This window comes from Dasypus novemcinctus, chromosome 8, assembly GCF_030445035.2.
Source record: "Dasypus novemcinctus isolate mDasNov1 chromosome 8, mDasNov1.1.hap2, whole genome shotgun sequence".
Classification (NCBI taxonomy): Eukaryota; Metazoa; Chordata; class Mammalia; order Cingulata; family Dasypodidae; genus Dasypus; species Dasypus novemcinctus.
The window spans coordinates 17,682,301-17,754,389 of NC_080680.1; the positions used below are offsets into that span (position 1 = coordinate 17,682,301).

General features: G+C 39.0%; 1 protein-coding gene and 2 pseudogenes across 6 annotated transcripts; 1 reads left to right on the forward strand and 2 right to left on the reverse strand.

The window, feature by feature from the left end:
• The first annotated feature begins 3,208 nt into the window (after window positions 1–3,208).
• Window positions 3,209–32,871, forward strand: LOC101432390 (zinc finger protein 782-like). 6 transcript variants are annotated; one of them, XM_058301526.2, is made up of 8 exons: window positions 3,238–3,317; window positions 4,416–4,579; window positions 5,519–5,577; window positions 12,878–13,018; window positions 14,142–14,239; window positions 14,319–14,445; window positions 17,847–17,939; window positions 27,534–32,871. In XM_058301526.2, the coding sequence occupies exons 4-8, from the start codon at window positions 12,901–12,903 to the stop codon at window positions 30,134–30,136; spliced, it is 3,039 nt and encodes a 1,012-aa protein (XP_058157509.2). In that variant the 5' UTR covers window positions 3,238–3,317; window positions 4,416–4,579; window positions 5,519–5,577; window positions 12,878–12,900; the 3' UTR covers window positions 30,137–32,871. The 6 variants fall into 6 exon arrangements, with proteins under 6 accessions (XP_071072734.1, XP_058157509.2, XP_071072733.1 ...); XM_071216633.1 differs by lacking the exon at window positions 12,878–13,018 and having other exon boundaries at window positions 3,209–3,317; XM_071216632.1 differs by lacking the exon at window positions 17,847–17,939.
• An 8,198-nt stretch (window positions 32,872–41,069) lies between these two features.
• Window positions 41,070–43,436, reverse strand: LOC101434573 (transcription initiation factor TFIID subunit 5-like; annotated as a pseudogene).
• A 10,012-nt stretch (window positions 43,437–53,448) lies between these two features.
• On the reverse strand, window positions 53,449–60,886 carry LOC101434149 (transcription initiation factor TFIID subunit 9B pseudogene; annotated as a pseudogene).
• Between the last annotated feature and the right edge of the window lie 11,203 nt (window positions 60,887–72,089).

Sequence of the window (72,089 nt, forward strand, 5' to 3'; positions counted from 1 at the left end):
TAGGCTATGTGTTCTTGCTTATTGTCATGCAGGCTATGTGTTCCTGCTTGTTGTCACGTACACTGGGGTATATAGAGAGCCTCTTGTAAACAACAAAGTTGTCTGAGGAGTCATTACTCACAGACCCCCTGATCCCAGCTCTCTCACTTGATCCTTCCCCCTTTTCTCTTTCTTTCATTCCTGATACCCTTCGGGTCCAAATCTCCAACAGCAAAGAAACAGAAATATGGATCAATGTAACAGAAAATAGAACATAGAAAATGGACCAATAAAAATATGCTCAACTGATTTTTAACAAAGGTGCAAAAAAGCAATGCAATGAAAGAATAGTCTTTTCAACAAAAGGAGCTGAACTGGACATCCTTTAAACATACAAAAGAACAGGCTGGGGGGCGGGGAGAGTAGAATGTTGATCAAAACTTCACATGTAAAAAATAGATGAAAAATTTAATACAAAATAGATCATTGATTTATATAAAAAACATAAAGATATAAAAATTTTGAAAGAAGAGATAGGAGAAATTCTTTCGGATCTAGGATTAGGCAAAGGGTTCTTATAAGTGATAACAAAAACACATTCATTTAACAAAAACTGTTAAGCTGGTCTTCACCACAGGGTTTAACTGTGCTCTGAAATATTGTGAAGAGGATGAAAAGAAAAGCTATAGACTGGCAAAAAAATACATGCAAACCATATAACAAACAAAGGGCTTATTTATAAAATAGAGGGGGAAAAAAACCACAGATCATCCAATTACAAAATGAGCAAGAGACATGAAAGATATTTCCCTGAAGAGGAAATAAGCACATGAGAAGTAGTCCATCATTAGCCATTAAGAAAGTGCAAATTAACACCATGATGACATATGTGATGGTTAAACTATTGTGTTAACTCAGCCAGGTAACTGTGCCCAGTTTGGTCAAGCAAGCACTGGGCTAACAATACAAGGGCATTTATGGACTTTAGTCACAATTGACTTTACTGCAGTGGTAAATTATAGATAGCTGGTTATAATTACATCAATTAGGGAGATTGCCATCAGCAATAAGTGATGCTTTATCCAATCAGCTGAATACCTTAAAAGGGGAAGTGATTCCAGCATTGGGTTAGAATTTCCCAGCTCATCTTTGGACAGCCAGTATCTCCCAGAACTCGTCAAAAACCTTCACTGGACTTTCATCGGAGCTCCTGGTTGCAGCCTGCCTGCAGAACCTGGACTTGTGCATCCCCATAGTTGTGTGAGCGACTCTGATAAATCTTACTATCAACAGATATCCCTTGTTGATTCTGTTTCCCTAGAGAACTCTGACTAATACAACATATAACTACACACCTATTAGAATAGCTGAAAACAAAGTAGAGAAAATAACAAATACGGGTGATACAGAGAAAATGGAACTCATATACATTACATGTAGGTATGAAAACTGGTACAGACTCTTGAGAAAATAAGTAGTAGTATCTAATAAAATTAAATATGTGCTTACCATACAAACCTGGAATTACACTTTTTCCAAAGAAATGGAAATTTATGTTCATGTAAAAAATGTGTATGCCCATATTCATAGCAGCTTTACTTGTAGTAGGAAAATGTTGTAAAGAATTCAAATGTCTTTCAGTGGGTGAACTGTAGAACAAAATTGCAAAAGCCACACAATGAATACTGTTCAGTGATAAAATGGAAAATATTGATACAAACAAAAATTGGTATGAACTTCAAAGGGATTATACTTAGTGGAAAAAAATGTCAAAAAGTCATATACTCTTTGATTCCACTTATGTAACATTTTCAAAATGATAAAACTATCGAAATGGAGAGTGGATTAGCAGTTGTCAGAGGACTTGAATGATGGGTAGAAGGTTGGTAGGGGGATGGAATACACAAGATAGCACAAATGAGTTGTTTTACAGTGATGAAACAATTTCATACCTTATCTATGGTAGTGGTGATTTCACAAATCAATACAGGGGAGATAATTGCATAGCTCTCTCTATATATGTCTATATATAAACATGGCACACACACTGGAATGCAAGTTAAAAGAATGGTAAATCAACACTGTGAATTTAATTTACAGCACTGAATTATATATTTTGATGTGGTTACATGAGGAAATTGTATGTTATATATGTTACTAGAATAAACTTTTTAAAAAACCTATGGAACTGCACCACACAAATAATGAACCCTAAGTTAAACCATGGACTATAGTTAATAATACAATTATTAAAATGTGCCTCCATCAATTGTAACAAATATACTATACCAGTGCAAATTAATAATTCCAGGGTTTCCTTGAGTTCAGCTTCTTCCTGTGGCTTTTATTCTCTGAGTTTCATTCTGCTTTATAAAGAACTCCAATAACAGGATTAAGATCCACCTTGACTGAGGTGGACCACACCTTACTGAAATAATAACTTCAACAGAGTTCCTAGTTACATTGAGTTCTTACCCCCATGAATGGAATAAATTTAAGAACATATTGTTCTGGGTTACATACACTGTCAATCCACACCACACTTGCCATTATGTTGCATAGAAGTCCAAAATACTTCACGTAAAATTTTATTGAAACAATAACAGAATGCAGCAAGAAACAACACCAGTGTATAACAACCAACAGTTTCCTTAAATATGATATAACTGCAGCACCAGCCTCAGCTCCTGCATAGAATCATCAAGCTGGGATCAGAGGGCACGAGTACGGGACTCTGGGGTGGGTGTGTCTTGGATGTGTAAAAAGGCACCATGGAGGTCCCAGGACAAAATGAAATATTTTGAAGTTAATTTACAATTATATAAATTCCAATCCTAAATACTTCAATAGTCAGACCTTTAAGAAATCAGTTATATTTCCTACACGATGCCCAAAGTTTTCTAAAATTTAAGTAAAGTAACGGTAACTTTCCTTTACTTTAACGTTACTTTAGTCCAGTTCATATTCATGTTTTCCCCACCGTCTCCAATGTCTAAGAAAAAACGGTTGCTACTTCCTTCGGAATCTGATCAGGATAACGCATTGCATCTGGCGGTCAAGTTCAACTTTAATCCTTAGCCTCTGCGAGCTCTGTGAGTACCTGGATTAAGTTAGACCTTTAAAACCTTCAATCTCCCAATTTTCCACAAAGAGGAAACAAGGTCAAAGTTCCTACAGAGAGGGGAAGCGAAGGTTTGTGGGAAATGTAGTGCGGTCTTGTTCAGGACGTATCGCGCAGTACTGTGGGAACGAAAGGCTACGTTTCTGCGCATGTGCAGCCGCGCAGAAGCGGTTTTTCTTTAGGTCCTCTCAGTTTTGCCCGCAAGCCGTGAATCCTGGTAAGCTTCACAGGGTGAAGTTTGCGCAGCTTGGATAAGAGCGCTTGGGGAGCAGCCGGGAGGGGCGGACTTATGTTTGGGGAGCAAGAATGGGAAGTCCGTGGGAAAACCTACGGCCCATCAATCAACCGTGCGCGCCCCCGGCTCTTGTGTCTGCATCAGGAGGCAAAGGTTGGCGATCTCCGGCCCCGCGGGCTCCCGGGGCGCAGAGGGTACCGAGTCGTGGTCAGGAGAAGGTTCTCGATGTGAGCCCAGGGTGCGGAGACCTTGTGTCCTTCCCACGTGCGGCACAACCGGGGAAAAGCCCTTGCGGAGGCGGGAGGTCAAAAGTGTTTGTTTATAACCGTGATGGTACGTGGCAGGAATAACAGGTCCTGCGTCTGCGGGCTCTGGAGACAAACTCCAAGTAAATTCCTGGTCTGCCACTTGTCATCAAGCGGGGAGATAAGGAAACTGGGTAAGAGTTCACTCATCCACAAATGACGTTATTAAAAATGACTGCGTCAGGACGTTGTTCTGAAAGTTAGTTGTGTCTCTTGTGCCAGGTACAAAACACGAAGTGACAAGGGCTTTTTTGGAATATACTTTTTTTCTTTTCATTGGGTGGCTTGTGTTAACTTCACAACCACTATTTTTCGATATAATTGTATACATTTTAAAAAAATTGATGTTCGAGGGAGTGGAGTGAAGTGCCCAGGTCACATGCTGGCTGGTGGAGAAGCTTGGATTCAAAGGCTCGTGTGCTTTACTCCCAGCCTGAGGCTCTTTTGTCATATCGTACCCTCCTAAAATCAACATTGCAGCCTTCACAGCGATGAGTCATCCCAAGTCACTGGTGATACGTAAATAAAATGTAGATAGTACACTCTTGTAGTGCTAGTGTCTTTTTAGATCCCTTGGGTCAAAGTTCTCTTTAAGTCTGATTTTATACGGAATTCCGAGAGTCGGATTTTTGGCCCTGAAATTAATTTGTCTCTCACGTTTAGGTCTCAGATCCCTGGGACAAAGCAGCCCTCACGTGATAGGAACTAGGGGACCTCTGGGAACTGAAATATTATCTGGAAGTGAATGTCCCTGTGATTTTTCACTTCTCACCAGCGCTTCAGCACAGAGACAGAAGAGTCCAGAATGGAGCAGGTTCTGATTTGCTTGGCCAGAAGCAGTTCTTGATTTCCCTGCCAGAATGAACCACAACTGATGTCCACCTCCTGACACAGGCTCTATGACGGTAGAGAGCTTAGCCCAGCTTTTAGAAGAGTGAGGTGAGCTGGGAAGCCCAGAAACAGGCTAGACAGGAAAGACCCTTTCATGGGAAAGGTTGTATGGGAAAGGTCTGGAAGCAAGTGAAAAACAGCCAGAGGTTAGGAAATTTTGTTTCCACCCATCCTTAAAGGGTTCCTATTGCCTTCTTTCTCCACTCTGTGCTTATGCACTGCTATGACTCATATCCATTTCCTCAGGTAACACTACTGACATTATCAGAGAAGCCTAAAAAATGATTCACAAAGGGATTCTTTAGTTATCTACTTCATACTCTTCGAAAGTTTTAAAGATATTGGGCCTGAATGGAGCAGTAACTTGTCTAGGGACATAGTTTTTTGTGTGTGGCAGAGACAGAAGGAAAACAGTGCATTTCACTCTCTCACAGATAAGTCAACTGGAGCATCTTATCAAAAAGGTCTTTTGAGAAACTGCATCACAGTTAAAACATAATTTAAAGTCCTTGCCTTAGAGCATCCTCATTTCTTTTTCTCTGCTGTCTTTCTATGCCTTTCTTTGCCAAGGGGTAAACACTGTTGCTGAGAAGATAGATAAACGATGCACTCTAAAGAAAGAATGATGTCTAATCCTTTGCTCTGTAATTCAGCTAATCCTTTTTGTTATTTCTTTGTGTTTATCAGAAAGATACAGACATTATAGTTAAATCGACTATAAATAGTTATAAAAAGTTAATAAATAAACTTGAGAAAGTTTATTATATTCATCCATTTGAACAGCTGCAGGTTAAAACCCCACGATCATTTCAGAATGACTCGTGAACAGATAATGCTACCTCAGCATGGTCCCGCTCGTACCAAGGCCCAGAGTGTCTCCATAGAGAGGCTTCTTCCCAGCCGTAGTATTCGAATTTTAGTAGATAAATGTTGGAGTCATAAGTCTCACCAAATCTTGTGACCCCTATTCTCTTTTTGTCTCCCCAGCTGAACTATCACAGTTCTCCGCAATCTCCTAAGAACTGTAGAAAATGAAAAAGTCTCAGGTAAGCTGTTTGTTCTTTCCCTACTTTGTATTGTAACAGATTTAGGAAGTTTATAAGGGTCCATACATTAATTGGAAAAGGAGAACTAGAAATAGATCAAGTCAATATTGAGGGAAGATTTCTCCATTAATTTTGATGTTTGCTGTTAACTTTTGGTAGGTAACTTATATCAAGACAAGTAGTTTCTATCCAGTTACCAGTTTGCTGAGATGTCATATTAGTCATGAATTTACCTTGAATTTGGTATTTTTTGCTTATCTATTGAAGGAAAGCCATAGTTCTTTAATCAATAAATGCTGTGAATAGTATAATCTATTTTCTAATATTATTATAGTCTTAAATTCTTTTATAGACCATACTAATTAATGGGGAGTTTTTCTTGCATATGTTCCTAAGGGTTTTGTTGTTGCTTTTATTGTTTTGGTAATATTATGTATAGGATTTTTATTTCTGTATTCTCAAATAGATTAGACTATCATTTTTTCTGTGTTCTGTTTTATTCATGTTATCATGGTTATAGTCTCAAAAGGCAATGAGATTCTGCTCTTTTTCTTTCGAATAATTTGGATGAGAAAATTTTCTGTTGTATATTTTTGTTAAACTTCCAGATAAAATTGGGCCTTTGGGGACTTTCTGTTTGAAGAATTTAATTTTTGAATTGATTTATGAAATAGACCCCTATCTATGCTGAATTTTTATTTTTTCTTCATTCAAGTTTGGCTTTATATTTTAACAGAAAAGTATTTATTTTTATTTACATTTTTAACTGTATTTTCATGAACTTGTTCATGATATTCTCTTAGAATTTTAGAGTCATTATCTGTTGTTATATGAGTAATTACTTCTTTGATAAGTTTTTAAATTTTATTTAAGTATTGAGGCTGCTGATCAGAAAAGACAAAATATGTTCTAGTTGGCCCATTTAAGAACCTAAAATTTCAGGGTTCTAGGTTCTTAGTATTTTGTGCTAGGAGTGTTCTCTAAATATTTCAGTAGGGAAAACGTACCCTCACCATATTTGTGGTCTTCACCTCTATACACCCAACTGTAAGCACATTTAATAAGAAGAATATACTTCTCCATTGAATTGCCTTGGCACCTCTGTTCTAGGTGCTTTGAATATGTTGTTTCTTTTTGGACTCTGTTCACTTGTTGATCTGTGTTTATCCTTTTGCTAATACCTCACTGTCTTGGTTAGTGTCTCTTTACAGTAAGTCTTGAAATTTGGTCATGTGTTTTCCAACTTTATTCTTCTTTTTCATAATTGTTTTGAATATTCTTTTTTAAAATAAGCTTATCTAAGTGAAGCCTGCAGAAATTTTTATTTTGATTGCATGACATCTTGACCATTTTGAGTCTTCCAGAACATGAACCACCATATCTTTCTCCATTTATCCTAGTGATAACAGAGGCTTTTGACCTGAGAAAGATAGCTTTGATATGTATTTTTTAGAAAGATTTATGTATTTCTTTATCCTACTCTCCCACCCCACACCACCCCCGTTGTCTGCTCTGTGTCCATTTGCTTGTGCCATCTTCTGTTCCTGCTTGTCTTTTCTTTAGGTGGTGCCGGGAACTGATCCTGGGACCTTCTGGAGTGGGAGAGAGGTGCTCATTCTCTTGCACCACCTCAGCTCCCTGATCTGCTGCTTCTCTTACTGTCTCTCCTCTGTGTCTTTTTTTGTTGTGTCATCTTGCTGTGCCAGCACCCCTGCCCAGGTCAGCACTCCACTTGGGCCAGCTCACTGCATGGGCCAGCACTCCACTTGGGCCAGCTCATGGTGCAGGCCAGCCCTCCACGTGGGAGAGCTTGCTGCGTGGGCCAGCTTACCTTTACCAAGAGGCCCCAGGAATTGAATCCTGGACCCATATGGTAGACAGAGCCCAATTGCTTGAGCTATGTCTGCTTCCCAATGTGTATTTTAAAAGAATAACTCTGATACTGTTCGAGAATAGACAGGGTTGGTGGGGTCCCGGTGGTAGTAGTGCAAGCACGAACAATGTAGGTGACTATTTCAGTAATCCTATTAAGAAATGGCACTCTTAAGGGTGTTAGCAGGCTTGGTACCTCGAAGTCATCAGATTCTAGATGTACTTTGAAATTAGAGCCAAAAGAATCAAAGTGCTTGTTTCCCCAGAGTGTTGCTAATAGACTGTATGCTGTCAGACGTTTTGACTTGATATCAATTTGATACAAACACATGTCTGTTGAGTTTTTTTTTCCCTCCCCTTCCACCCCCATCCCCCACCTCACTGTCTGCTCTCTGTGTCTGTTCACTGTGTGTTCTTCTTTGTCTGCTTGCATTCTTGTCAGCGGCACTGGGAATCTGTGTCTCTTTTTGTTGTGTCATCGTGCTACTTCCGTTCTCCGTGTGTGTAGTACTCCTGGGCAGGCTGCGCTTTTTTCATGCGGGGTGGCTCTCCTTATGGGGCATACTCTTTGCATGTGCCCCCCCCCCCCCCATGCAAGGGACACCCCCTGCATGGCACGACACTCCTTGCACACATGAGCACTGTGCGTGGGCCAGCTCACCACATGGGTCAGGAGGCCCTGGGTTTGAACCCTGGACCTCCCACGTGGTAGGCAGATGCTCTATCAGTTGAGCCAAATCCACTTCCCTTCTGTTGAGTTTTAAGTTTTCATTTTCTTGTGAGTAAGGTGGAATTGCTTTTTGTGTTTATGACTCATTTGTATTTTTTTAAGGGTGGAACAATAAATAAGTATCTATTTGCAGGTATATGACTTTTTACCTAGAAAATTAGGGAGAATTTTATGAACAACTCTCAGACTTAATAACAGAGTTCAATTAAGATATACTACATCACCATCCCAGGGTCCACAGAGTAGAGGAGTGGAATGTGGACTGGAGTGGACTTGCTGATATTTTACTATAAAACTGGCCAGTAATGGAAGAGGTTTTAGCATCGAGGTGGAGAAAGTGGCCAGTAGTTGCTGAGGGTAAGGAGAAAGTAGAAGAGATGTGATGTCGGGGCATTTTTGGGACTTTGAGTTGTCCTTAATGATATTGCAGGGTCAGATGCTGGACCTTATGTGTCCTGCCATAACCCAATGAATGTACTGGGAGAGAGGGCGAACTACAGGGTAAACTATTAACTATGTAACTATGTGGTGCAGCAGTGCCCCAAAATGTGTTCACTGAGTGCGATGAGTGTGCCACAATGATGAGGGAGGTTGTTGGTGTGGAAGGAGGGGGTGGGAGGTATACAGAAATCTCTTATATTTTTTAGTGTAACTTTTTTTGTGTGATGTATATATCTTCAAAAATATATAATTTATAAAAATGATGTGGTGGGGGATGGGGAGAGGGTTATATGGGAACCTCTTATGTTTCTTGTTTTTTTTTAAGTTTCTTAATGTAACATTCCTTGTGATCTATTAATTTTAATTTAAAAAAATTTTTTAAAAGAAAAAATAAAGTATAAAAAATGTTAAAAAATAAAATAAAAAATTTTAAAAGTCTGTCAAAAAAAAAAAAAAGATATACCAATACAAGAAATCTAAACAAAGAACAGGAGCTTGCTTTATAAAGGCAAAAACCCATTATACAGTGCAAGGGAAGAAATATCCCATCCATAACAGCAACAACAAAAAATTGGACATTATCTAACAAAAACATATAATACCTGTATGAAGAAAAATATAAAGGCTTACAAGAATATTTTAAATATAGTTCTTTAAAAAAAATGTTTATTTATTTATTTCTCTCCCCTTCCCCACCCCCACCCCAGTTGTCTGTTCTCTGTGTCTATTTGCTGCTTCTTCTTTGTCCGCTTCTGTTGTTGTTAGTGGCACGGGAATCTGTGTCTCTCTTTGTTGCGTCATCTTGTTGTGTCAGCTCTCCATGTGTGCGGCACCATTCTTAGGCAGGCTGCACTTTCTTTCGCGCTGGGCGGCTCTCCTTACGGGGCGCACTCCTTGCGTGTGGGGCTCCTCTATGCGGGGGACACCCCTGCGTGGCATGGCACTCCTTGCGCGCATCAGCACTGCGCATGGGCCAGCTCCACACGGGTCAAGGAGGCCCGGGGTTTGAACTGCGGACCTCCCATGTGGTAGACGGATGCCCTAACCACTGGGCCAAGTCTACCACCTTAAATATAGTTTTTTTTTAGCCAATTAAATCTTTTTCTTTTTCTTTTTTAATGGAAAAGATCACACAATTTGCTAACAATCAAAATTTGTTTTAAAAAGGAAGAAGAAAACAGTAATCCCCCCCTCTGGACAAACCCTCCTTTTCCCTGTAAGTTGGGGTGGGGGAAGAGGCTAAATAAGTGCTTTTTCAGGCCCTATCCTGTTCAGGGATCCCTCAGAACAACCCCCTCCTACTCTCTGTCTCTTCTCTCCTGAACTCCCTCTGTCTGCAGAGTAATACGGTATACTGGGCTGGGACAGGGGGGCATGGCAGGGAGGGGGTGTGCCTGGGGTGGGGGCGTCCGTGAAGCTGGCTGCTGGACACTCACATTCTAACAGGAAATAAAAAATCATGTCAGAATGTGTTTGCGTTTTATAATTTCATAGCTATTTTTTCACCATGTAAAAAAGTTTATATTTATCTTCATATAATTAAAAAGTTGACTCCATTTAAAGGCCTGTGATACAAGGGTGGGGCGAGAGCTTCTCTCTGTACAGTCACACTGTATAGGTTAAGAAACCCGTGCTCCCTGGGCTGGCCAGGGTGACAGGGCTGGGTGAGGTTTCAGCACCATCTCCTCATCTGTTGTGTTTGGGGCCAGCCTGGACCTGAGACACTTGGCACCCTCCATCTACCTGGTGCCAAGGTTCTTGGTGGTCCTGGGCTGACCTTGGTTTCCAGGGGGCTGCATCCTGCCCTGGCTCTAGTCCCCAAGTCCAGGCCATCCTGAGAGAGGAGGACAAGGCTGTGGCTTTCGGCAGAATGCCCAGGGAACAGGCCTGGCTGGCACAGTTGCACTGTTTCCCTTCCATGACAGGGGTGCTGAGGCTGGACTCTGCGGAGGGTGGCCAGGCACCGGCAGCCTTAGTGGGGCCCCCAGGCAATGGGCCCTGGGAGAGTCCCTTTCTTAGAAACTCCCTCCCCACTGACCCAAATCCTAAGTTCGCAGCCTCTGATTGATGCCCAGGAGGCAGGAGCCTCTGGGCGCCTCTCTGGTCCATAGCAGCCTGGGGACGCTGGGCCTAGCCGAGGGCTTACAGAGTACTGGAGGCCAGGCCAGCGGGGCCTGGACCACCCAGGGGCAGGACATACTGATAGGTGGGAAGGGCCCCTGTCTGGAGGGGGTCAGAAAGGGGTTGGGGGCATGTGCATATGTGCATGAGTGTGCATGCAGATGGGCACATACGTACACACACTTTTGCCCTGGGTAGCCACAGGCACACCTGGCCTCTGGGCATGCTGCAGTACCACCGTGGGCTCATCCACAGACTACTGTGGGGTTGCCACAGGTTGCAGTGGTGGTAAGGAGGCCCAGGTGCAGGGCAGCCCAGCTCAACAGTGCATGGGCACAGCTCAACAGCGCATGGGCACGCCATCAGGGGAGATCAGCCGGTGGTAGGCTGGGAGGTGCCACCAGGCTCCACCCAGACTTCTGTTTCCAGTGCTGGCCTTCATGGAACTGCTTGCTCGGGCTTGTCTCCTCAGGGTGGTAGCACCATTTGATGCGCACCACCATGTTGTTGCCTGGCAACTCCCACATGGTCTGCATGTGGTTGATGTAGTGCAGGTTGGGGCGTCCGGCCAACAGGAAGACCACGCATCAATCATCTCTTTCCCCTGCATTATGGCTTTGTAGAAGAGCTTGCAGGTCTTTTCCTTCATTAAACAGATTTTTAAGAAAAGAGAACAGATACCATATTTATGTATGAGAACACTATATATTTTAAAGCTATTTATTGTTCATGATATATTATTTTTTTCCGTTCCAAACAAAATGGATTTTTGTTAAGCATTTCCTCGTTAACTCTTATAAGTTAAGACACAAAATTGTCAACCCGTGTGGAGCTGGCCCATGCGCAGTGCTGATGGTTGCAAGGAGTGCTATGCCACGTAGGGAAGCCCCACGCGCAAGGAGTGCGCCCCGTAAGGAGAGCCGCCCAGTGCAAAAGAAAGTGCAGCCTGCCCAAGAATGGCGCCGCACACATGGAGAGCTGACACAACAAGATGACGCAACAAAAAGAAACACAGATTCCCATGCCGCTGACAACAGAAGCGGACAAAAAAGAACATGCAGCAAATAGACACAGAAAACAGACAACTAGGGGGGGCAGGGGGAAGGGGAGAAATAAAAAAAACAACAACCCAACAGAAACAGGCCATGCATATATGGACAGTAATATGGACAGTAAAACAGAGGTGGCTTTAAAATCAAAGAGGAAATGAAGTGCTGTTTCATAAATGGGTTGTGGGCTAGTAATAAGTGTGGGAAAAATTAGTAACATAAATCTCACTCTTTATACATTCAGAGGGAATTAATAGTCAAATGCGTAAATAATAACTGGTCTATCAAAAAGAAGAAATACAAGTAGAAGATACATGAGATTTTCTCTTTTAAATATCAAAAGGTCTCTCATAACATGACATCAAAGCCAGGAATCATAATGTAAAGTGGTGGCAAGTGGTTACATAAATTTTATTTTTAAGTAGAGATGTTGTGGGTTTACAAAAATATCATACTTAAAATAAATAGTTCCCATATGCTACCCTATTATTATCACCTTATATTATTGTGTTGCATTTGTTAAAGTGTAATTCATGGTAGTGACAGAGTAAAGGAGAAGAATCGTGTGCTCATATGACTGATTTTATGTATTAATAGTAAATGAGCCTCCATGTTGCTCAAATGTGGCTACTCTCTAAGCCAAACTCAGCATATAAATGCATTACCTTCCCCCCAACATGGGACATGACTCCCAGGGATGAGCCTCCCAAACACCTAGGATTACTACCAAGCACCAGCTGGTGATGCAACTGGAAAAAGATCTTGACTAAAAGGGGAAAATGGTAAAGTCAAATGAATTTATCTGACTTAGAGACTTCAGAATGAGTTGGGAGGTCATCAGAGAGGTAATGCTTATGCACATCTCACCAGGATCTCATAGAAGGCCAAAGTAGATACTACCCCAAATAGTGGGATTCCTAAGGGCTACAGAGACACCTGGGGCCCATGGTCCTGGCATATAGCTCTAGAGTTTGATGCCTTGCCAGTGGCCCCTACCTTGGAGTTTGTGCTACCAAGTGTGACAGAGTTGGACTCAGATGGGACTGCTCCTCACATGCCTCTTCTGTCTCTTTTATTGAACCTATAGTTGGTGCTGGAGTTGGTAGGTGTATGTCCAAGAGACTTGAATCCCTGGGCAGTCCGTCTGCCAGCTGGGCCCTGAGCCTCAGCAGAGTCTCAGCACCTACTCTCCAGTTCATTGGACTCATTCAGGACCACAAACAAGGAGGTGAGGATGGACAACCGACATACCAAGGAACTGCAAGCAAGAGAGTCCTTTCCATCAGCTATATGGTATCAAAGCCCCCTGTCAGTTAGAGGTGGAGTGGGCATCACCATCCCAGAATCCTCAGGATTGGAGAATAAAATATGGACTAGAGTGGACTTACTGGCATTCTGCTATAGACTTATTGTGACTCTAGCAATGGAGGAAATTGTATCATTGATGTGTGACAGTGGCCAATGGAGTTGCTGAAGACAGAGAGAGGGAAAAAGAGGTGTAATATGGGGGCATTTTCGGGACTTGGAATTGTCCTGAATGATACTGCAAAGACAGATACAGGATACTATATATCCTGCCATAACTTAAAGAATGGAGTGAGAGAGAGTGTAAACTACAATGTAAACTATAATCCATGCTTAGTGGCAAGGCTCCAAAATGTGTTCATCAATTGCAATGAATGTACCACACTAATGAAAGTTGTTAATGTGGGAAAAGTGGGAGGTGTGGGGAGTGGGGCTTATGGGAATCCCCTATATTTTTTATGCAACATTTTATGTAATCTATATATATTTTAAAAGTAAATTTAAAAATATATTTTAAAAAATAGTAAATGAATTTGAGAATACATAATACCCACTCATGAGAGTTCTTAACATACTAGGAATAAAAGCTATCATACATCTGATGTATGATAGCTAAAAATGACCTAGTATGATAATATTATACATTATAACTTCATACAGAATACTTTTCTCTTGAGATTGAAAGTACCTTATTGGAAATTTTAACCAGGGATATTAAGAAAAAAAGACAAATAAAAGGTACAAAGTTAGAAAGGATGAAATAAAACTCCCATTTTTCAGACATGACATAATTGTGTATATAGAAATCCAGACTGAAAAATCTAATGTAAACTATTAGAATCAACAAGTTATGTTAGCAAGAGGCAGCAAATGAGGTCAATATTTTTTAAAAATCAGAATCATTATCTATATCCCAGCAACAAACAATTAGGAAGTGAAAGTTTATAGTGTGACATCTTCTACAGAAGCATCATTAAATACTAAATTTGAGAATCACTCTTTGTTTCTCTCTGTATCGGCCTTATCCATACCTCAACCTCCTGAAGCATTTCCTCTGACCTTGTATAGAGACCTGTCCTCATCAAGATTTCCTACAGTTAGGATCATCATAGACATTGGTTTGAAACTCACAAGAGTAAACATGGTAAGTGTTATTTCCTAAGGTGTGTTCCATCTCACCTGTTTGTGGACCCTTGAGATTGACCAGAAATGTGCTGTTACAGGCATTGGTGTCATTCAGGGACGTGGCTGTGGAGTTCACCCAGGAGGAGTGGCAGTACCTGGGCCCTGCTCAGAGGACCCTGTACAGAGATGTGATGCTGGAGAACTACAGCCACCTCGTCTCAGTGGGTGAGCAGATCCTCACATGAAACTCCCTATTGAGTGCACTTCTGTTTTTGTTTTTATTTTTTAATATTAGTCTAGTATATTTAACAGAAAATAAAATTCAGTGCTTTTCAGTATACAACTCTGATGAGTCTTGAGAAATGTATATGGTTCATTACTACCAACAAAATCATGATTTAGAATATTCATTCCCATTACCTCAAAACGTTTTCCTGTTGCTCTTTGCAAGAGGTCCTCTTCCTCCATCCCTCTGACCCTGGTAGCCATTAATTTGTTTCCTATTGCAAAAGTTTTGCCTTTTCTCGAATTTTATATAAGTAGGATTATTAAGCATATACTCCCTTTTGCCTAGTTTTTTCACTCTTCATAATGCTTTTGGAGGCAAGCATACATGTGTTTGTGTGTATCAACAGTTCAGTCCCTTTATCCCATGTAGTAGTCCTTTGTACACATATACTACAGTTTGTTATCACTTATAGTTGATAGACATTTTTTTTCTTCTCTGGGGCTATTATGAATAACGTTTGAACATCTGCATACCACTCTTTGTATGAACATCTGGTTTTTTTTGTTTTTTGTTTTTTAAAGATTTATTTATTTTATATATTTCTCTCCCCCCCCCACCCCGGTTGTCTGTTCTCTGTGTCTATTTGCTGCGTCTTCTTCTTTGTCCACTTCTGTTGTTGTCAGCGGCACAGGAATGTGTGTTTTCTTTTTTGTTGCATCATCTTGTGGTGTCAGCTCTTCGTGTGAGCGGCACCATTTCTGGGCAGGCTGCACTTCCTTTCGTGCTGGGCGGCTCTTCTTACGGGGTGCACTCCTTGCACTTGGGGCTCCCCTACGTGGAGGACACCCCTGGGTGGCATGGCACTCCTTGCGCACATCAGCACTGAGCATGGGCCAGCTCCACACGGGTCAAGGAGGCCCAGGGTTTGAACCGTGGACCTCCCATGTGGTAGACGGACGCCCTAACCACTGGGCCAAGTCTGCTGCCTGAACATCTGTTTTTGTTTACCTTGTGTAAACAACTAGGAGAAGGTTTTTTGGGTCTCCATATTTGTATCTGAAAAAAGCTGCCAAATGCACTCAACCTGGCTATGCTGCCTTCCTTGCAAGCATTTTGTCTCTATCTTTAGCCTGCCATCTTATTTTGTTAAATAGGGTTTTTTTAAAGAAGAAAGTATTTTCAGGATTTTTTGTGGGTTTTGCATATAATTTTTATAAAAAATATTTTATAATGAAATAATTACAAATTCAAAGGAACTAGCAAAAGTTTTATTCTTCATCAAGTTTCTTCAAAAGTTACATCCTCTTTAATGATCATACAATATAAACACCAGTAAATTAACATTTCTACAATGTGTGTGAATAGTTCTGTGCCATTTTATCTCCTGCTTAGTTTTGTGTATCCATAACTGCCATCAAGATACAGAACTATTCTAACAGCTCAAAGATGTCTGTGGTGCGTCCCCTTTATAGTTACACCCATGTCCCCTCTCCCACCATTCCTAACTTCTGGCAACTACAAATCTGTTTTCCATCTCTATGATTTTTGTCATTTCAAGAATGGTATTTAAATGGAATCATGCAGTATGTTATGTGCGATTAGCTGTTTTGCTCCTCATAATTCTCTTGTGATCCATCCAAGTTATAGTTCATATAAATTGTCCATTCCTTTTATTGCTACACAGTGTTCCATTGTATGAATTTTAACAGATAAGTTAGCCATTCGTATATTGAAGGACATTATGTTCATTTCAGGTTTTGGCTATTACAAATAATTCTGCTATAATCATTCATGTGCAGATTTTCATTTCTCTTTGATAAATATCTAGAAGTGTCATTTCTAGGTCATATTGTAAGTATGTGTTTGGTTTTTTGTGTTTTTTTTGGTAAGAGATTGACAAGTAATTAGTCAAAGTGGCAGTATTATTTTATATTCCCACCAACAATGTATGAGAGATCCAGTTATTCCCCTTTGTGACAAGTACTTTACATTGTTGTTTTTGTTTTTTTGTTTTTTAGGAGGTACCGGGGATTGAACCCAGGACCTCATACATGGGAAGAAGACACTCAACCTCGGAGCTACCACCACTCCCCAAAAAGTTATTTAGTTAGTTTGTTTGTCTTGTTTTTAGGAGGTACCAGGGATCAAACCTGGGACCCTCTAATGGGAAGCAGGCCCTCAACCACTTGAGCTACATCCATTCCGTGTTTTTTTATATTAGTGGTTGTTAGAGATATGTAGTATAATTTTACTTTGATACCAAAATAGCCACTCAGACTTCCTTTTTATTGGTGGTTGCATGCTCTTTTTCTTACCTTTTACTTTTACATGTAACTTCTGTCTTTTTATATTTAAAGTGGATTTTTTTATATCTCATCTAGTTGAGTCTTGAATACATCATGTAGTTGAGTCTTACTTTTAATCTTTGACTTTAATTGGACAAATTAGACTATTTCTTAATTTAGTGTTAGTAATAGATAGGTTGAGTTTAAATGTGTCATGTGAACATTTGCTATTTGTTCAATCTGTTTCTTCTTTTTTTCTTTTTCTCATCTCTAACTTGTCATAGTCTACCTTCAAACAGTATTTTATCATGTCAAGTGTTATAAGAATATTGTACTTCCATTCTCTCTCTTCCATATTTTTTGCTGTTTTTATAGATTTTACTTACATGTGTGTGTTATAAACCTCAGTATATCTTGTTATTTTTTTAAAATTTTATTTGTTTTTTATTTCTCTTCTCATAATGGTCAGTTTTCCCTATCTTCTTGAATATATGCTGTTGAATTGCTGTTTTAATGTCCTTGACTACTGATTTTATTTTATGTGTCATTTTTTATTCTATTGCTATTGATTGATTTTTCTCCTTTGAAGTCGTATCTCCTGATTCTTTTCCTACCTGGTAATTTTTTATTGGGTGCTTGATGTTGGGAATTTTACTATTATTGAGTGCTGGATTTTGTGCTCCTTTTTAAAATATTTGCGGACCATTTCTGCTGTGCTGTCTCTATTGTCCAGAATCCCTTTTTGCACTGCCTATTGTCCAGTGTCTAAAAGCTATTCTTTCATATATGTTGCATGGTTTTCTAAATGTATGGTATGGACCGATAAGTCATTTCTTTCTGTCATCATAGCCAGAAATGGACATCCACATGAAAATCACTTTTTGGGAACCCAAGATGTTGGCCTTTTAGAAGTTGTATTATTTACATTTGTAATTTACATTTTAAGAAAATTGGTCCTTTTCGAGTCAAGAAAATGTTTTCTATTTTCACTTCCCTCCATAATGGGTCAAATGCACATGTGCAGTGTGCCACTTTTGAAACTGCCTACCTTCATATTCAGACTGTGAAGCCCATGCAGTTCTCTCAAGTTCTAAATCATTTCCCATTTATAGGGTACTGCTTTACAAAACCAGAATTGATCTTCACATTGGAGCAAGAAGATCCATGGTTATTAGAGGAAGGATTTCTAAACAGGAGCTATACAGGTGAGATATTCAGTGCAAGGAAATTTGAGCCAATGTGACCAATTATTGGCATGCACCTTGAAATATTTTCCAGCACTCTTTTCATGTAGGCCTTTACCTTTGGAATATTAAAAAATAAAATAGCTAGTAAAATGCATAAAGGGAAGAACTTATAAAAAGAATGGGGGGGGTGCGGATGTGGCTCAACTGATAGAGTGTCCGCCTTCCATATGGAGAGTCCAGGATTTGATATCCAGGGCCTCTTGACCCATGTGGTAAGCTGGCCCATGCGCAGTGCTGCCACACGCAAAGAGTGCCGTACTACTCAGGGGCACCCCCTGTAGGGGTGCACCCCGCAAGGAAAGCCCCCCCCGCATGAAAAATGCAGCCCATCTAGGAGTGGCGCCGCACACATGGAGAGCTGATGCAGCAAGATGTTGCAACAGAAAAAGCAACACAGTTGCCTGGTGCTTCCTGACAATGCAAGCGGATGCAGAAGAATGCACAGCAGATAGACACAGAGAGCAGACAATGGGGGGGATGGGTAGAGAAATTAAAATAAGTCTTTAAAAAAAAAAAAGAATGGGTATAAGCATGTTGCTTTCTCATTTTGAAAATATGGGGGCTAAGTATATCATTTAAAGCTGAAAATTTAAGGGATGTATATTTAAAGTTAAAAGGGAAAAATGAAATATTATTAAATCAATTAAAATTGGTAGTTAAATGAAATAGTGATAGGAACAATCTTATATAATAGAGAAATACTAGATGCTATCTAAATGAGTAGGTAATTGAAGAATTGCATAATGTTATAATTAAAAGGATAATGGCTAGAGCATAATATAACCTTCATAATTAATACACTTAACAGCAAATTTACTGGAAATGTTTTTTAGAAAGCTGTGTCAGGATTCCCCACGACCATCTCAAGTTTAACACGTTTTATGAGTTTTGATATATTAACAGGTGATCCTATAGAGTGCTATCAAACTATTAATATGAAAAATGATGTGCCCCTGATTTTCACCATACTGCAAACATCAATTTGGGTAGATTAAAGCAAAAATGTAAATATTTTAGCAGAAATAGGAGATAATTTTTATTTTGCTGGGTAGGGAATAATTTAAGACCAAACAGTCTTTTAGTATATGAGGAAAAATAGATAAATACAACTATACTAAACTGATAATTTTAATCACAAAAAAAAAAGGGAAAGGACAAGTGACAATGTAGCAGAATCTTTTATAGAATGCAGAACCAAGATAACAGTATTTAGTAAGATTTAAGGACTTGTATAAATCTATGAGGGAAAATCAGATATCCCCACAGAAAAATGAGCAAAAGACTTAATATGGAGCTTTTCCAGTAGATAATCCATATGCCCAGAAAACATGGGGAAAAAAGGTTTTTAACCTCTTCTGTTACGAAAGAAATGCAAAATAAAACTTCAACAAGATACAGCTGCAAATTTATTTATTAGATTTGCAGTAATTGAGAGTCTCATAGTAGTAGCAGTTGTTGAGGATGTGGAGCATTGGACATTATCACTGCTATGGAATTAAAAGTGATGCATTCACTTTTGAAATCAATGGACATTATTGAGTAAAGGCAAGGTATGCATACCCCATACCATCCAATTCTGATCATTTTATATACTTTTGAAACTGGTGTGCTGCTCTGCTCCAGGAAGAATGTGAGAATTTTGTTCCAAAATGAAAACAAGCTAAATGCCCCCTCTTTTAGTTTGTCCAAGGGCTGCTGATGCAAAGTACCAGAAATCTGTTAGTTTTTATAGTGGAGATTTATTTGGTGTAAAATCTTATAGTTCCAAGGTCATGAAATGTCCAAATCAAGTAATCAGCAGAGATGCTTTCTCATCAAAGTCAGGTACTGTTGATCCTGGCTTTGTTGCCACATGGTAAAGCAAGATAGCCGCTGATCTCTGCAGAGATCTCTACCATACCCTCCAGAATCTACCATCTCTTGGAGCTTAGCTGTGATCAACCAGGCATAGGGTTTCTCTTTCTGGCCTTCAGCTCTTTCAGCCTTGCAGGAGCTTCTGTTTTCCTGCAGTCCTCTCTCTCACATGTCAGAATCAAACAGGGCAGTTCCCTTTTCCTGTGTCTGCCTGTCTTTCTGTGCCTCCATTTATATTAGACCCAGCAAGAGTGTGAGAGCATCATGAATCACTCCCCACTGATGTAGTCCAATCCAAAGCCCAAAATCAATATTATCAAGTAATCTAATCAAAGGCGCTTCAATCAAATGATATCACATCCACAGGAATAGATTACTTTAAAAACATAATCTTTCTCTTTTTGGGATTCATAAAATGATCTCAAACTGCCACACACACAAAGAAAAGAATGGAGAGGTAAATTGCAGAGCCTTTTTTTAAAAAGATTTTTAAAAAAAATTTATTTATCCCCCCTTCTGCCTTATTGTTTGTGCTTGCTCTCTGCTCTCTGTGTCCATTCACTGTGTGCTCTCTGTGTCTGTTCATCTTCTCTTTCAGAGGCACTGAGAACCGAACCTGCAACCTCTCCCATGTGGGAAAAAGGTGCTCAATTGTTTAAGTCACCTCTGTGCCGTCCTTTCTTGTGTTTCTCATTGTGTATCCTCTTTGTGTCTCTTTGTTGAGTCATCTTGTTGCATCAGCTCACTGTCTTATTCACCTCCAGGAGGCACCAGGAATCAAACCTAGGACCTCCCATGTGGTAGGCAGGGAGCTCAATCGCTTGAGCCACATCCACTTCCCAATTATAGAACATTCATTGAAAGGAGTAGTGTTTTACAGCAAAGGGAATGTACCAAATTATGGCTAGAAGTAAATACTTGGCTCATTCTCACAGTGTTGACATAGAAGCAAGACATCATGAATATAGTTAGTAAGCTCTGTGATTTCATTTATATAAAGCAATTGGTAATAGTAAATTATGACAGTTTTTAGTTGCATATGTAAGTTATAAAGCTATAAATTAATAGTGAGGAAATGATTACCATAAATTCTGTGATAGACTTGACTTTACATGTGAAGGAAGTTTTGCTCAAGAAGAAATACCTGGGATTTTTTGTAGGCAGATATTTTCTTTTTCTTGACCTGTCTGATACTTTACCAAGGTGTTCACCTTTGCCATTTGTTAAAATGCATGTAAGAGTTTTATGCATGGTAGTTTTATGTTTTTTAAAGGTTAGAAGTTGGGAAACCAATGAGTGAGAGATGGTGTTTACTACAGATATGCCCCACAAAGGGTTTGCTTCTATAATAGATAAAGAAATCTTGCGGTGAATGTCCCCTTCTCAGTATGGCCTTCCATGACCACCTTGTTTCAAATGACATCCCTCATCTCAGGCAGTCTAGTTATTTCCCTTTGTTTTACACTTTCTTCAAAGCACTCATCAGCTCTTCTTTGCATCTAGTGAGACTTGTTCAAACAAAATTATTTTTCCAATGCCTGGAACACTCTAAAGTGCATAATAGACTTACATTGAATATTTCTTGCGTGAATGAATTTTGGCTCACAGGCTCTTTCTCCTCTTCTAGCAGCATCTGTCTGAATGCTCTGTCCTCTGTGCTCTGTTCCTTTTCCTATACAATAAATCCCTCTTTGCCTCACCCATCTTCACAATTTAAGCTTTTTTCACTCTATCCTGATGACTGCAGAATTATTCCCTACATATATAATGTCCCATCTGTACACTAATGCAACATTTCTTATGTATTTAGGGGTCTGTACTAAATTTCCCTGTGCATTTGGGGCACTCTATTAATTTTTCTTTTATGAATCAAAGTCCTGTCCTTCTCACCTCCCTATAATTATTTTGCTCTACGTTGTTTCTCCTCCAATAATGGACAACCATGAAGTCACTTGAAACTTTTGAATCCCTCATCTCGTGTTATTCTCTCTTGTTGATCTTTCTATGGTTTCTAATATTAGTTCCCTTTGTTACAAGATCTTCTTGTTCTCACTTCACATGTGCTGTCTATTCGTATTGCCCAAAACTAGAACCCTGCTCTTTCTTGCCTTATTGATCTACTTTCTAATTGGCATAATTTTTTACTTAAAGTATTCAATTTATCTTGCTGTAGACTGACAAATAAACATGTGGTTTCCCCTTATTACCTAACATGTGGACTTACAATTTCTTATATTTTACCACCGTATTACCCACCCATCTTAAATTATCAAATTTATTTCTTTCCATTGCTTGTGCTCATGCCAAACTCCGTATGACCATGTATCTTAAATGTGACATATGACATTTTCCTCTACATCATAGCTGTCATCAAAGTTGTCCCTGTTAAAATTATTTTTTATAAATGTATTTATTTTTACAATTTATATAAATGGGATTAAGAAATATGCAATACTCTGTGCCAGTTTCTGTCACTTAGGATAATTTTTTTTTTTTTTTTACAATTGATGAAAAAACATTAATTTGTTATTATTCAGTACAATCCATAGTTTGCTTTAGGTACATTTTAGCTCAAATACCACCCTGTCTTTAACATATTGTAATACTAATGTGTATTTATTCTGATTCATGGAAGAACATTCTTTTTTTTTTTAGGAGGTACTGGGGATTGAATCCAGGACCTCATACATGGGAAGCAGTTGCTCAACCATTTGTACTATTAATATTTGTACTATTTTATATTTGTACTATTAATTATATTTGTACTATTAATCACACTCATCATCTGCAGCAGGGTCCACTATGCTACACAATCCCGTGTTTCATCCTTTAGCTCTTCTAAGAAACAAGCTCCTGCCACAAGAACTTAAAGATGCTTTCCTCCATTTTCTTCTAGGAGTTTTATAGTCCTGATTTTTATAGTTAGGTCTTTGATCCATTTTCAGTTAATTTTTTAATATGGTTTGAGGTAAAGGTCCTCTTACATTATTTTGGATATGGATATCCAGTTTTCCCAGTACCGTATGATGAAGGGACTTTTCTGTCCCAGTGAGTGGGCTTGGTAGCCTTGTCAAAAATCATTTGATTGTAGATGTACGGGTATTTCTGAATACCAGTTCAATTCCATTGATCTATATGTCTATCTTTATGCCAATACCATGCTCTTTTGACCCCTGTAGCTTTGTAATATGCTTTAAAGTTAGGAAGTATGAGTTCACCCCAACTTCATTCTTCTTTTAAGGTGTATTTGGCTCTTCAGCATTCCTTTCTTTTCCAAATAAATTTGGTAATTGACATTTCCATTTCTGCAAAATAGTCTGTTGGAATTTTGATTGATTGTTTTGAATCTGTCAATACAATTTGACTGTAATTGAAATGGTAATGATATTTAGTCTTCCAGTCCGTGAACTCAGTGCCCTTCCATTTGTTTCAGTCTTCTTTAATTTCTTTTAGTAAAGTATTGTAGTTTTCTGAGTACAGTCCTTTATATCCTTGGTTAAATTTATTCTTAGTTGCTATTGTAAGTGTAATTAATATCCTAGTTTCCTCCTCAGATTGTTTACTTCTAGTATATAGAAACACTACTGATTTTTTTCTTGTTGATCTATATCCTACCACTTTGCTGAATTCATTTATTAGCTCTAGTAGTTTCATTATAGATTTTGGGGGGCTTTCTAAATATAGGATCATGTCATCTGCAAATAGTGAAAGTTTTACTTCTTCCTTTCCAATTTGGATTACTTTTATTTTTCTTGCCTAATTACTCTAGCTAGAACTTCTATTACAATATTGAATAATGGTGATGAAAATGAACATCCTTGTCTTGTTCCCAATCTTAAAGGGAAAGCTTTCAGCCTTTCACCATTGAGTATGATGTTGACTGAGGGTTTTTCATGCATGCCCTGTATCATGTTGAGGAAGGTTCCTTTCAATCCTATCCTTTATACTTTTGTTTTGCTTCGTTTTTTTGTCAAATGTTTTTTCTGCAACAGTAGAGATGGTCATGTGATTTTTGTCCTTAGATTTGTTCATGTGTATTACATTAATTGATTTTCTTGTGTTGAACCAACCTTGCATACCAAGAATAAAACCCAATTCATCATGGTGTATAATTCTTTTTATGTACTGTTGGATTCTATATGCAAGTGTTTGTTGAGGATTTTTACATATATATTCATTAGAAAGATTGGTTTGTAATTTCCTTTCTTCTATCTCTTTCTGGCTTTGGTATTAAGGTAATGTTGGCTTCATAGAATGAGTCAGTTGTTCCCTCCACTTCAGTGTTTTGGAAGAGGTTGTGCAGGACTGACATTAATTCTTCTTGAAATGTTTGATAGAATTCAACATTGAAGCCATCTGCTTCTGGGCTTTTGTTTATTGGGAGGGTTTTGGTGACTGGTTTAATTTCTTGTGACTACTTTGTGGAGGTTTTCTATTTCTTTTCAAGTCATGTAGGTAGTTAGTATGTTTTTAGGAAGTTGTCCTTTTCATCTAAATTGTCTACTTTGTTGGCATACAATTGTACAGTCTCTTTGTATGATCCTTATTTCTGTGGAATCAGTAGTAATGTCCCCCTTCTCATTTCGAATTTTATTGGCATCTTCTCTCTTTCTTTGTCAGTCTAGCTAAGGGTTTGTCTGTTTTGTTGATCTTCTTGAAGAACAAACTTTTGATTTTGTTGATTCTCTCTGTTGTTTTTCTGTTCTCAATGTCATATATTTCTGCTTTAATCTTCATTATTTCTTTCTGTTTCTTTTGGGGTTAGTTTGCTGTTCTTTTTCTAGTTAATACAGGTGTTCAGTTAGGTCATTGATTTTAGCTCTTTCTTCTTTTTTAATGTATTTATAGCTATAATTTATAGCTATAATATAGCTATAAAAAAAGCTATAAATTTCTCTCTCTGCACTTCCTTCTCTGCATCCCATAAGTTTTGTTATGTTGTGTTCTTGTTTCATTTGTCTCAAGATGTTTTACTAATTTCTCTTGCAATTTCTTCTTTTACCCAGTGATTGCTTAAGATAATTTTGTTTAATCTCCATATATTTGTGAATTTTCCCATTCTTTACCTGTTATTGATTTACAGATTCATTACTTTATGATCAAAGAACGTACTTTGTACAATTTCAGTGCTTTTAAATTTATTGAGACCTGTTTTATGACCCAACATATGCTGTATTCTGGAAAAGATCAATGAGCCATCTATATGCTGTCTACAAGAGACTCACCTTAGATACAGAGTCACCAGTAGGCTGAAAATGAAAGGTTGGAGAAAGATTTTTCATGGAGATAGTAACCAAAAAAGAGCTGGAGTAGCTACACTAATATCAGACAAAATAGATTTTATTTGTATTTTTTTTGTTGTTGTTTTTAATCTTTTTTTTTTGGTATTTTTATTTTGTGACAAAATAGATTTTAAATACAAAACTGTTATAAAAGACAAAGGAGGACATTATATATTAATAAAAGGGACATTTCACCAAGAAAAAAAGCAATAATAAAATGTATGTACCTAACCAAGATGCCCCAAAATACATGAGACAAACATTCGCAAAACTGAAAGGAGAAGTAGAAATCTCTACAATAATGGTTGGCAACTTTAATACCACTGTCATCATTGGATAGAACATGTGAGCAGAGAATCAATTTGGAAAAAACCTGAATTATATGATAAACAAACTAGACCTAACAGTCATATACAGAACATTGTACCCCAAAACAACAGGGTATATATTCATGTCAATTGCCTATATAAATTTTTAAGTACTTTACTACATTAAATTTCTTAGTGTGCCTTGAATGTGAGGGAAGACTTTCATTGTTATTTTCATTATTACTCATTTTCCAGTTAGGCTCATATTCCCACCTCTTTTATAAAATTGTCCTACTTAAGCCTATATTTCTTTCCTCCTTCCTAAACTTTCAATCCACTTGATAGATATGTTACAGAATCATGAGACTTAATCACATACTCTATGCTGAAAGCATATGCTTTTAAGTGAGCTCCATTCCTCACTGAATACACCAAATAGAATGGTCTCTTGTTTTATTTTTTCCATACACTAGCATGTAAAATATAGTAAATATTTTATAATTATGGTGCAGATTGAACCACAGCCAGGAGGAGAGAGGTATTTTATATTGATTCATTCAGAAACACTATCCTTTTAATGCGAATATCCAAGTCAGAATTTTGGGGATTTTGAATCAAAATTGTAGATTGCCCCTAAGTCAGAACCCATATGTAAAAGAGCTTTCTGTATATTTATGTGACTCACTGCTTTTTAAGGGTCCTGATTGAATTTCTGTTATATAGACATGCAAAGTAAATCAGAATGAGGGTTGTATTTGAAGCAGACCTCCATGAAATATATTTTATATGATATAACATGCCATATATTAAAAGATGAATAGTTGTTTATGAGAGAAACAAGAGGAAATGTTACCCATTTTATTATGGTCATCCCATCCATTTTAAGATGTATCTCGATTTTAGTGATGATATTTGCTTAAAATGTGTACATCTCAGATATGTGCATTCTCTCCATATATCCATTGTCAATATGAAGGGCATAGGCAGTAACTACTTCAGATTTTAATATGAATGGTGCTTAAGTTTATTGGAAGAAATAAGAATCCTTTTTCAAATATATATATATATATATATTATTTTACCATTGGTGCTAGATTTTAAGTAGTGCCAAGCCTGGAATGCAGGCTAAATAGAGGAAAAAATGTGAATGTAACATTATTGTAGCAAATGAACCATTTAATAGGAAAACTGGTAGCTTGTCAAGTCTATAGCATAAAATACTGTGGAATAGTGGAATGGTAGCTAGAATACACAAGGAGCCTGCAGTTAATGTAAAACTTTCTTCTCCAGAATCACATCTCTTTTAAATCTTTTGGGATCTAGGTCAGTGGACTAAAATCCTTCATGGGTTTTTAGCATGGACTTGAAACATTGTTGCATGGAATGTAGATAGCAGCATGGTGAGAGCAGTAAAATATACACAATAAATTTATGATATATGAATATAAAAGATACTTGTAAGTTTCCTGGGACCAGCTTAAAACCTTCAGGTTGTCAGAGTCATTAAAACCTAGACATATTGAAAAGAAGTTGAAAAGCTCAGTTAAGGATTGTACAGGAGGAAAACTAGTTTTGTGAAAATGAATAAGTAAGTTGAAAGGAGGAAAGTTAAGATTTGATTGTCAAGAGAAGTTCATTGAAGAGCACTGAAAAAATAGACCAAGACAACTAATATAATAGAATAAGGAGAGGACAGTGAATCCAGTTCAGTTGGGAAAATGACTGATACACATCAGTTTAGCACTTCACTTGTACATTTGTGTTCTCATGAATGACATTACCAGAAGAATTAAAGCATGACTTCAACATGAGGAAATTGGTGCCATTATGAATTTATTTTGGTATTGATGTGTAGAATGGAACAAAGGCAAATCCAAATGATGAGTGTAGACTAATTTTGAGAGTTATAGTTTAAAATCCTGAACACATATTCATTTCCAATGTCCCCCATTATGGAAATTTAGGGAATTTACATTTGGAATTACTTAAGCTGTGAGACTGATCCAGAAACCAAGGAGCCAAATATGTAGTAGGGCATGCTTGTATAAGCCGTATACTAGAGAAGTATGTTAAGTATCATAAAGCATGTTTAATTTTCTCATTTATAGAAGACTGCCAACATAAGGAACGCTTAGAGAAGAGCTCAGAAAATCAAGGCAAGCAATTGTGGCAAGTTTTATTCTCCAACAAAATACTGATTACAGAGCAAGAGAACATCTCGGGAACAAGGTGTTATTTGGGCATAAACAATTTTCCTTCAAGAACAGTGCCCCTTACATGTGATGCTGGAAGATCCACTTCCCTTCGTATAAGCTCATTGGACCCACACTGTCAATATTCAAGAGAGAAAGCTAGTGAGATTAATGCCTGTGAGAAATGGCTCCTTCTTACTAAGGACAGCAGAATTAATATTGAACATAAAGATTTTCATTATGAAAATGTGAAAGCCCTCAGTCAAAAGGAGGAAGTTATTCAGGATCAGACAGTGCAAACTTTGGGGCAAGCTTTTGAACACATTGAATATGGAAAAGCTTTCCTGGAGAAGGCTACCCTTGTTACATCTAAGAGTGCACACATGAATGAGAAATCCTATAAATTCAATGAGTTTGGGGAAAACCTATGTGATAAACCTATTCTTATTGTCTCTCAGAGCATTCATAAAGAAGATAACAGTCATTATGAAATAAATGAATATAATTGTAATGAAAATGGAAATGATTTCAGTAGCATCACTCAACTTCCAACAACTGACCTAGGAGGGAAAACTTTTAGCCTTAAATCCCACTTTATAGAAGATCAAGAAATTCATTTAGTGGTAAAAGGTTTTGGTCCAAATTTGCATCCAGGTCAGCCTCAGAAAAGTCACACATGGGAAAAAACTTATGAATGTGGGAAAGCTTTAAATAAGAAATCATGCCTAAAGAAATATCAGAGAACTCACATAAGAGAGAAACCCTTTAAATGCAATGAATGTGGGAAATCTTTCAACTATAATTCAATTCTTGTAGCACATCAGAGAACACACACAGGGGAGAAATCCTTTGAATGTAATGAATATGAGAAATCTTTCAAGCATGTTGCAGGCCTAAGTAAGCAGAGCATTCATATAGTGGAAAAATCATATAAATGTGATGAATATTGGAAAGCTTTCAAACTGAAGTCAGGCATTAGAAATCATAGAAGTCAAACATGGGAGAAACCTTATAAATGTCATCAGTGTGGAAAAGGTTTCAGTGCGAAATCACAACTCAGAGGACATTATAGAATTCACACAGGGGAGAAACCTTTTAAATGTAATCAGTGTGGAAAAGCTTTCAGCCATAAATCAAATCTCAGAGAACATCAGAGAACTCATACTGGGGAGAAACCATATAAATGTGATGAATGTGGAAAATTTTTCAGGCATAAATCAACTCTTAGAGGACATCAAAGAAGTCACACAGGAGAGAAACCCTATGTGTGTAATGATTGTGGAAAAGCTTTCAGTGAAAAGTCAGTCCTAAGAAGACATCAGAGAATTCATACAGGAGAGAAGCCATATCATTGTGATGTATGTGAGAAAGCCTTCAGTACAAAGTCAGGTCTAAGAATACATCAAAAAACTCACACAGGGGAGAAGCCCTTTCAATGTAGTGAATGTGGGGAATCTTTTGACTATAAGTCAATACTCATAATACATCAAAGATCTCACAAAGGGGAGAAGCCATTTGAATGCAGTGAATGTGGGAAAATGTTTGACTATAAGTCAACCCTCAGAATACATCAGACAACTCATACAGGAGAGAAACCCTTTGAATGTAATGAATGTGCAAAATCTTTCAGCCATATTTCAGGGCTAAAGAAACATCAAAAAACTCACACAGGGGAAAGACCACATAAATGCGATGAATGTGGAAAAGCTTTCAAACTGAGGTCAGGCCTAAGAAAGCATCACAGAATTCACACTGGGGAGAAACCCTATAAATGTAATCAGTGCGGAAAATGTTTTGGTCAGGAATCGCAATTGAGAGGACATTATAGAATTCACACAGGGGAAAAACCCTATAAATGTAATCAGTGTGGGAAATCATTTGGTCAGAAATCATGTCTCAGAGAACATCAGAGAACTCACACAGGGGAGAAACCTTACATATGTAAAGAATGTGGAAAAACTTTCAGGAAGAAATCTACTCTCAGAGGACATCTAAGAACTCACACTGGAGAGAAACCCTATGCATGTAATGAATGTGGAAAAGCTTTCAGTGAGAAGTCAGTCCTAAAAAGACATCAGAGAATTCATACAGGAGAGAAACCATATACTTGTACTCAGTGTGGAGAATCTTTCAGCCAGAAATCAAACCTAAGAGTACATCAGAGAACCCACACAGGGGAGAAGCCTTTTGAATGCAATGAATGTGGGAAATCTTTTGACTATAAATCAAACCTCATAATACATCAGAGAACTCACACAGGAGAGAAACCATTTGTATGTAATGAATGTGAGAAGTCTTTCAGTCAAATTTCAGTCCTAAGGAATCATCAGAGAACTCATACAGGGGAAAGACCATATAAATGTGAGGAATGTGGGAAGGCTTTCAAAGTGATGTCAGGTCTAAGAAAACATCATAGAACACACACAAGTGAGAAACCTGGTAAATGTAAAATCAGTATGGAGAATCTTTCAGGCAGAAACCAAATTTCAGAGTACATCAGAGACCTCATACCAGGGTGAAAGCCTATAAATATAATTAGCATGGAAAATCATTCAGGCAGAAATCATATATCAGAAGAAATCAGAAAAATCACACAGGAGAGAAAACTTAATGTAATGAATGTGTAAAGCTTTCTATGATAAATTAGTCCTAGGAAACCATCAAGAGAACTTGCACAGTTTTAAGTAGAGTGGAGAAAGTTTCAGCCAGAAACCAAACCTCAGAGTGCTTACACAGGGGAGAAATCCTAGAAATTCAATAAATGTGGGAAACATTCAGACAGAAATCAAGACTTCAAGAACATCAGGGGAAGCAAATTTGGCTCAACCAATAGAGCATCTGCCTACCACATTGGAGGTCCAGGGTTCAAACCCAGGGCCTCCTGGCACTTGTGGTGAGCTGGGCCACACACAGTGCTGATACACGAAGGAGTGCCATACCACGCAGGGTGTCCCTTGTGTAGGGGAGCCCCACGTGCAAGGAGTGTGCCCCGTAAGGAGAGCCACCCAACGCAAAAGTGCAGCCTGCCCAGGAGTGGCCCTGCACACACGGAGAGCTGATGCAGCAAGATGATGCAACAAAAAAGAAACACAGAAAGAACATCAGAAAGCCTGCACAGAGGATTAAACATATCAGTGTAGATTTGGGTAACTCTCAGCTGGAAATCAGGCCTCACTGAACATCCAAGAACATGCATAGGAAAAAAAATCCTGTGAATAAAGAAAGATGAACCTTCTGTAACGTATCACTTTCTTTAAATATCATAGAATTTATGCAAGAAATTCTTGAAAATATATTTAATTTGGACAGTCTTTTAGACAACTGCCCTCATTGTGTATCAGGGAATTCAAGAAAGATACCCTGTAGATATAATTAATATGGGAAATATTTCATGTGAAGCCAACCTTCAAAAAACTGAAACCTGCCCCCAAAACTCTGAGAAAGTGAAAATGGGAACACTTTGTGCTAGCAATCATAACTCATTCATGATCAGGGAAATCACACAGTATAAAACCTAGAATTAATAATGTATGTGTTATAACCACAAGCAATAATCTAACTTTTCCAGTACAACAGAAAATATAAATTGATGTTGGTGACCTCATGGTATAATAAAATACAAAAGAAAGATTTTTGAATGTTATGAGTGTAGAAAATATTTAGTATGTCAAATCTCAACTTGATTTATCCTTGTGTATCCTTTTGAGTTTTAATTGTGTAACCATTTCTTTTCCCTTGTGGCACACACAGTATAAATTCCCCGATTATTCTTTCATCTATGTGGAATCATATCACCAGCCTCTGAATAGTGGCACATAGGAGTCAGTGGCAATCCAGTCTTATTAAAGATATCCCTCAAATGTTGTCTCCTGTCTCTTGGCAAAACAAGAAAGTGTTTATTCTCTTGAAAACTATGGAACTCAAAAACTGATGATGGAGAATACAAGAATGAAGGAGTCAAGGTGAAAGAGTGGCTGTGGAATAGCATTTTTTCCTCCAAGTACACAACTGGATTTTGTGACAAAGAAATACACTTATTCTCTTTTGAGCTTCTGTAGGTGTATAGGTGTACTTGATGCTGAGGTATACTCATGATAGATTAATAAAACTTTAAAATGTGACTCATGTGAGACATGTGAGCTCAGTGTAAATATCAGAAATTTCACACAGGAGTAACCACTGATGACATCCTAAATGATCAAAAGCTCTTATCCAAAATTATTATTCACTACTAAACAGGTAAATATCAGAGAAGATACCCAAGATTTTCACACAAATAATTTCCCAAAATGATGTCTCCTTCAATATCTTGGAATATTTTATTATAATCAAGAAATTAACATTGATAAAACACTAGGATTTAATCAGTGGATCTTATTCATATTTTACTGATTTGCCTAATAACACCCATTATAGCAAAAGAAAATGCAGTATGCATTACAATCTGTTGTGTCTACTTAGTCTTAATCACAAACAATTCTTTATCATTTCTTTGTATTTCACAATAATGGCATATTTGAAGAGTTCAGGGCATATTTCATTAGGAAGTTTCCTCTGTTTCCTTATGATTGGGCTCTGTAATGTGCTTTTAGTAGCAGTATGACAAAAAGGTACGTGGAGTTCTCAGGACATCAGGCCAGGAGCTACATGCTGTTGCTTAATCCCATTGATAGTGGTATTAACTTAGTCATTAAAGTGGTGACTACTGAGTTTCTTGGTACAAGGTCACCTGCTTACTCTTTGTATTGATAAATACCTTGTGATGAGATACTTTTGGGCTTAGGCATCCTGCTAATTCTCAAATTTTTCCAATAGAATTAGTTTATATTTATGACCCTTGCCTAAGCAAGTTATCATGGTTGCCTAATAGTGATTTTTTTTTTTCAATCTCATGTTACTTCTGCACTTGGATTTCAATCATAAGGACAAGTTCCTAAATTTATTTCTTTATTTACACCATTTTGGACTTAATCAAATTGTATCAGTTTCAGAGGAAGCAGGGAGAGACTGGAAAAAATCCTCAAATTTGTCCAGTGGGAGCCCCATTATTTGTTCCCCGTGTCTTATCATGTCTTTCTGATCTGTTTTGTTTTTGGCAAATTACTTATTTGTATGTATGATCATGCTGTTTTCTCTGCCTTTGTAATATATCTTTTATAGCAAGTTTTTCATACTGTCTACTGAAAAAAAGTTTTTCTTAGTGATAACATTTGGTTGTTTAATCCCCCCTTCAATAAATCTTACAGAATTATGATTGGATTTGCATTAAATTTACTCTCAATTAGATACCCACAAAGTGAAATCGATTTACCCAGAGGGCCGGGGGTTATTCCTTGGAGACACAGGCTAGTGATGGGGGCCACGAATTTCACCTGCTCTATCTGTGCTTTAGACATGTTCACAGCTCCCCAGCACCACTTCATCCACTAGAGAATGTTACTTACATCCTGGTCATTAGTCTTTTTTCCCCTACTAGTTGGATCTTTCTTCTCCCTGCCTGTATATTTTTCTTACAGGCATTTTCACTTTCGTTCTAACAAATGGTAGCCTCATTTGGAGACCGAGGAAAAGTTTATTTTCTGTATGCCTGCCTACTAAGTGTTTACATGCTACTACAGACAGAAAAGAAACCTATTTTCAGAGGATTTTCCCTTCATTGCATGTTGTGAAAGGTTTGATGAGCAGCCTTTCTACAATCTGCCCTAGCTCAAATCCCCATGTGTTTGCCTTAACCTAGTTTTTTGAGTGAACAACCTTGAATCTCCTGATTCCCTTATGGCAAATAACTAAAATTTCTACTGAACGGGCTTCACTTGCTGCTTAGTAAACTAAGTGATAAAGTCTGCCGTCAACCTTTTTTGATGCGTTACCCAGAATGACAGGCATCCAAGCTATGTAACCCACCCAGGTGGAAGAAAGTCAGGGTATTGGCTGGCTAATTCCTTGTGAATGACTAACCTTTGATATTTCCAGTATTTTCAGCAAAGGAAGCAGCAAAAAGAAATGCTTTCAACATTTTTAGTAAATTTCACCTCAGTGTGCAGGTTCACCACTTGTAAGTTCTACTTTCTACACACCTTCAGGATGTAATTCCACTAAGATTTTTTTCAAATATATAAGAACCTCCCTTTTTCCATTTTCAAATAACATTTTACATTTCCTTCTGAATTCACACCAGTGGCATTCCCAATACCCACATTTCTACTACCATTCTTCCCACAGTTACTTAGACTTTTTCTGTCATATTCCTCAAAATTATTCTCATACTTGTTTCCACCTCTTGCCACAGCTTGGTTCTATAGCCACTTACACATTTTTTATTATTTGTTATGTATCATGCAGGTTGTGGTACCATAATCTTTATTAGCTCCCTATAGTGGCATAGGGAATTACTACAAGTGTATTAAACACCACTCATTTCTTATCTCATAGTTTTGTAGGTCTTAAGTCCAGATTCACTTTGTTGAGTTTTTTGCTCAGTGTTTCACACTAAATGAAAATCTGGGCTGGATTGTGCTCATCTGGAGGTTCTGGAGGGAAACCAAGTTAATAAGTTCCTAGTTAATTATGCTATTTATAGATTCTCATTCCTTCCAGCTTTAGGTCTGAAGTATCTGTTACATTGCTGCCTGTCAGCTGGTGGCTGTCATCAGCTGCTTAAGGCTGCCCACATTCCTTACATGAACCTGCCATCTACAGTGCAGCATTAGCAGTTCAAGTTCTTATGCTTCAAGTATCTCTGACTTACACTTATGCCATCAGGTATAGTATTTTGTGTGATTAGATCAAGCCCCACATGGAAAATCTCTATGCTAAAGTCAGCTGTGCCTTATAACTTAGTATAATAATGTGACTGATACTGCATCATAGTCACATGATCTAGAGATTAGTGCAGGACATATTTGGGAGTCATTTTAGATTTTTACCTACCACAAAGGTGTTCCTTAAAACACAGTTCACAGCCTCTCCAGTCTGCCTTAATGCCGTCTAAGTGGGCAATTCAGGGGAGAAAGAACAGATCTCTGGGTTAACCCCAGATCCCCCCACTTGGAGTCCTATTCTTAGGATGATCCCTCAGTCCTATAAGGGGTAGGGCTAGTTGGAGGTCTTCCAGGAACAGTCCCAGATATGTCAGATGGCCCTATTCTTGCTGAAGGCTTACTGTATCATCAAATACAAGTTCATTTCATCTAGCTCCATAGCAGGAGATATTATTCACTGTACAATAAGAGAGAAATCCCTACAAACATCCTACTTGCAGCTAAGGAAAGTCCTTTCTGTTTGATCAGTGAGTTTTTTTTAGGTACATATCGTTCTGTTTTTCAGTTAATACTTTAATGTGTAAAATTACATTTTTTGGGTTTACATGTGTGAATGTCTATATCCTGTATATGGTGTGTACCTTCCATGGGTGTGAGTACAATCAATTATCCATGAGAGTATATACAATGTAATTGTGAGGACTCTCATATACATTGAATGCCTCAAGTCTTTTATTAAATAAGCCCTATTATTTTTTAAATGTAGGGGCTTTTTTGTTTGTTTCTTTTTGCATTAAAAGCATTTATAAATATGTTTGTGTCTTTAAATGTCATTTGCACCAAAATCAAGATGCCCAAACAAAAACCATAGAATTCAATGTTAACTCTTCACTTAACTACCCCAACAATCCTTAATTATATTCTTTATTTTTTAGATCCCAGTGCCTACCAGTTTCTCCTGGTCCATTTCAAAGACCTTTTAAATTTTTATAATTTTGGCAACTTTGAACAATCTCTGTACACCAACCACACTGATCTTATGATCTTATTGTTATTTCCTATAATACATGTAGGTTTACAGATAAATCATGCAGAAAGCTCAGAGTTCTCACATACCCTTCCACTCATGCACACAATTTCCCCTATTAACATTTGCATTTCTGTGAAACATTTGTTAGTGATGAACCAATATTGTTACATTTACATTATTAACTAAAATCAGTAATTTACATTAAAGTTCATTCTTTGTGTTGTAAAGGTCAGTTAAAAAATTCTTAGTATGGAAACAAAACATGAAATTTCCCATTTTAACCACTTTCAAGTATACGCAAATAATGCGGTATTAATTACACCAAATGAACTTTCAAAGATACACTATCTCTAGAGATGACAGCTTAACTGGACAAGCCTTGCTTTCTACCAAAAACAGATAAAAATTGGACAAATTGAGGCAACTTCTGAGGCATTGAACAACAGAAATTTCCTGACAGTAATCTCAAAAAGAAGAGAAGTGCACAGTTTTAATCCTTCAATCCTCTACTTCTTTTTGTTGGGACCCTTTTGAATCAAAACAAAGTACTGGACTTTATATTGCCTAGCTATGATTGTAAAAACGGCATGGTACTGTCATAAAGATAGGCAGAAAGACCAATGGAACCGACTTGATGGTTCAGAAAAAGACCCTCACATCTGTGGTCAGATGATTTTTGACAAGCCTTTCAAAACCTCCCAGCTGAGTAAGAACAGTCTCTTCCTGGGAGAACTGGATATCTTTAGCCAGAAGAAAAAAGAGAACCCATATCTTACACTGTGGCAGTTTGGTATTATTTATGAATTCCAAAAAGAGATATAGATCATGTTTGTAAACTGGTCTGTTCCTTTGATTTCTTAGATACAGCTGAGATGTCTGACTAAATTATGTTAAGATCAGGGCTTTGATTCAACCACATCATTAGAGTGCGACTCAGCATTGAGTCCCAGCCCTCTTGGTGGGCTGATAAAACAGATTCTCACATGGAAGTAGATGCACAGAGGAAGAGAGACAACTCATAGACACAGCAGAGGCCCCAGGAGGAGAGAGGAGCTTGATAGTCTACAACTGAACTTTTGAAAAGAACAGAGCAGCTGAGCCTGGAAAGAAATGAGCCCAGGGAAGAGATGAGCATTATACCAGTGGAGATTGGAAGAAGTTGGGACCGTGGAGCCTTAAGAGGAAGGAGGAAGGCTGAACCCCTGCAGACATCACCCACCATCTTGCTAATGATTTTGGGTGAAAAAATACCTCTTATGGTACCACAAATTGGACTCTTTACAGCCTTGTGACTATAAACTTCTACCCCAAATAAATACCCTTTATAAAAACCAACAGAGTTCTGGTACTTTGCTTCAGCATCCCTTTGACCGACTAATATACTTTCACAAAAATTAACTCAAAATGGATCAAATACCTAAATATAAAAGCTAGAATCATAAAACTTCTAGAAGAAACTGTAGGAAAACATCTTCAAGACCTGGTGGTAGGTGGTGCATTCTTAAACCTTACACTGAAAGCACAAGCAATGAAAGAAAACATGGATCAATGGGACCTCCTCAAATATAAACACTTTTGTGATTCTAAGGACTTCATCAGGAATGTAAAAAGGCAGCCCACTCAATAGGAGAAAATATTTGGAAACCACATATCCAGTAGGGGGTTGATTTCCATTCTATATGAAGAGATCATAAACAATAATAAAAGAGCAAGCAATCCAATTTAAAAATGGGCCAAAGACAAATAGGCGTTTCTCCAGAGAGGGAATAGAAATGGCCAAAAAGCACATGAAAATTGTTCCATATCACTAGCTATTAGGTAAATGCAAATCAAAACAGCAAGGAGATATCATCTCACACCACATAGAATGGCTATTATTTTAAAAAAACAAAAGTGCTGGAGGGGATGTGGAGAAATAGAAACACTCCTTCACTATTGGTGGGGTGGTAAAATGGTGCAGCCTCTGTGGAATACAGTTTGGTGGTTTTTCAGGAAGCTAAATATAGAATTCCCATGTGATCCAGCAATTCCCCTACTAAAAATATATCCAGAAGAACTGAAAAACTAACACAAACAGACATCTGCACACCAGTGTTCATAGTGGCATTGTTCACAGTTGTCAAAAGATGGAAACAACCCCCCAAATATCCATCAACCAATGAATGGATAAACAAAATGTGGTATATGCATGTGATGGAATGCTATGCTACAGTAAGAAGAAATGAAATTAGGACACATATGATAACATGGATGAATCTTGAAGACATTATGCTAAGTGAAATATGCCAGAGAACAAAAGAACAAACATTGCGGACAAACACATGGAGTTAAAACCTAGAGTATAGGTTATTAAGAAATAAGAGGAGGGCTGTGAAAGAGTACTGATGCTTAATATATGTAGAAGTTTTAATTAACTAAATGTGTGATATGGACAGATTTGATAGTAACACTTTATAATGAGTAGAGCTGCTTTATAAATGGGATGTGTCTGAAAAAGGTAGTCTAGAGATATGATTGAAAGAAAGCTAGAAAATAATCTAGGGACTGAATAACAGTGAACCCAGAGGTGGATGAGAATTGTGGTTAATAGTACAAATCCAGGAATGTCCTGTGAACTAGAACAGATGTACATACATCACTATTGCAGAGTGGTGGGGATCTGGAGAAGCTTGGGAAAAGTACAATTAATGTAAACTATGGACCATAGTTAACAGCAATATTGTAATAGTCTTGTATCAATGCCAAAGATGTACTGTGTTAATAATAGTGAGGGTTTGGAAATAACATGCCAAATATATGCTATGGACTATAGTTAGTGATAATAGCCTGATGATACTTTCTCATAATCTGTAACAAATGTTCCACCACAGCATGGTGTGTTGGTGAAGGGTTGTTATATGGGAATTCTGCACATGTGCATGATGGTTTTATAAGTTCACAGCTTCTGTAATAAAAATATTTAAAAAAAAAACAAAACAAAGGAAAGTAAACTCAGTGCCAGCAGAATGAAGGCACTAATAAAGATGGAGGCGGGAAAGCAAATAGAGAATATTTTAAAAGTACAGTAAATGATACTGTTATGGACTGAATTGAGTTCCTCAAAGATGTGTTCAAATTCAAACTCCAGTCCCATGACTGATCCAATTTGGAAATAGGATCTTTGAAGATGTTATTAGCTCAGATGAGGCTAACTTATCTTATATGAGGTTTTTAATCCAATATGACTAGTGTCCGTATTAGCAGAGAAAATTTGGACACAGCCAGTAAGAGAGAGATAGAAATTGAGATGTCCATGCCATAGAGTTAGAGCTGAGCTATGCTTCCATAGACCAAAGAATTCCTTGGACCCTGGCCGCCTGTCAGAAGACAGGAAATAGGCACGGAAAAGATTCTCCCCTTTAATAGGAAAGGTGCCAACACCTAAATTTTGGACATCTGTCTTCCAGAAGTTTGAGAATATAAGTTTGTTGTTTTACACCACTTAGTCTGTTATATTGTTAGAGCAGCCCCAGCAAACTAAGACAGTTTTCGGTATTGGGAAAGGAGTCCTCATGTAATAAATTTGTACATATGTGGAAATGGCTTTGGAATTAGTTTGTAGTTAAGAGTTTATAAGAATTTTGAAGGATGTGATAGAAAAAACCTGAATTTCCTTAAAGAGACTGTTGATATGGACCTTCAGGTTAATTCCATTGCAGACTTAGAAGGAAAGGATGAATGGGTTATTGGAAAAAGAGAAAATGCAATCCATTTTATAAAGTGGCAAAGAACTTGGAGGATTTATATCCTAATGTTGCAGAAGCATGGAAAATACAGTCTGCTTTCTCCTTTCTGTGTGTAGGAGAAATGAGAGAGAAAATTTTTAAGCAGAAAGAAGCCAGCAATTGAACTGGAAAATTCTCAGTTTATAAAGATAATATTCTCTGGAAACAGGGTTGAGGCTATGACTGGACAACCATTTGCTAAACAGATTAGGCATATGACTCATGGGTCCACTCACCATCTCAGAAGTCATGAATGGAAATGCAATTTCTGGAAAAAACCTGTAGAGTACCCTTTTGTCTGATGACTTGGTCTCCTGTGAATTACATAGAAGTCCAACAAGGTTTTGTGTGGGTTTTTGTTATTATTTTGTGTTATTTTTTTAAGCTGGAAAAGCTGATTATCTTTATTTACAAGATAACAAAACTATAAAAACTGTACAAAATGAAGCAAAGGCAAAAAAAGAAGTGGTAGTTACTTGGGCTAAATCTTTTCGTTTCCCAAAGCAAGATTCAGTACTAGAGGTAAGCAATTGAAATGTCTGTCTGACTTCCAGTGTGCTAGGTTGTATACAGCTATTTAACTGAGTAGAACACGGAAGCTAAGTTTCTTCACCTGGTTTATGGAGTATTTAGGTGCACTCAAAAACCAATAGAAAAAAAAAAGTAAAAAAAAAAAAACAACAAAAGAAATGTTATACTTCATCTAGCTCTTAAAAAGTATAATTCACGGAGCAGCTATGGCTCAAGTGGTTGAGTACCTGCCTCCCAAATAGGAGGTCCCAGGTTTGGTTCCCGGTGCTTCCTAAAAACAACAATAAGCAAAAAAATCGGAAACAAAACAAAACGGGAGCCAATATAGCTCAGTGGTTGAGCACTGGCTTACCACATACGAGGTGTCAGGTTCAATCCCCAGCCCCTTGTACCTCAAAAAGAAAAAAAATTGTAGTTCACTGTATCCAGTTACATACTTTTCATTGATCATGGACTAAAAAAAATGTGAATTGTTTAACATAGTTCTTGAATGCCATATAGTAACATACATGCTTTTAGAATTCTTCAGCTGGGAAGCGGATTTGGCCCAATGGATAGGGCATCCGCCTACCACATGGGAGGATTGCGGTTCAAACCCCAGGCATCCTTGACCCGTGTGGAGCTGGCCCACGCGCAGTGCTGAGGTGCGCAAGGAGTGCCGTGCTACGCAAGGGTGTCCCCCCCGTAGGGGAGCCCCACGCGCAAGGAGTGCACCCAGTAAGGAGAGCCACCCAGCGCGAAAGAAAGTGCAGCCTGCCCAAGAATGGCGCTGCACACGTGGAGAGCTGACAAAACAAGATGACGCAACAAAAAGAAACACAGATTCCCAGTGCCGCTGATAAAGATAGAAGTGGTCACAGAAGAACACACAGCAAATGGACACAGAGAGCAGACAGTGGGTGGGGGGGAAGGGGAGAGAAATAAATAAAAAATAAACATTTTTTTAAAAAAAGATAAAATGTACTTCATTAAAAAGAAAATAATTGTTCAGCTAACATTCAAGGTGATATTACTCAGTTTGAATATTGAAGCAGGAAGAATTATTGAAGTCAATTGTTTTTTTTTCTCAATCATGGTAAATTAAAATAGCTTTTGAACAGAACATGCATAGTTTTCACGCAATCTAGAGCATCATAAATATCCCCTCTACAAACAATACCTCTTATTCAACTAATGGAAATTAGTTAAGTGTGGTTGCTATAGAAATGTGGGTCTCTCCTATTCAGAATTTCTAAGTAGTGTACTTCCAAATCCATATAGACAAAACATTCGTTGTGACTTAAATATTCATCACTGAGGTATTTGCTTTTAGTCTCCCTTTAAAAGAAAAAAAACCAGTGGCTTCCAAAAGGTCTTTACTAATGGTTTATGATAGACTATAAGCTCTTGCAGCTATAACCAAGTTTCTTCAAGTAAAATGGAGATGTGCAACTTGCACTGACTTGTTAACATATATTCACAGCAAAACTCCTGTGAATTCTCAGGTATATTTATATGCCCATTGACTGTAGTAAAGTCATCAGTCTCTAAATCTTCAAATGTTTTGACAACATCCCACAGTGGAACTGTATTATCCTTTGAACCTGATGTCAAAATTTTACTATCTCTACTAAGTGAATAGACTGTATCAGTGTAGCTTTTTTTTTTTTTTTAAAGGAAATCCTACAGAAGTAGGGAATTCTTCCCAGCAGTATTTCCTGCCCTGGGGATGGCTGCCAGCCTAGTGAACACCAGTGCCAGGCTTTGAGGCCCAGGCCTAAAGTCTTTTTTAAATTTTTATTTCTCTTCCCTTACCTCCCCCCCATCCCGGTCCCAGTTGTCTGTTCTCTATGTCTCTTTGCTGTGTGTTCTTTCTTTGTCCGCTTCTGTTGTTGTCAGTGGCACAGGAATCTGTGTTTCTTTTTGTTGTGTCATCTTGTTGTGTCAGCTCTCCATGTGGGCGGCGCCATTCCTGGGCAGGCTGCACTTTCGCGCTGGGCGGCTCTCCTTATGGGGCGCACTCTTTGCGTGTGGGGCTTCCCTACACAGGGACACCCCTGTGTGGCACGGCACTCCTTGCGTGCATCAGCACTGCACGTGGGCCTGCTCCACATGGGTCAAGGAGGCCCTGAGTTTGAACCGCAGACCTCTCATGTGGTAGACAGATGCCCTAACCACTGGGCCAAGTCATCTTCCCCAGTGTGGCATTTTAATTCTCCAACCATCAAACCATGTCCAGTATCCCAAAGACGTACTTGGTCCTCTGTTGCTCCTATAGCCAGGAATCTCCCATTAGAAGAGAATTTCAAGGAATGAATTGGTCCAGTGTACCCAGTGAGGATCCTTACACAGTTCCCATTCAGGGCATCCCAAAGCCACACAGTTCTGTTTGCAGAGCCTATAGCAACATAATTAGAGTTTGGATGGAATCTGGTACAATCACATCAACAAGATGGCCAATAAATAACCTTAAAGTCTGATAGTGGTCTGTAACCCAAAGCCAAGCTACTCGTTCATGGCCTCCTGACAAAATAGCTTCCAATGTAGAAAACTGTGATTCCATACTGGATAGTTTTGTCCTTTATATCCCACAAAGTAAATGAAATATTTGAAGAGTCCACAATCTAACAGTCCATCCTCTAAAGAAGAAAGCAGTTATTTCATATCCAGACTGAAACTGGTTCTATAGACAGGCCCACTGTTATACAAAATCTTAAACTCACCCACTGTTTTCTCATCCATTATTCTTTCTAAGACGTCATGTGATTCTTTATTGATGAAGCTAAGCTCTGTTGCTTGTTTCAGGCTATGAAGCTTTTTGAGTGTCACAGATTACACTCTGACAGTTGAATCTTCAAAGCCTTCAGCAATTAGACTAGAATCATCAACAATATCCATTGCAATGAGATCCTGGTAAGCATCGAGGAATGAATAGAAACAGGTGGAGGATAAGCAGTCTAGCTGAAGGCACACTCTTTGGTGGTTTCTTTCATGTTCATTTTCTTACCCAAATTGAATCTTTCAATTTAGGAAGAGGGATTCTGTTTTGAGCTGGAGAATTGGGAACTTGTTTCATTGTTTTTTAATCCAATGCTATCTTTTGGGGGCTGCTTTTTTTAGGTTTTCCTTCTTTGTTTTCTCCGTCTTCATCATCCAAGGGGACAGCAATTTCTGGTTCTTTCAATAAACCAAAAATGCCTCTGATTTTTTGCCTTTTGTTTAGCCTCTCCTGCCAAACTTCCCACCGTAGCATCAATCTGTTGTTTACCACATGACATCCCATTTAAGATGTAGAGTTGCTCCTGAGATATGTTCCATACCTAATTCTGTTTCTTCTGAAGATGGCTCTTTAACAGTTGGTACAAGTCATGGAAAATATGCAGAACAATTTACTTGTTTGAAAATCCAACATGGGCTCATTCCTTTTCATGTGTTCCTTTTTAGTAATACTAGGTAATACTCATAGGTCATCCTGGTAATACCACTCCTGATCTCCAGCAGGGTCTGTTGTTTGTGGGTAGCTCCAGCCTTCTGAGAGGCGGGGGACACCAGGACCAGCCCTGCTGGGGAAGCAGCAGAGACAGCCACCATGGGCTCTGGGGTCCCTCTATTCCTGCTGGCTGATGACACTGCCACAACTTACCCCCCCAGGGCTGTTGCTGATAGTACCACTCCCTCACCAGTGCCATCCCCTGCCTGTGGAGGTAGCAGTGTCGGTGGTTCCCTGAGGGTCTAACTTGATCACCACCTCCATGGCCTTCTACACCAGCACTGCTATCTTGCAGTCAAGTGTGATTGCCCCAACAAGGTTCTAGAGAATTATCTATCAATAGAAACACTGCTGACCTAGATTGAAGAAGACAGAAGTGGGACAAAATGAAGATGACTCAAACGGCAGGACCATTGATGCAGCTGTCTAGGCCAAAGGGACATCCTCAGGTGAAAAGGTCCAAATCAGCCCAGTAAATGGAAAGGACAGGGTCACTTCTCCAACACTTAAGATGTGGCCATCATCTTGTATTCAGAGAGGAGGAAACTTGGTGTTCTGATGGGCCTTTAATTCAATATGACTAGTGTCCTTATAAGTAGACAGTAGTAGAGATAAAGAGAGAGATGGACCTGTGATGAAATCAGATATTGAGTTGGGCTGCCAAATCAGGTGTAGTTCTATATGCCAGCAAAGAACAACCCAAAATTCCGTTCACTGTAGCAACAAAGTACACACAGCAAGGAAAGACTCTTGATTGCATAAAATTAATGTGATGGGATAATAGTTTACTTTAGCTTTAGAACTTTAAGGGTTTTTTATATAGAAATGGTATTTAATTAAAAAGTCTTTGTTATGTAACTTTGTGTTCAAGGGAAAATGAATTTATTTTTCTTCTTCAAGGAAACTCATATGATACTGAGTAGGGTCCATTTTTTTTGCGAAGATCAAAATTCACATTTATTAAGAGGTCAATTCAGGGAAGCAGACGTGGCTCAAGTGATATGGCCTCCACCTACCATATGGGAGGATCTGGGTTCAATCCCTGGGCTCCTGGTGAAAAAGAAGAAGAGAAAGCATGCCAGCACAGTGAGCTGAGTGCGTGCATGGCAAGCCAAGTGCCAGGTGCCCAAGTGGTGAGCTGAGTGCCTGCACAAGTGCCCGCCTGGTGAACCAGTGCCCATACATTGAACTAGTGCCCATGTGGTGAGCCAAGAGCCCATGCAGTGAGCCAGTGCCCACACAAGTAAGTCACATAGCAAGATGATGATGCAACAAAAGAAATACAAAGGAGAGTCAAGGTGAAGCACAGCAGAGACCAGGAACTGAGGTGGTGCAATTGACAGGGAGCCTCTCTCCACATCAGAGGTCCCCAGGATCGAATCCCAGTGAATCCTAGAGGAGAAAGATGAAGAGAAGACAAAAAGAGAAATAGATACAGAAGATCACACAGTAAAAGGACACAGCAAAAACAGCAGGGTGGGGGAGGGGAAGAAAAACAAATAACTAACTAAATAAATACATTCCAAAAAGTCTATAAAAAAAAAAAAAGAGCTCAATTCAAAGAGATCCAAGATGGTGGAGTAGGAAAGGGCAGACTACACTTCTCCTTGAGAAACTGCCAGAAAGTAGACAGGCTTACCTTACAGAAGGGAAGCCTCCAGACCACAGGTAAAAAAGGCGAGCACAGCTAGAGAGGGAGGACCCATTTGGCTGGGGGAGAGGGAGACCACCACCCAGCCAGTGAGGGAAGCTGGACAAGTGATTTGGATGGAAGACCAGCACTCAGCCAGCTCCAAGAATGAGGAAAGTCTGGGTGTGTTGGACCTTGTGCCCAGCCCAGCCTGCAGCGCAAACAGGGAACAAGCCTCTGCATGCAGCAAAAAGGGAATGCATGTTTAGAAAGTAGACCAAGGGAAGCAGATGTGGCTCAAGTGATAGGGCTTCCGCTTACCATATGGGAGGACCCAGGTTCAATCCCTGGGGCCTCCTGGTGAAAAAGAAGAAGAGAAAGCATGCCCATGTGCCTGCATGGTGAGCCAATTGCTCACATGGTGAGCCAGGTGCCAATGTGAGTGCCCACGGGATGAGCCAGTGCCTGTGCAAGTGAGTCATGCAGCAAGATGATAATGGAACAAAAAAGGCAAAGGGGAGAATCAGAAACCAGGAACTGTGGTGGCGCAGCTGACAGGGAACCTTTCTCCACATCAGAGGCCCCAGAATCAAATCCCAGTGAATCCTAGAGGAGAAAAAAAAAAAAAAAGAGAGAAGAGAAATAGATACAGAAGATCACACAGTGAATGGACACAGACAGCAAAAACAGTAGGGCAGGGGAGGGAAAATAAAAAATAAATCGTTGAAAAAAAAAAAAGTAGACCAAGAACTCATCAGAATGTGTGGGCCTGGTAGAGTGAAATCCAAAGCCAGAAAGACCCTGGTAAATTCCAGCACTTTTCCATGAGTGACAGGCAGGTTTCTCATCTGGAAAGAAAGGTATCAGTAAAAATTGCTTCCTGCTGTCATTCTCAGAGAAAAGTCATCACCTGTATAGCATCTAGCCAATGACCACTTACTACATATCGCGTATTTGGAAGAAACTGGTTTTTCCATTTAATTTTTCATTTAATTCTTACAAACCCCCTATGTATAGGTATAACCATATCATTTTCAGAAAACAGTTTCACAGCTGAGAATGATATAATCCAGATTATAAGGGGAGAGGAGGCTAGGATACAGATGCAGGTGTGCTTCCCAAATTCAGGTTACTCCTAATGCTGTAACCCAGCATTACAGCCTTCACAGCACCTAGCAGCATGACTTGTCCCCAGATCTCCAGGACTATGATGATGAAGTGATTGTGGGCAGAATGTCACTATGTGCCAAGTAGATTTATGCTGGAAATTCTGGCACCTCCCCAAAGCTCCTGGCCTCAAAGCACTCTATCCATGCAGACTCTGTTTTCAGTAGTCACAGCCTGATATTATAATGCAGTGCTTATCTAATAGATAGGTAAGGGGACCACATTTGTAATTTTAAATTTTCTCCTAGTGACATTAAAAAAATAAATAGGTGAAATTAAATTTTTAAAAATTTATTGAAGTATATCATTCATGCATAAACATACATAAACAATGTATATAGTAATAGTTGTGAACTTACAAAACAAACACATATGACATCACACAGGGCCCACATACCTCACCCTACCAGCAATGACTTGCATTGTTGTGAAACATTTTTAACTAATGATTAAAGAGCATCCTCAAACTATTACTACTAATCAAAGTATCTTACATTTAGTGTATTTTCTCCCAACTGAGCCTATTATTATTAATTCTATATAATTTATACATGAACATACATAAACAATAAGTATATAGTAAAAGTTGTGAACTTACAAAGCAGACATGCATAACATCATACAGGGGTCCCATACATCATCCCATCACTGACACCTTGCATTGTTGTGAGACATTTGTTACAAATTATGAAAGAATATTGTCAAAATCTTACTAGTAACTATAGTCTTTATCTTACATTTGGTGTATTTTCCCCTAACCCACCCTTTTATTATTTTTTAAAATATATTATTATGACAGAACTTTTAGACTTACAAAACAGTCATGCACGTTTCCAGAATTCCCATACAACACCCCTCTATCAACTCACCACACCATGGTAGAACATTTGTTATAGATTATGAGATAATATCAGACTATTGCCAAGTTCATAGCATACATTTGGCACACTTTTTCCATACTCCCCCATTATCAATACAGTACATCTTTGGCATAGATTCATGAATATTACATTATTACTGATAACTACTTTCCAGTTGCATTTTCCCCGTGCTTCTGCACATTCACACTACCCTGCAATAGTGATGTACATCTGCTCTAGCTAACAAAGGACACTCTTGCATCTGTACCATCAACCACAATTCTCATCCACCTCTGTGTTTACTGTGTTAGTCCCTAGATTATTGTCTAGCTTTCTTTCAATTGGCATTTACATCCCTAGACTACCCTTTTAAGCCACATTCCCATTTATAAACCAGCTGTTACTCACTATAATGTGTTATCATCAGCTTTATACATTTCCACACTTTTATAGTAAAGTTAATTAAAACTTCTACGTACATTAAACATCAGTAGTCCCTCTCAACTCATCTTATCTCCTTTAAGAATTCACCACCTACTGCCAGGGCTTAAAGATATATTTTCCTACATTTTCTAGAAGCTTTATGGTTCTTGCTTTTATATTTAGGTTTTTTTTATCCATTTTGAGTTAATTTTTGTATAAGATGTGGGATAGGGGTCCTTTTTCCTTCTTTTGGCTATGGATATCCAGTACTCTCAGCACCATTTGTTGGATGGACTGTTCTGCCCAAGCTGGGTGGGTTTGACAGGCTTGTCAAAAATCACTTGACCCTAGATGTGAGGGTCTGTTTCTGAACCATGAATTTAGTTCCATTACCCTATGTGTCTGTCTTTATGCCAGTACCATGCTGTTTTTACCATTGTAGTTAGTAATATGATTTAAAGTCCAGAAGTGAGAGTCTTCCAACTTCACTTTTCCTTTTTAAGATGTTTCTACCAAATTCAGGACCCTTTACCCTTTCAAATAAATTTGATAATCATGTTTTCCATTTATTTTTAAAATTCTAGTGGACTTCTTATCAGGATTGTGTCATATCTGTATACCAATTTGACTAGAATTGACATTTTAACGATATTTAATCTTCCAATCCATGAGCATGGAATGTTCTTCCAATTATTTAGGTCTTTTAAAATTTCTTTTAACAATGAGTTGTAGTTTTCTGAATATAAGTGCTTTACATCATTGGTTAAATTTATTCCGAAATATTTGGGTTTTATCTGTCATATTTTATTTTCACCACTCTCTTGATACTTCATTGCTTTAATGGATATAATCTTCATTTCTTTCCTTTATGTCATATATATATATATAATCTCTCCCAGGCCTTTCTCTCCTGTCTTTTCTTTTCAGGCTGTAACACACTCTTTAGTAGTTCCTGCAAAGCTGGTCTCTTGGTTACAAACTCTCTCAGTTTCTGTTTATCTGTGGATGTTGAAAGACAGTCTTGCTGGATATAAGGTTCTATGCTAGAAGATTTTCTCTTGTAGTGTCTTAAATATATCATACCACTGTCTTCTTGCCTCCCGGGTTTCTGATGAGAAATCGGCACTTAATCTTATTGGGTATCCCTTATATGTTATGCATTGCTTTTCTCTTGCTGCTCGCATAATTCTCTCTTTGTCTTTGGCATTTGACATTCTGATGTGTCTCAGAGTTGGTCTATTTGGATTTTTTTGGATGGGAATATATTGTGCTTCTTGGACATGGATATCTATGTCCTTCAATAGAGTTGGGAAATTTTCTATCATTATTTCTTCAAATATTCTTTCTGCCCCTTTTCTCTCTCTTCTCCTTTTGGGACACCCATGACAAGTATATTTGCATGTCTCTTGCTGTCATTTAGTTCCCTGAGACCTTGTTCAATTTTTTCCATTCTTTTCTTCATCTCTTCTTTAGTATGTTTGCTTTCAGAGACCATTTCTTCAAGCTCACCAATCCTTTCTTCTGCTCCTCAAATCTGCCATTATATGATTCTAGTGTATTTTTAATTTCATTTTTTGCACCTTTCATTCCCATAAAATCTGCTGTTTTCTATCTATGCTTTCAAATTCTTTTCTGTGCTCATCCAATGTCTTCTTAATATCCTTAATCTCTTTAGCCATCTCATTGAATTTATTAAGGAGATTTGTTTGAACATCTATGATTAGTTGTCTCAACTCCTTTATGTCATCTGAATGCTTGTGTTTTTCCTTTAACTGGGGTATATCTTCCTGTTTCTCGGTGTGGATTGTAATTTTTTTTGTTTGTGTCTTCGCATCTGACTTACTAGATGTAGTTTTTCTGGGTGTGGTTTCCCTCTTTAATCTAGGACTTTCTTGCCCTTTTCTCCCTTGCTGGTTGTATAGTAGAAACCAGAGATGTAGTTCATGCTGCCAAGTGTGCCCCAGGGACTGATGAAGTTTCTCCCAACTTCATCCTTTGCCAGGAGTAGGGACAGAGACACAGCCAAGTGTTATAATCCAAGTTGTGCAGGCCTAGACTATAGTTGCCCAGAGAGACTGATGAAACTTAATGCCCCTCTCTCCCCTGCCTGGGGCAGTAATGGAGCTGTAGGTGTGGGCAGCAGTTATGCCATGCAGGTCCAAAATGACTGCAGTTGCCTCGGTTGACTTTCAGTTATTCAGTCTGTGCGAACCACATGTATCTGCAGTTACCCAGAGAGGCTGTTTGCAGGGCCCACCAGCTTCCTCCTTGCTAGAGGTGGGGCTGAAGCCTATGCTAGGGCTGCAGGCCCATCTGGGTAAAAGAAGCCAGTCCCTACCATCACTGATTTTTAGTCAGGTGGATTCCCCTCATGCTGGAGGCAGTCAAAATGGCAGCTACAGTCCTCTTTCTCACTTGGACAATTTCAAACTTTAGCTGTTCTTAGGGTTATACTTTAGCCAGCTGAATTTACTAATCAGTAGCTGAAGTTGGTGCCCAACCGTCTCTTCCTCCCCTGTTTTTAGGTAATGGAATTTCAAATTCCAGCCACAGAATAGCTCCTGAGGAGACTTGCACCCCCAGAGTAGGATGCTCACCGGCCTCCACAGCATAGCCTGTATTTTCCTGGAGAGGCTGGCTCAGGTCCCCAGCTTCCTCCCTGCCAGAGGTGGGGCTGGGGCTTAGGCTAGAGCTGCAGTCTGATCTGGATGGAAAGAAGCTGCTGATTTTCAGTCTGCCCTGCTTCCCCTCCTGCTGGGGACAGAGTTAAAATGGTAGCTACCAGCCTCTTTCTGACTTGGACAGGCTCAAACTTTAACTGTTCTTAGGATTATATAGCCTGTCAAATTTACAAATAGTAGCTGAAGTTGGTGCCCATCCTTCTCTTCCTCTCCCATGTTTGGGAATTGAAGCTTCCAATTCCAGCCATGGAACAGCTCCCGAGGCAGCTTGTGCCTCCAGCTAAGGATGCACACCAGCCTCCACAGCATGAAGGGCTCTGCTTATGAATCCTCTCTGCAGATGGGCAGTCTCCTCCTTCCGTTCTTTCAAGGATGTTGCAGGAAGCTCTTCTGGTCTCCTGGAGTCCCCAAACAGGTGCTTTAGATAGCTCTTGGTGATTACTAACTCCCCTATAGCACGAGCGACTTAGGAGCTCCTTACTCTCTCGCCATCTTGCTGGTGGTCGTGAAATTAATTTTTAAGAAATGCTGTGTTTTACAAAATATATCCAAAATATTATTTCAACATTAACGTTAATCATATTTCAGGTGCATTAGTCATGTCTGGGTAGTAGCTACAGAAATGGATAACACTGTTTTTCTGAACTGGTATCTAAATCAGTGGTTCTCAATGAGTGGGGGTTAGTTTTGCTCCCCAGGGGCGTTTTGGGAATATCTGGAGACATTTTTGGTTGTCACAACTGGGAAGGGAGGTGCTACTGGCATCTAGCGAGAAGAGGACAGAGATGTTACTAAACATTCCACTCTGCCCAGGACAGCCCTTCCCTACACACCCCCAGCACAGAATTACCCAGCGCAAAATGTCAGTTCTGCTAAGTTTGAGAAACCCTGCTCTAGATGAAAATTTCAACTAAGATGTATTTGTTTCCTAGGCCTAGCTCCCAGCTTCGCTGGAACAAAGCAGTTCTCATGTGACAAGAAGGATGGAGCCCATGGACACGAGGCCCACCTGGAAGAAAAGCCTTTCTGGCCAGAGACCACTCAGCAGAGTTTCAGAGCAAGGATGGAAGAGCCCAGAAAGGAGCAGGCCCTGAGTTGCTCCACCAGAAGCAGGTTGTGATCCCCTGCCCTGAGTGAGCCAGAGTTGGTGATGTCATCATATCCAGAAGTCATCACAGTCCATGTGACAGTGGATGGGGTGGACCACCTTACAGAAGGTTGTGAAAGGGGTGAGTGACTACAAAGGAAAAGCCCCATCATTGGAGGGCATATGAGGGCATGATTTCCAGGGAAGGCAGAACCAGCCAGAGCTGAGGAAATCCTGTCTCTGCCCCTCCTTAAAGAGTCTCCCATTCCCTTCATTCTTCTGTCACTCTTTCCAGATTGAGGGAAGTCACCACGTGTAGCATCTGACTCTTGAAAGCTTAATAAAATATTGTCCTCAGATGAGTGACTTTCCCAGGATCATGTAGGACAGAGCTAAAAGGGGCAAAGCACAGTATCATTCACTCTGTCTCAGTAAGTCATCAGAAGTGTCTTAGCAAAAAGTCCTTTTGAAAAACTACAACCTGTTACAACAAAATATTACGAAGTTTTCTATCATTAAGCTTCCATCTCTTTTTTCAGAATTTTCTGTTAACTTTCTGGCTCAAGATATAAATATTAATAAAATATCAATATTAATTCTCTTTTAATTTTTTGTGAACTAGTCAGAGGGAATATAAATTCTTAATAAATCAGTAGGAAAGTAGTTTACATTCACCAGAGAAAACCTGCAGGGTTAAGCCCATTTGATCATCTCAGAGATGCACAAATTCAGGTGGTAAAAGCGGTTCTGATAAGATTTTTAGGTAGGCAGGTAAGGGCCTAAGCAGATCTCTCATGGCTCCATTCCTCCTTTTGTACTTCCAGCTTATCCTTCACAGTTCTCTACACTCTTCCAGAAAGATCAGAAAATGGACATATCTCAGGTGAGTTATTTCTCAACATGTTTTTATGATGGATTTTATAGGTGTTTAAGGGCCCACACATTAAAATAGAAGAGCAGAATTAGAAATAGATTAGAATCATTTAGGGAAGATATAGAAAAGCAAAAGAATAGCAGGGCAAAGTTGGCATGTAGAAAGATGTAGGCCCTCTGATGTTGCAGATTTTCCCAAGTGGAGGTGCAAGTTTATTTCTGACGTTTTTGAAAGCCATGGAAGAAAGGCAAATAATTTTATTTAAAGATTTGAATTAATAGGAAGAATAAATGAAACTTATTCCTTATGGAAACTAAACATACTGAAGTCTGGAAAAATGTTTTGATATATATATTTTTTAATGCTCAGGTTTTTATTAATAATAACCATGGAACAAATACATAATAATAAATCCTTATAGTTGAATAGCATTTTACAATTTTGAAAGAATTTCTGTATCTACCAATTAAACCCTCATAACATCCCTGTGAGGTAGGCAGAGTATTATTTTCCCATCACTGGAGAGGAAAGCAAGGCTTAGAGGTGAAATAAGGTCACAGAGTTGGTAAATGATGGAGCCAGGTCTAGAACTAGGCTTTTTGATATGCTGCCTCCCTGAGAACATTCCAGTTATGATATTCTATACTATATAATCATCATTTCTCTCCTATGATGTTGATCAGATCTGGGTTATTTTTAAAGATTTATTTATTTATTTATCCACCACCACCACCACTACTCCGCCACTTGCGCTCACTGTCTGCTCTCTGTGCCCATTCACTGCATGTTCTTCTGTGTGTGCATGTCTTTTCTTCTCGTCTTCTCTTTTAGGAGGCAGTGGGAACCAATCCTGGTACCTCCTGACGTGGGAGAGAGGCACTCAATTGCTTGAGCCACCTTAGCTACCCTGGTTTGTTGTGTCCCTCACTCTCTCTCCTCTGTGTCTCTTTTTGTTGCGTCATATGTTGTACCAACTCTCCGCACCTCATAGGCCAGCTTGCTTTCACCAGAAGGCTCTGGGAATCAAATGCAGGACCATCCATATGGTAGATGGGAGTTCAGTCACTTGAGCCAGATCTGTTTTTAATAAGTTTTAATCCCCTTTCCTCTAAAATCCATCTCTTTCATGCAGTGTTTCCTAAGTTGAGAGATTTGGTCAAAGAATTTAGTGATGTAAGAGTGACTACTTACCTTACAAAGAAATAATTATTTACATGTAGATTAGAATCATGCTATTAGAGATTAGTCACTGACCCTACTGTAAAAATTGAAACTTATGTGCTGCTGTCAGTGATCCATGGCAGAAAACTGCTTCTAAAAATAGAATTTGCTATTAATGAAGCTCTTAAATAATTACATAACTTTTTGTACTTTAAAGCCTAATAAAAAACATTTCTACTCTTACTAATGAAATCTAACAGTTTTAAACTAAACTGAAGGCTACATTTTTTTTTTCTATGATGCAACTTGAAAAGATCTAGAATGTTTTAGTTCAGTATACTGGGCTGAAAACCAACTAAACTTTTGAAATGTATTGTGGCTAGATTACTTTCCTTACATAGTATCATTATCATCTTCTTCATGTTTTTCTTCAGTGGGTTTGATTCATTCACTGCATTCTGTGATGAAACCATGTTGGTGGTAATAAGAATATTTTGGGGTTCAATAATTGAAGGTTTAATTAGAACATTTGGAACTGCAGTTGTTGCAGGAACTGGTTTGGCAAACGTGAACTGAGAAGGTGGACTCTGCACTGTAAATCTTTGGATTTACAACTTTATTTGGGACAGATACTGTTTTTGTGGCATTGCTATTGTAGGATTGGTGGTTAGCTACTAACAGCACCAACACTTAACCATGGAACTAGTCTTCCTTGGTTAGGTACCTTTTTGATCAAGGACTTCAGCCTATAGTTTGATACTCCTAAGCAGTATCTGTCCACTGGCTGTCCAGGTCCTACATATGGCTTAATCTGTGGTAAAGGTGTTTGATTTTTCTGCCCTACAATATCCAGTAAAAAATCTCTTGGAGGAAGAAAGGTAAAAGATTGGTCAGCATGACACCGTATTGCCAGTATCACATCATCTGCATCAACATTAGGTTTCTGAGCATGGCTTGAGTAAATTTTTGCATCATCTGGAACTGTAGTCACATATCAGAAAGCAAATTCCAACATTTGGTTTATAATCCTTGGTTCATACTCTGTAATTCCCATATCCTTCAGGATCTGTGCCATCACCAGGGCATCTCTCAGAGTGTTCTTGCTTGGCTCCGTGTTATCCAGCCACTCCTCATCCGGTGATAGAGGCTGATATTTTTCATGTAGGGGACAATGGACATCATTTCAGTAACAACTCTGAAGTTAAAAAGACCATCCTTGGTCCACTAAATTGCAATGGAGCTTTTGTTTCCAATCAAGTAACCATATGGGTCTAATCTAAACTTTATTTCTATTCCTATGGCCCAATTATTTATCTTTGGCTAGTACTTCATTGTTAAGATGACTGTTGCTTTATAATAAGTTTTGAAATATTGTAGTGTAAGGCCTCCAACTCCTACCTCTTGAAGAATTTATTGACTATGTAGGTCTGTTGCATTTTCATGGGAATTTCTTAAAAACAGAAAATCCTGCTGCGTAATTCTTCAGTTTAGAGGTGAATGAAGTGTTTGACATCTTTCATTACTTTTATTCCTAGATATTTCATCTATTTTGACACTATTATAATGATATTATTTTTATGATTTCATTTTCCAGTTTGTTTCTAGTTTACTAAAATATAATTGATTTTTAAGTATTGATCTTATATCTAGCCATATTGTTAAATTCATGTATTAGTTTTAGTGGCTTATTTGTAGATTCTTTTACTTTTTAAATGTATACAATCATGTCTTTTCACAGAAAGACAATTTTCTATCTGCTTTTCCAATTGGTTTATTTTTGTTTTTTAGCTTATTGTGAAGACTTCCAGTACGATGTTAAATAGAAGCAGTAATAATAGACATCCTTGTCGTATACCTCACTTGAATGGGAAAGTGCTCGATATTTCACTATTGAATCCCATTTTTACTCAAGGGGTGGAGTTTTTTGTACAAGCTCTTTATGAGAATAAGGTGGTTTCCTTTCTAAGTTTCCTAAGAGTTTTTATCACACATAGGTATTAAATTTTGTCAAATGATTTTTCTGCTTTTAGTGAGATTATCATATACTTTTATTCCTCTGTTCTATTAAGGATAACTTACAGCGAATGATTTTTGAACATTTAACCAGCCTTGCATTCTTGAGATAAATTCCATGTATCTCAACAGTAAACTTTTCATGTATCTCTGGATTCATTTTGTTAATTTGTAAATTAATATTTTTGAGTCTAAATTAATAGGGAGATATTGGCTTACATCAGATTTTGACATCAGGGTTCTGCTCTCATAAAAAGACATGGGAACCATTTTAGATTGTTAGGTTGCTGTTATTTCTTCCTTAAATGTTTGGAAAAATATACTTCTAAAGCCACCTGGGTCTTAGGTTTTCCTTGTTGCGGCGGCTTGCTCGGTCGGTAGAGGTGGGGTCTGGCTGCGGACGAGGGGTCGGTCCAGCTCTGGACGAGGGGTCGGTCCCACTTGGGACGAGGGGTCGGTCCGGCAGCAGACGAGGGATCGGTCTCACAAGGGGTTGCGCGGTTCGGCTGACGGGGTCGCCCGGCGAAGCCGGCGACGAAGGGGTCGCCCGGAGAAGCAGGCGACGAAGGGGTCGCCCGGAGAAGCAGGCGATGAAGGGGTCGCCCGGAGAAGCAGGCGACGAACTGGGGACAAGGGAGGCCAGGCCCTTGTCGGGGGCTCTCAGGACTGGAGGGCGCACGGCAGAAGAACTACCGCGGAGACAAGGTAAACACGCAAGTCTACTTTACTGAGGGAGAGGCAACAGTTTTATAGGGGCTGGGGAAGGCTGATTGGTCGAAGCCACGCCCTGTTCTGATTGGTTGCCGGCGAAAGGTCAGTGGGCGGTACTGGACGGGGGAGGGGTGGTGGTTAGGGATTGGCTGTCGCTGTTGCTGGGGGAAGGGGCTATTGCTGCTGTCGGGGGAAGGGAAAAGGGCGGGCTGGATTTTTCCGCCCACACCTGGCTGTTGCTGCTGTCGGGGGAGGGGAAAAGGGCGGGCTGGATTTCTCCGCCCACACCTGGCTGTTGCTGCTGTCGGGGGAGGGGAAAAGGGCAGACTGGAATTTTCTGCCCTGTGCCTGCGCAGGGAGAAGGAAGAAGAAGGGTGCCGCCCCACAAGGCATCGGGTGGTGCCATCTGGGAGGAGGGGCAGCCGCGGAAGCATGGCTGCCGAGAAGGGGAGACCCGAGGGCACTCTGCGCCCATGCCGAGCTTCCTTCAGGGGTGGCGGTGGGCCCGACCAACCACCCTATTATGGGGGCAGCGGCTTGGCCTACCGCGGCCGCTCCCCTGCCAGGCCAGCAAACCACGCTTCAGCCCGAGGGGTGACCGCACCTTGTGGTTACTTTTAATTATGTATTCAGTTTCTCTAATACATATTGAAAATGTAAAGAATCTTATTTCTTCTGGTGCCTTTTTTCTATATAGCAAGTTTATTGAGATAATTCACATACCATACAATTCACACATTGAATTATACCATTCAGTAGTTTTTAGTATATTCACAGAGTTGTGGAATCTTTATCACAATCAATATTAGAACATTTTTGACACTGGAAAGGAATCCTTGTACTCTTTAGCTATCACCCCCCTTTCTCGATTGCCTCCCCACCATGCCCAATAACCACTAATTTAATTCTGTCTATAGGTTTGCCTATTCTAAACATTTCATATAAATGGAATCATACAATATATAGTCTTTTGGGTCTGGCGTCTTCCATTTACCATGATGTTTTCAAGATTCATCCATGTTGTAGCATGTGTCAGTGCTTCATACATTTTATAGCCAAATAATATTCCATTGAATGGATATACTACATTTAGATGGTTCTAATTTTTCAATATCCTCACCACCATTTGATATATTCCTCTTTTTAAAAAATGATAGCCATCCTAGTGAGTGTGCAGTGACATCTCCTTATGGTTTTGATTTTCATTTCCATAATAATTAATAATGTTGAACATCTTTGCATGTGCTTATGGACCATTTGTATTTCTTCTTTGATGGAATGTCTATTTAAGTCCCTTGCCCATATTTTATTTGAGTCATTGGCCTTTTTTGTTGAGTTGTGGGGGTTCTTTATGTTCTTGATACTAGATCCTTATCAGATATATGCTTTGCAGCTACTACCTCCCATTTTGTGGGTTGTCTTTTCACTTTTTTTATAGTATCCTTTCATAAATAAAATTTTTAAATTTTTATTAAGTCAAATATGCATTTCTTTTGTTGCTTATACTTTTGATATCATATCTAAGAAACCACTGCAAAACTATGGTCATAAATATTTACATCCAATTTCTTCTAAGAGTTTTATCATTTTATTTCCAATCTTTAGATCTTTGATCCATTTTGTGTTATTTTCTTCTTTATTAAAGAAGTTGTGGGTTTACACAGCAATCATGTGTAAAATACAGGATTCCCATATATGGCTATTATTAACAACTTGCATTGGTATGGAACATTTGTTACAATTGATGATAGTACATTGTTATAATTGTACTATAAACATGTACTATACATATGCTATGGTCAATGGTTTATCTTAGGGTTCACCGTTTAGGTAATGTAGTTCCATGGATTTTTAAAACCTTCATTCTGTTAACAAATATACAATCTAACATCTCTCCTTTTACTCACATTCAGATATATATATATCTGAATGTTAATTATGTTTACAATGTTACCATCACCACTATCTATTACCAAAGCATTTCATTTTTCCAAAAAGGAACCCTGTCAATTTTAAGACTTAACCTCCCTTGGGAAGTGGACTTGGCCCAATGGATAGGGAGTCCACCTACCATATGGGAGGTCTGTGGTTCAAACCCCAGGCCTCCTTGACCCATGTGGAGCTGGCCCATGTGCAGTGCTGATGCGTGCAAGGAGTGCCCTGCCATGCAGGGGTGTCCCCCGTGTAGGGGAGTCCCACACGCAAGGAGTGCGTCCCATTAGGAGAGCCACCCAGTGCGAAATAAAGTGCAGCCTGACCAGGAATGACGCCGCACACACGGAGAGCTGACACAACAAAACGATGCAACAAAAAGAAACACAGATTCCCAGCGCTGATAAGGATAGAAGCAGTCACAGAAGAACACACAGCAAATGAACACAAAGAGCAGACAACTGTGGGTGGGTGGGGGAGAGAAATAAATAAAAAATAAATCTTTAGACTTAACCTCCCATTCCCTATCTCCACCCCATCCCCTGGTAACCTATATCCTAGATTCTGTCTTTGTGACTTTGTTTACTCTAATTGTTTGAAACTAGTGAGATTGTACAATATTTGTCCTTTTGTGTCTGATTTATTTCACTTAATGTGGTATCTTTAAGGTTCATCCATGTTGTCATGTATCAGGATTTCATTCCTATTTACAGCTGAATAATATTCCATTGTAATATATACTACATTATATAATATTTTTCCATTCATCGGTTGATGGGAAGTGGGGTTGCTTCTACTTTTTGGCAATTGTGAATAATGCCACTATGAACATCGTTGTGCAAATATCTATTCTATTTTTCATTCATTTGAGTAATACTGAGCAGTGAGATGGCGGGTCATACGGTAATTCTATACCTAACTCTGAGGAACTGTGAAACAGTCTTCCACAGTAGCTGCACCATTTTATATTGCCACCAGCAATGAATGAGTGCTCCTATTTTTCCACATCCTCTCCAATACTGGTTATTGTACTTAAAAAAAAAAAAAACAGTGGCCATTCTAATGAGTGTAAAATGGTATCTCTTTTTGGTTTTGATTTACATTTCCTTCATGGCTGATGATGTTGAGCATCTTTTCAAATGCTTTTAGCCTTTTGTATATCTTCTTTGGAGAGATGTCTATTCATGTCTTTTGCCCATTTTTAAATTGTTTTTTTTAAAATATATTTTTCATTTTTTTAATAGATACTTAGATTACACAAAATGTTACACAAAAAAATATAAGGGATTTCCATATGCCCCACTCCCCACACCTCCCACCCTTCCCCACATTAACAACTTATTTCATTAGTGTGGTATGTTCACTGCAATTGAAGAACACATTTGGAACATTGCTACTGAGCATGGATTATAGTTTACATTTTAGTTTATACACTCTTCCACTCCATTCTGTAGATTATGGCAGGATATATAATCACCTGTATCTGTTGTTTCAGTGACATTCAGGACAATTCTAAGTTCCGAAAATGCCCCCATATTACACCTCTTTTTCCCTCTCCCTGCCTTCAGCATCTCCAGTGACCACTGTCTCCACATCAGTGATGTAATTTCTTCCATTGCTAGAATCACAATAAGTCTATAGTAGAATACCAGTAAGTCCACTCTAGTCCATGTTTTATTCCCCACTCCTGAGGATTCTGGGATGGTGATGCCTACTCCATCTCTAATTGATAGGGTCCTCGATTCCTTTCAGCTGATGATTCTCTTGCTTGCAATTGTAGACTCTCTCAGTTCCTTAATATGGTGATTGTCCATCCTCACCTCCTTGTTAGTTGTCCTGGGTGAGTCCAATGAACTGGAGAGTAGGTGTTGCTACGGGGTTTTCTTTTTGTTAAGTTGAAGCATTTGTTTATATGTTCTGGATATTTAAACCTTTATTGTATATGTGGTCTCCAAATATTTTCTACCATTGTGTAGGTTGTCATTTTACTTTCCTGATACTGTCCTATGAGGCCCAAATTTTTAAAATTTTCATTTACCTATTTTTTCTCTTGTTGCTTGTGTTTTGGGTGTAAAGTCTAAGAAACCATTGCCTAACACAAGGTCCTGAAGATGCTTCCCTAGATTTTCTCTGAGAGTTTGATAGTTCTAACTTTTATATATAGGTCTTTGATCCATTTTGTTTTTTCTTTTAATATTTTTTGAGGAAAGGGTACAACTTCATTATTTTGTATTAGGAAATCCAGCATCATTTGTTGAAAAGAATATTCTCTACCATTGAATGGTCTTGGCACCTGTATTATGGTTCTCTAGGAAAACAGAACCAACAGGAGATATCTGTAAATAGTATGAGATATTATAAAATTGTCTGACATGACCATGGGGATGCACAAATCCAAATTCTGTAGGGCAGACTGCAACCCAGGGACTCAGATGAAGGTCTCAATGAGTTCCCCAGGAGACACTGGCTGTCTGAAGTAGAGATGGGAATTCTCTCTCTGAATGCTGAAATCACTTCTCCTTTAAAGACCATCAGCTGATTGGATGAGATGTCATTCATTGCTGCCAGCAATCTCTTCAGTTGATTGTAGATGTAATCAGCCAGGCTTGCAATGAATTCACTGATGATTAAAGTCCATGAAATGCCTTTGTATTTCAATTATCCCATTGCTCGCTTGACCAAACAACTGGGCAGCAGCATTACGTGGTCGAGTTGACCCATTAGTTTAATCTTCACAGTCCACCCCTCGTGAACTTGGTAACCATATACATCACCTTAAACCATACTTAATTTCTAAATAAAAACAGATAGATAGATAGATAGATAGATAGATAGATAGATAGATAGATAGAAAGAAAGAATTCACCTAACAATATTCAACTGTGGGGAAAAGATAGGGAAGAAAACAAAGATATTCATTTTATATACATATATAAACATAACAAAACAAGGAAGAAATATTCATGAGCATTACAGTCCTTTATTCTGTAACCATTACATGGTCGAATTTTGTTTTTATTACTGCCTTCCTCCACTGCCCATTCCATGTTCCCTTTACTCTCAGCAAGCACCACAGCTGGCCATATTTCTTTACCTTCATTCCTGAAGATTCTGGGCCATTGTTAGTCCTGTCTTGATTGGGTTGATGCAGTTTTCCAATCATTTTAGGGGACATAGGGCATTTAGTCATAGGGCATAGTACTAAGAGATGCCCTAGGGGATCACCTGTATTCCAGGCAAAACTGTTCTTTACCTCCTTTGTGTAGGTGCAGTCCTGTTTCCCTTTGTTAGTTAGGTTCAGTCACCCCAGCCGCTGCAATAACTCCATCCTTTGCCTGTTGATTCAGAGGCATGAGGAACCCAAAGTGGCTAGGTGGCAGTCTTAACTTCAAGTTCAGTGGAATAACTGGTGTGTTTCCTGGTAGAAGCACTCCTTTTGGAACTAAGACCTGTAGACTAGCAGAGCTTAAGGTTGTAGGAACAAGAAGCAAAATTTTCCTAGTGGATCACTAGGGGTAATAATGAGTGGTACCATTCCCATTTCCACCCCTTTATTCCTGGACTGGTGAATCCTGGCTATGGGTAAAACAGCGCCATAGAGTGGATGCTGATTTAGAGCATACACAGCCTCTTGGAGAACATTGCCCCAGCCCTGCAAGGTATTGCCACCTAGATGGTGCCATAATTGAGTCTTCAAAAGGCCATTCTACCATTTTTATCAGTCCAGCTGCCTCAGGATGATGGGGAACATGGGAAGACCAGTGAATTCCATGAGCATGTGCCCATTCCTGTGGTGAAGTGGGTTTCTTGATGAGAAGCAATGCTATGTGGAATACCATGGCAGTGGATAAGACAATCAAGGAGTCCAAGGATGGTAGTTTTGGCAGAAGCATTGCATACAGGGCATTGCATACACATATCTGCAGTATGTGTCTATTCCAGTAGAAGAAATAACTGCTTCATCCATGATGGAAGTGGTCCGGTGTAATCAACCTGCTGCCACTTAGCAGGATGATCACCTGAGGGAATGGTTCCATATCAGGGGCTTAGTTCAAGTCTCTGGTACTGGCATATTGGGCAATCAGCAGTGACTGTAGCCACATCAGCTTTGGTGAGGGCAAGTCCATGTTGCTGAGCCCATGCATAACCTCCATCCTTACCACCATGGTTATTTTGTTCATGAGCTCAATGGGCAATGACAGGAGTGGCTGGGGAAAGAAGTTGATTGGTACTCACAGAACAGGTCATCTTATCATCTTGATTATTAAAATTTTCCTCTGCTGATGTCATCCTCTGATGAGCATTCACATGGAGACAAATATTTTCGAGTTTTTTTTTCCCACTCAGAAAGTTCTCTCCATATACCTCTTCTCCAGACCTCTGTCAACAATTTTCCAATCATGTTCTTTCCAAGTTCCTGGCCACCCAGCCAAACAATTGGCAGCAGACCATGAATCAGTGTGCAAGTGCACCTCTGATCATTTCTTCAAGGAAAATGAACAGCCAGGTGCACTGCTCAAAATTCTTCCCCCTGGGAAGATTTCCACTCACCACTGTCCTTCAGGGACATCCCAGAACAGGGCTGCAGTGCTGCTGCTCTCCAGTTTGGGTGGTATGTGCATGTCATGCAGAAACATCTGTAAAACAGGCCCAAGGTTTCTCTTCTTCAGTCAACTGATTGTACAAAACTCCCCAAGAGGCCATAGCTGAGGAATGGGAAAGAGAAGTTAACCATGGGCATTTAGGCCACTTCCTCATATAATTTAATTGTGAGTTCAGGACCCATTCAAGCCCTATTTCTTGTATACCACATTCATTTTATGATGGAGTGCTGCTGGGCATGCCCAACTTTATGGTTTGGTGGGTCAGACAATACCCAGCTCATGATAGGCAACTCAGATCACATGGTATCTTGGTGGCCCATGATAAATTGTTCAGTCTCTACTAAGGCACAGTAGCACGCCAAAAGCTCTCTCTCAAAAGAAGAGTAATTCTCTGCAGAGGATAGCAGAGCTTTGCTCCAAAATTCTAAGGGTCTGTGTGAGATGCCCCTATAGCAGCCTGTCACAGGCTGCAGGTGGCATCTCTATTTGCCACTGACACTTCCAACACCATTGGATCTGCCATATGGCCCAACTGCAGTACAGCTTGCACAGAAGCCGGGACCTGTTGCAGAGCCTCCTCTTGTTCTGGGGGCCACTCAAACCTAGCAACCTTTCTGGTGACTCAGTTAAATGTGCCAGAGTAGCACACCCAAATGGGGAATATGTTGTCTCTAAAATCCAATGAGATCAACTAAGTGTTGTGCCTTTTTTTTGGTTGTAGGAGGGGTTAGGTGCAACAGCTTATCTTCACTTTAGAAGGGATATCTCAACATGCCCCACCCCACTGGACAAATAGAAATTTCACCAAGGTGGAAAGCTCCTGTATTTTTTTTCTTTGTATATTTTTCCTTCAACACACTCTATTATTTTTTTGTTCATAAATCATAAAATTTATGTAAAGTATACAATCAATGGTGTATAGTATAATCACAGAGTTGTGTATTCATCACTTCAATCAATATTAGAGCATTTTCATTACTGAAAAATAAAGAGAAAAAACAACAAAAAATAAACCACTCTCACACCCATGTAGTGCTACTAATTACAAATCCTATGATGGGCATTTACAAACAACTCTTTATCAACTCTGCACAGATTAAACATCAGTTTTTCATTCTCTATCCACATTCTATTCTCTGTGGCATATTTTCTACTTATTAATTCCACAAGTTTGCTCATTATATATAGTTCACAGTCGTGAATCATGCAACATTTGTTCTTTTGTTCCAGGCTTGCTTCACTCATCATGATGTCCTCCAGGTTCAAGCAGGTTATCATATGCTTCACGACTTCATTTATTCTTAACAGCTGAATAATAATATCCCATTGTGTGTATATACCACAGTCTGTTTTATGCATTCATCAGTTGTTGGACACCTGGGTTGTTTCTATCTTTTAGCAATTATGAATAATGTTGCTATGAACATTGGTGTGCAGCTGTCCATGTCACTGCTTTCAGTTCTGGGTATATACTTAGTAGTGGTATGGCAGGGTTACATGGCGGATATATATCCAACTTCCTTAGGAATGACCAAACAGACTTCCACAGTGACTGTCCTATTCTACATTTCCACCAAGAATGTATGTGTTCCAGTCTCTCCATATCCTTTCCACCACTTGTAGTTTTCTTTTTTGTTAATAGTGGTCATTCTAGTAGGTACGAAATGATATCTCATTGTAGTTTTGATTTGCATTTCCCTAATAGCCAATGATGTTGAATGTTTTTTCATGTGCTCTTTTGCTATTTGTATTTATTTTTTAGAAAATGTCTATTTAGGTCTTTTACCCATTTTTTAATCAGGTCATTTGTCTTTTAATTGTTGAATTGTAAGGTCTCTTTATGTATTATAAATATTAGACCCTTATTGGATGTATGATTTCCAAATATTTATTCCCATTGAGTAGTCTGCCTTTTGACCCTCTTCACAAAGTCCTTTGAATTGCAGATGTGTTTAATTTTGGGGACGTCTCCTTTATCTATGTTTTCTTTCATTGATTATGCTTTGACTGTAAGGTTTAAGACCTCCACCTACTACAAGGTCTTGTAGATGTTTCCCTGTATTATCGTCTAGGAGTTTTATGGTTCTGGCTTTTATGTTTAGGTCTTTGGCCCATTTTGAGTTGATTCTTACATAAGGAGTGAGATCGATCCCCTCTTTCATTCTTTTGGTTATGGATATCCAGTTCTCCCAGCACCATTTGTTGAAGAGACTTTTCTGTCCCAGAAAAGTGTACTTAGTAGTTGACAATAGAGGTAAGAGCCTATTTTTGAACTCTTAATTCAATTCCACTGATCAATGTGTTTATCTTTATGCCAATACCATGCTGATTTGACCACCGTAGCTTTATAATACACTTCAAAGCCTGGAAGCATGAATCCTCCAAATAGTTTTTCTTTTATTAGGATGTCCTTGGCTTTAGAAACCCCTTTCCCTTCTAAATAATTTAGTAATTGACTTTTATGTTTCTGTAAAGTAGACTGTTGAAATTTTGATTGGTATTGCATTGAATCTATAAATCAATTTGGTTAGAATTGACATTTTATGGTGTTTAGTCTCCCAATCCTTAAACACGGAAAGTCTTTTCCATTTATTTAGGTCTTCTTTGATTTATTTTAGTAATGTTTTGTAGTTTTCTGAATACAGATCCATTACATTCCTAATTAAATTAATTCCTAGATATTTAGTCTTTTTGTTGTTTTTCTAATCTGGATTCTCAGTTTGTTCTTTGGCTGGGGCATATCTTCCTGTGTCTTAACATGGCTTTTTATCTTTTGTTGATAGCTAGGCATCTGATTATGTTGGTGATTTTTCTCTGTTGATCAAATACTCTCTCTTGCCTAGTGGTTTTATTTCACAGTTCTTTGATTTTTTTGGTCATTTTTTTCTAAAACTTTATAAGATTGCCCCATTTATCATAACAGGGGAAGGGAGATAACTAGACCAGATCTCCAGTGTCTGGGAAGAAATGTGAGGGACAAGTACTTTCTTCCTTCACTTTCCCAGTTGGTCAGCAGATAGAGCATGTCAGCGAAGTTTTCCACTGAGATGAATCCTTCAGTTTCCACTAACTATTTTGTCTGAACCAGCTATTTGAGTTTTTGTTGTTAAAGTCACCAAAAAGAAACCACACTTAGCCCTCAGCCACATCCTACCTCTTCCCAGGGAAAGATATGTCCTTTTCACTCTATGGCAGCCACTCAGCTGCAGGTTTTACCAAGGCTGTTCACCTCAGGGGTGGGGATGGGTGGTGTGGCTAGCTGTGTGCGCAGCAGCTCATGTTTTTCCCTTTGGTCTCTTCATCTCTCCATCCCCAGTCCTTACTGGATCATGCACACAGTACTCTTCTGGTCTGCATGTCTCCAAAGCAGCTTCTGCGGATGATTTCTATGCTTTCTCCCTATTTTGCTCCAATGCCCTTTTTCTATCTATTTCTGGCCAACTGATTTTTTTTTTTTAACTGAGCTATGTCTACTCCATTGCCTTACACTTTAAAAAATATATATATATATATATATTTTAAAAATTATCTCCCACACCGAGATGGCTCCTTCATCTGTTCACTCGCTGTTTTTGCTCATTGTCTGCTCATTGCTTGTTGTTTTTTGCTTGTTCTCCTTTGTTTTTTCTTTAGGAGGCACGAGGAACTGAACCAAGGACCTCCCATGTGGGAGGCAGGCACTGAACTGGTTGAGCCACATCCGCTCCCTGTTTGTTTTGGTTTGGTTTGGTTTTTTGGCTCATTGGCTGCTCGTTGTTTTTGCTTGTTGTCTGCTTGTTGTTTTTTTCTTCTTGTCTTGTCATTGTTTTTGCTCATTGCTTGCTCTGTCTGCTTGCTGTTTGTCTTCTTTAGGAGGCACTGGGAACCAAACCCAGGACCTTCCATGTGAGAGGCAGGTGCCCAATGACTTGAGCCACATCCACTCCCTGGCCAGCTGATTTTTTAAAAGAAATTAAAGTTCAGTCAATGGGGAAACAATAGACTCTTCAGCAAACAGTGCTGGGAACTGGATATCCACATGTGAAAAAGGGAAAGTAGACCCAACCCTCACATCATACACAAATAAACTAAAAATGGATCAATGACCTAAATAGAAAAACAAGCAGTATAACTCTCTTTGAGGAAAACCTAGGGAAATAACTGAAATACTTATTAGCAATGGATTCTTAACCTTTATACCAAAAGCACAAGCAACGAAAGAATAAATAAACTGAACTTCATCAGATCTTAAAATTTTTTTTGTATTTAAGAACATAATCCAAAGGAAATGAAAAGACAACAGTGGAATGGAAGAAAATATTTACAAATCATAGGTCTGATAAGTATTTAATATCCAGAACATGTAAGGTCTACAGCTAAACAATAAAAAGACAACCCTATAAAAAATGGTAAAAGACTTGTACTGACATTTCTCCAAAATAGACATACAACTGGCCAATAAGCACTTGAAAAGATGCTTAACATCATTAGCCATTAGGAAAATAGAAAACAAAACCACAATGAGATACCATTTCACAATGACTAGGATGGTTATAATTTTAAAAATTAATATAAAATAATGTAAAATCTGATGGGTGAGATGTGGGAAAATTGCAACTCTCATGCATTGCTGGTGGGAATGTAAAATTCTGTGGAAAACAGTTTGGAAGTTCCTAAAAAATTTCAACATAGAACTACAATGTAACTTAGCCATCCCTCATGTAGGTATATACCTAAGAGAATTGAAAGCAGAACTCAGAACGATATATGTATAACAGTGTTCATAGCAGTGTTTTTCACAATAAGTGAAGATGTTAACAATCCAAATATCCATTAGCAGATGAATGGATTAAAAAATGTAGTATATCCAAATAATGGAATATTACTTAATCTTAAAAAGGAATGAGGTTCAGATGATACATACCATTACATGCAAGAAAAAAAGAGGGTCCAAAACCTCTTCTGTGGGTCATTCCCACCTACCTTACTAATTGTGTGGGATCCTTTCCTAGAGACAATTTTTCCATCTTGTACAATGACAGTCAATTGTTGTATTTCAACCCCCATTAGGTGAATATAGCCCCCTTTCCAATTGGCTCCTAGCCTGTATCCTTAAAGAGAGACCGGGCTTCAGGGTGAGTGGGGATATGTCTCCTTCTCTTAGTGGCAGCCACCCCTTCTTGGCTCTGTCTTTTGACCTTTTGGTTTATATTACTTTGCCAACGTTAAAGTCAAGGCAGAGGGTAAATTAGCCTGACTATTAATTGGAGTGGATGTCAGTATAGGGACTACAGACAGCACAGTACATATATAGAATGATGGATCACTTTCATGGGATTTGTTTTACAACTGACACCCAAATTCACTAGTTACAGGTTTGTGACTTTACATCATTTGGATAAAAAGAGTGCTTAGGGGTAGCAGATTTGGCTCAATGGATATAGCATCCGCCTACCACATGGGAGGTCCAGGGTTCAAACCCAGGGCCTCCTGACCCATGTGATGAGCTGGCCCATGCACAGTGCTGATGCATGCAAGGAGTGTCGTGCCATGCAGGGGTGTCCCCCATGTAAGGGAGCCCCATGTGCAAGGAGTGTGCCCTGTAAGGAGAGCCACCCAGTGCGAAAAAAGTGCAGCCTTCCCAGGAGTGGCACTGCACACACGGAGAGGTGACACAGCAAGATGACACAACAAAACACGACACAGATTCCTGGTGCCGCTGACAAGAATACAAGTGGACACAGAAGAACACACAGCAAATGGACACAGAGAGCAGACAACTGGGGGGGTAGGGAAGGGGAGAGATAAATAACAAATAAATCTTTGAAAAAAAAGTGCTTGGGAAATTGACTAGTTGTATACATAAGGAGAAAAGGAATGGTTACTGGTTGAAAGTTTCCCTACCTACATTACCTTTATACAGATTTTCTCTTGTAGGAGATCTCTGATATTCTGTTAGGTGGGACTTCAGGCTGAAAGATTTCCAAGATCCATGAAATGTACTCTGCTGTTTGGGTTTTCTGATGCAGTGTGAGGTTCAGTGTCTGGCTGAAAGTTTCTCCATACTCAGGACATTCATATGTTTAGTTATTTTTTTTAGGATTTTTAAAATTTTATTTCTCTCCCCTTCCCCCTCCCCAGTTGTCAGCTCTCTGCGTCCATTCACTGTGTGTTCTCCTGTGACTGCTTCTATCCTTATCAGCAGTACCAGGAATCTGTGTTTCTTTTTGTTGTATCATCTTGTTGCATCAGCTCTCCATGTGTGCAGTGCCATTCCTAGGCAGGCTGCACTTTCTTTCATGCTGGGTGGCTCTCCTTATGGGGCACACTCCTTGCATATGTGGGGCTCCCCCATGCAAGGGACACCCCTGTGTGGCATGGCACTCCTTGCACCCATCAGCACTGCACATGGGCCAGCTCCCCACGGGTCAAGGAGACCTGGGGTTTGAACCTCAGACCTCCCATGTGGTAGGTGGATGTCCTATCCATTGGGCCAAGTCTGCTTCCCTCAAATAAATTTGATAATTGGCTTTTCCAGTTCAGCAAAAAATGCTGATGGAACTTTTATTGGGATTGTACTGAATCTGTAAATTAATTTGTGTAGGATAGAAATCTTAATATTTAGACTTCCAATCTATGAATATGGAATATTCTTCCATTTATTTTGATCTTCTTTGATTTTCTCTAGCAATGCTGTGTAGTTTTTTTGTGTATAAGTCCTTTCCATCCTTAGTTAAGTTTATTTGTAGGTATTTGATTCTTTTAGTTGCTAGTTGAAAAGGAATTTTTCTGGATTTCTTCCTCAGATTATTCATTATTAGTGTACAGAAATGCGACTGATTTTTGCATCTTTATCTTATATCCTACCACTGTGCTGAGCTAATATATGAGCTCTAGAAGCTTTGTTGTAGATTTTTTTCAGGACTTTCTATATATAGGATCATGTCACCTGCCCATAAAGTTTTACTTCTTCCCTTCTAATTTGGATGCCTTATATATATATATATTTTTTTTTGCCTAAGTGCTTAAACAAGTACTTCTAATACAGTGTTCAATATGAGTATTATCAGTGAGCATCCTTGTCTTGTTCCAAAATTTAAAACTTTTGTACTTCAACGGAGTTTGTCAAGAAAGGGAATAGACAGCCTACTTAGTGGGAGAAAATATTCGGGGCCACACTTCTGATAAGGGCCTAATATTCAGTATATATGTAAGAAAACCTACATCTTGAAAATAAAAAGACAGCCCATTTTAAACATGGGCAAGAGATTTCAACTGACATCTTTCCAAAGAGGAAATATTAATACAAATGGCTAAAAAGCACATGAAAAGATGCTCAACATCACTTTCCTGGAAATGCAATTGTGATGGTTAGACTATTGTGTCAACTCAGCCAGGTAACGGTGCCCAATTTTTTGGTCAAGCAAGCACTGGGCTAACTGTAATACAAGGGCATTTATGGACTTTAGTCACCATTGACTTTACTGCAGTGGTAAATCATAGATAGCTGATTACAATTACATCAATCAGCGACATTGCCATCAGCAATGAGTAATGTTTAACCCTATCAGTTGAATGCCTTAAAAGGGGAAGTGATTCCAGCGTTGGGTGAGAATTTCCCAGCTCGTCTTTGGATAGCCAATGTCTCCCAGAACTCATCAGGAAAATTCACTGGACTTTCATTAGAAGCCCTGGTTGCAGCCTGCCTGCAGAACCTGGACTTGTGCATCCCCACAGCTGCGTGAGGAACCAGGACTTGTGCATCCCCATGGCTGCATGAGATACTTATAAAATCACATACTATTGACAGATATCTCTTGTTGATTCTGTTTCCCTAGAAAACCCTGACTAATACAGCTTGGTACCAGGAGTGGGGTCTTGAGGAACAGAGTCTTAAACATGGGGTGTCTGAGGTGGTTCTGGGAGTTTTGCAATTGGCTGCCTACTCTAATTGGACTCAAGGGTACTGACCACTCCCTTTCCAATAACAAAGAGGCTGCTAACAGTCCATGGCATGAGTTGGCAATCAAGATACGCAAAATAGCATCTTTGGATTCCCCTACTTCCAAGCTTATAAGAAGCAAGGATCTGGGTGAGAGTGTTTTCAACATCTTAACAGAGATTTTTGGAGTCAAATGGTATAATGATGTAGGCTGGCTCCTCCTAGATACTCTGGATTCTATTACAAAAGAAAGATGAGTTAAAGGCTTCAAATTTAAAACTTAAATACCACAAGAATGATGCTAAAGTTTTTATGTATGCTCTGAAAGAAAATCTTGTCTCCTAAAGCCACAGGCTCAAAATATCTGAGAGCCAAACTCAGACTCTCATTGTACAAGTAGCAGAGTTACAAAGGAAACAAAAATCTCAACCCTGCAGGGTTTCTGCAGTTAAAGTGAAGGCATTGATTAGAAAAGAGTGGAATCCAGAGAATTGGGATGGAGGTTATGCATGGGTTCAGCAACAGGACTTCCCCTTACCAAGGCTGACTTGGCTACAGCCACTGCTGAGTGCCCAATCTGCCAGAAGCAGAGACCCACACTCAGCCCCTGATATGGCACCATTCTTCAAGGTGACCAGCCTGATACCTGGTGGCAGGTTGACTAAATTGGACCATTTCCGCCATGGAAGGGGCAGCAATTTGTTTTAACTGGAATAGACATATACTCTGGATATGGGTTTGCATTTCCTGCACACAATGTTTCTTCCAGAACTACCATCTGTGAGCTTACTCAATGTCTTGTCTAACACCATGGCATTCCACACAGCATTGCTTCCAATCAAGGAACCCCTTACACAGCAAACAATGTGCAGGAATGGGCACATGTCCATGGAATTCACTGGTCTTACCATGTTCCCCATCACCCTGAAGCACCTGGATTGATAGAATGGTGGAATGGCATTTTGAAGACTGAATTACAATGCCAACTAGGTGGCAATACCTTGCAGGGCTGGGGCAATGTTTTCCAGCAGGCTGTGTATGCTCTAAATCAGCATCCACTCTATGGTGCTGTTTCTCCCATAACCAGAATCCATGGGTCCAGGAATCAAGGGGTGGAAATGGGAGTGGCACCATTCACTATTACCCCTAGTGATCCACTAGGAAAATTTTTGCTTCCTGTCCCTGCAGCCTCAAACTCTGCTGGTATACACGTTTTATTCCCAAAAGGAGGAGTGCTGTCACCAGGAAACACAACATGATTCCATTGAACTGGAAGTTAAAACTACCACCTGGCCACTTTGGACTCCTCTTACCTCTGAATCAATAGTCAAAGAAGGGAATTACTGTACTGGCTGGGGTGACTGATCCTGCCTATCAAGACGCAATAGGACTGCATCTACATAATGGGGGTAAAGAAGAGTTTGCCTGGAATACAGGAGATCCTCTGGGGCATCTCCTAGTACCACCATGTCCTATGATTAAAGTCAGTGGAAAACTCCAATGACTAACAATGGCCCAGAATCTTCATAAATGAAAGTTTGGGTCACCCCACCAGGCAAAGACCCACAGCCAACTGAAGTGCTTGCTGAGAATAATGGAAACATGGAATGGGTAGTGGAAGAAGGTAGTGATAAATATGAATTTCGACCACATGAGCAGTTACAGAAATGAGGACTATAATGGTCATAAATCTTTCTTCCTTGTTTCATGATGATGATGATGATTGTATATGTACACAAAACTAATTTCTTTGTCTTCTTCCCCAAACTCTTCCCTTATCATATAACAAGTTGTATCAGTTTCATATCATAATATTTAAGGATGTCAAGTTTGAGAGTGAATATTACCCAATA

Coding starts and splice junctions, on each gene's coding strand:
- LOC101432390 (XM_058301526.2), top strand. CDS start 12,901: ATGTCCAAGAGACTTGAATCCCTGGGCAGTCCGTCTGCCAGCTGGGCC. Junction 14,446..17,846: donor CAGCCACCTCGTCTCAGTGG/GTGAGCAGATCC, acceptor TCCCATTTATAG/GGTACTGCTTTACAAAACCA. Junction 17,940..27,533: donor TCTAAACAGGAGCTATACAG/GTGAGATATTCA, acceptor TCTCATTTATAG/AAGACTGCCAACATAAGGAA.